Here is a 72,089-nt window from a genome sequence, read left to right as displayed (position 1 = left end):
CCAGCATAAAAAGTGATTGACCGGGTATTTCTAATTGTCCGATTCGTTTCAAATTTGGCATACAGGATGATATACACATATTAAACATACTGTTGGAGTTTCATCAAAATATAATGATGTTTAGGGGGGTTAGGGATAAAAAACCCTATTGACCAGCATAAAAAGTGATTGACCAGGTATTTCTAATTGTCAGATTCGTTTCAAATTTGGCATACAGGAAGATATACACATATTTAACTTACTGTTGGAGTTTCATAAAAATATAATGATGTTTAGGGGTGGTTAGGGGTAAAAAACCCTATTGTCCAGCATAAAAAGTGATTGACAGGGTATATCTAATTGTCTGATTCATTTCAAATTTGGCATACAGGATGATATACACAAATTTAACATACTGTTGAAGTTTCATCAAAATATAATGATGTTTAGAGGTGGTAGGGGTAAAAAACCCTATTGACCAGAATTAAAAGTCTTTGACTGGGTATTTCCAATTGTCTATTTCTAAACAAATTGGACAATTGGAAATACCCAGTCAATCACTTTTATGCTGGTCAATAGGTTTTTTTCCCCTACCACCCCTAAACATCATTATATTTTGATGAAACTTCAACAGTATGTTTAATATGTGTATATCATCCTGTATGCCAAATTTGAAACGAATCAGACAATTAGAAATACCCAGTCAATAACTTTTTATGCTGTTCAATAGGGTTTTTTACCCCCAACCACCCCCAAACATCATTATATTTTGATGAAACTTCAACAGTATGTTTAATATGTGTATATCATCCTGTATGTCAAATTTGAAATGAATCGGACAATTAGAAATACCCGGTCAATCACTTTTTTGCTGGTCAATAGGGTTTTTTACCCCTAACCACCCCTAAACATCATTATATTTCGATGAAACTTCAACAGTATGATGAATATGTGTTTATCATCCTGTAAGCCAAATTTGAAACGAATCGGACAATTAGAAATACCCAGTCAATCACTTTTTACGCTGGTCAATCACTTTTTATGCTGGTCAATAGGGTTTTTTACCCCTACCACCCCTAAACATCATTATATTTTGATGAAACTTCGACAGTATGTTTAATATGTGTTTATCATCCTGTATGCCAATTTTAAACAAATCGGACAATTAGAAATACCCGATCAATCACTTTTTATGCTGGTCAATAGGGTTTTTTACCCCTAACCACCCCTAAACATCATTATATTTTGATGAAACTTCAACAGTATGTTGAATATGTGTATATCATCCTGTATGCCAAATTTGAAACAAATCGGACATTAGAAATACCTGGTCAATCACTTTTTTGCTAGTCAATCACTTTTTATGCTGGTCAATACGGTTTTTCACCCCTAACCACCCCTAAACATCTGTATATTCTGATGAAACTTCAACAGTATGTTTAATATGTGAATATCATCTTGTATGCCAAATTTGAAATGAATCGGACAATTAGAAATACCCGGTCAATCACTTTTTATGCTGGTCAATAGGGTTTTTTACCCCTACCACCCCTAAACATCATTATATTTTGATGAAACTCCAACAGTATGTTTTATATGTGTATATCATCCTTGCCGTGCTACCAATTTTTCCTTAAATCAGTTGGAATAGCATTCCACCTATTAACCTAAGGATAGTTGTCGGCTCCAATGAAATAGATTCTTGATAAATTGTGAATGGATCTATTGCCTATGAATGAGAAATCCAGTTTTCAGAGCAAATTAACTTATAATCTTCAGATGAATTTATACAAATACACAAAGAACTATATCTTAAGCCTAATTATTTTTAGAGTAACTACGAACTAAAATACTTATCTAGTTTACAGTTGAAAAACAGTGGCTATTGGCTTGAAGATACAAACAGCTAAATCTTAACAAAATAGAACACAAAAATTTGTATAAAACTCAATTTAAAACATTAATAAACGAAAATGATTCAGAGCAAAACTCCACAACAACACTTGTAGCCAGCCATTTTTCTAGAGAGGGCTCAAACAGGAAAAAAAAAGTTGCAAGTCACAAAGCCAACGCCTTGTTCAGTATCGATTTTTACAGACACGTCACCAAAAAATTATAACTTACAAGTTAGAATTCACATTCTACATCTGTTCTCAATAAAACTTTATTTTGAAACTATTATTTTAAATTTTTATATATATCTCGTTTTAAATAAACCATTTATCTAGTAATTTTGTTAACCCTGCCTCGGTGACACCATGGAACAATGCAACAATCATTTACGATAAAAAATTCTCCGTCAAAAAGTTTGTCCGTCTATTGATGACTCTGATATTTACTATAAAGTTCCATAGATCTCGAATTGAAGATTCGATTCAAATGTGAGAAAAAATGTAATATTACAAATACCCCCCTCTTGACATAAAAAATTTTACTGTTTGAAAATTTAAAGAAAAAATTTACATTGACCCTAATGAAAATTGTTGAAATTTAAATTCGAGAACAGTAACAATTTTTTCTAGAAAAACATTACATGTCATCAAATATATTGAAAATTATTATAAAAATTCATCAATAGCGTTTGTTATATGTTTCCAAACAATATTTCAAAATATAGAATATCAATATTACTTTTGATTTAGCTTTATAATTTAAAGGATAATATCTCAACAGAAAGTTTAATATGTGAAGAATAGTTTTTTGAAATTGCACATAAATTTAATAGATAGAAAAATTTAATTTTTTATTGCATAAAAAATTTAGTATGTTGAATGAAAAATTTATTATTATTATTTATATATATATTTTTTTTAAATGAATTGATGAATTGTTACATTTAATTTTCACATAAAATTTCAATAAATCAAAAAATGTTCATTTCTTTCACTATTGACGTGGTTGATTTTATTGATGCACATTTTGGAAAACAGTCCGTTAAGGCACTCAGTATGATTTTCAGTTAAGTGTGACTCCAATGTGATGACGTTAGTGTTGGGCTGATCTGGATGCACGTAGTGTTGGGCTGATACTTGTAGTCGACTGATGCATATCAAACTCGATACAGGTGACATCTCAGTTAGCATTGCCTCATGCTTGTAGTAGACGGCTGCATTCCAAATTCAATACAGAGTCACATAAATTTTGTATCATATTTGTAATTATACAATGTACATTTCAGGCTTGAAATGACAATGTAATTCGTTTTTTGGAAAAGAGATAGACGCTGCATACAGGATTAATTTAGGTGAGGATTAATTTAGGTAAGGTTTGGTTTTTTTATATTTTCAGCGTTCAAGGTTTAGAGTTCTGCATACAGGAATAATTTAGGAGAGGATTTTTGAATCAATTCTTTCATGATACTGTGACTGTTATTCTGAATTCAAAGTTGTGAATGTGAACATGGATGGCAATTACCTCCAGGTAATGCAGTAGTGTTGAAGTTTGAGATACAGAGTCAGCAATAAGCATTGGCATTGTTATTGGCGTATGCTTTGGTGTCGGCATTGGCGCAGGCATAGGCATTTGTATCAGCATTGGTGCAGATATTGGCATTGGCGCAGGCATCGGCGTTGATTTTTGTTGTTGGCATCAGCATTGGCGCAGGCATTGGCGTAGCTATTGGCATTAGCATTGGCGCAGATTTTGGCATTGGCGCAGGCATTGGCGTAGCTATTGGCATTGGCGCAGGCATTGGCATCAGCACAGGCATCGGCGTAGATTTTGGCATTTTGGAGTAGTTATTAGTGTTGATATTGGCGTAGTTATTAGTGTAGGCATCAGCATTGATTTTGGCGTAGTTATTGGTGTTGGTATTGGTGTTGACATTGGCATAGTTATTGACGTTGGCATCAGCATTGGCGCAGGCATTGGCATCGGCGCAGGCATCGGCGTAGTTATTGGCATTGGCGCAGGCATTGGCATCAGCACAGGCATCGGCGTAGATTTTGGCGTAGTTAGTGGTGTTGATATTGGTGTTGACATTGGCGTAGTTATTGGTGTAGGCCGCAGCGTAGATGAGTCACACTAGTTCGAAAATCACCCAAATGTTCTTAACACTCTTCATGGCGTTCACTTGTTGCTGATTTCGAGATTCACATGATAACTATTTCAATGTTAATGTCTGTGCTGTACCTGTTATCTTAAAATGCTTATAAACTAAAAGAAAAAATTTGATTAGGCTATCAATACAATCTAATACACATGAAAATTATTTTTAATATTTATGAAATTGAAATTTGTTAACATCCTATTATACAGTCAGCAATACATAAATTGTGAAATATGGACATATCAATGATAAATTTAAAAAAATTCATTTTCATCTATTCACTGTTCAAATATCAAAATTTAATCCATTCTTCAAAATAGAAATAGAATTTCATAACACCCTGTATCATTATCAAAATTGTAAAAAACATCAGATCATCACAACAAAAAATTAATTTCAATAATTTCAAACAATTGGTCTTCTATTCACAATCATTTCATAATATATCTGCATTTTATTATCATTTAGTATAACATTTCATTTATAGCAAGTTCATTTCACATTTATGATTTATCATTCAGGGTTTCAAAATTATTTAGTTTTAATTTTATTTTCAAAAATGTATAAAAAGCAAATTATTTAATATTGTTAATCATCGTTTGTTGGATACTATAGTTTATTTCGACTTTTCAATGTTCTAAACACAAACTACATTTCATGACAAAACTTTACCATCAATCATTAAACAAGAAAACATTCAAAACATCAATAATATTTTGCTTCAAAGGCAAACAATATTCATAATTATTCATCATTTTGCATCTATGGCAATCAACATTATTAATCATTATTTTTGCATCTATGGCAATCAACATTATTAATCAACACAAAAATATTATCTCATTACTGCCTCTCTAAGTCATAACCTCTGTTATTCCTTCTTTAGGCAATAATGGGTTTCCATCTCAAAAAACAATCACATACCAGCAAAATTCTAATCAACAAACCCCACTAAAAATTCTACATACACTCCAGCATCCATTTCAAACGATAATCAATCATATCAAAATTTATAGAACAAACAGTTTTAAAATTAAAAAAAAATATATTACAAAACACTTTAGAAAAATTTTAGCCTTTAACTCATTTCAATTGATAATATAACACAACGTTTTATTCAATGAAAACATTATTATTCAAGCTAACTTTCATTAATACATCACATATATATGGCTACAGAATTCATTAATACTTTCAAATTTTGAAGTTTATTATTATAATAAAATATTTATAATTTAAAGACTGTATAATAAGTACAAACATTTCAAGATTATAATACAAAGATGATCAAGATGAATAATGGGTAAATAAGTTCCCTAAAAAATACAAACAAGAGAAAAAGAAAACTGGGTAAATAAATTCCCTAAAACAACACACACAAAATAAGTGATACATGATGAAAAAATATGTCACAAGCAAACAATTCTTTACACTACAATGGATAGATTTTAGAAAAGTTAAGTTTTATCAACAATTTAAAGATTAGGAAAATAAGCTACTATTTCAACTTCTAATATTATTTCAGAAGAATACAAATTTAAATGACTATGGACAAGATTGGTTAAGATATGCATCATAGAAGAATTTATTGAATATTACACAAAGACAGGAAAGAATCGAAAATTGAAAAGATTAAGGGCCAAGAAAAATAGGCTACAGGAAAGAAAAAAGACACAATTATGGACTCTTACCATACACAGTATTTACGGTCATTGCTATTCTGAATCCCGGCATGACACAGGATTCCTAATCATTGTGTGTTGGGGAATACCCTTTCATCATGTGATTCATTGTCATCATCTTGTAAGTAAGCAACTTGAAACAACCTTTGAATACTAACACATCAATGGAAACTTTGCGTTTTGTTTTCTTCAATAGCATGATTTTATTCATGGGTTCATTTGTTTCAACAAAGCCGTTTTGCCTACAAAAGTTAGTCATGTTCACTTGAGAATGCATAGCATACACCTTTTCAATTCTCAGTTGAAAGTTGAACTCATCAACTTGACCAAAGCAAGATTCATTTTGTTTACATTATTCCTAACCTCTACAGAAACCTGTCTCATGTAATCATTCACTTTATTTATAGTTTTCCTAACCTTCAATGTAGCAATATTACTTTCATGATAGTTGACTTTCAGTGAAGACAACTCCCTACCTACTTCTTTACTCAATTCTACTATCTCATTAAGGTGACTTTTCAACAACAGTAACTAGGCCTACATTGTCAGAAACTTGAATGAGTTGATCTTGTAACTTAACACTACTATCATCCTGCTTCAATTGTTTTCATCTTCATGATTATCTCTCAATTTTTCATGTGCATCTTTCAATAGAAGGTTTATACTAACCTGCTCTAGTCTAATGCTAGTACATTCTTGCTTCATATCATCAAACCTAGCATTTTGATTTTTAAACATTTGGTCTAACTAGCATTTTGCTTATCAAATTTAGCATTTTGCTCATCAAATCTAGCATTTAACTCATCAAACCTAGCATTTTGCTCATCAAACTTTTGTGTTAAGAATGCTATAAGATTCAGATCATTTTTAATGTTTGCCATTTTGTAATATGCACTGATAATATATTCATTAGGACTTGATCTCTCTTGAACTGACCTCCCATTCAGCAGTAAACCATTCACAACCTATCAAGATATCTATCCTACCAATAATTTTTATAACCACGGATTTCATGGTGTACCATTTGGGACATATTTATTTTGTAATTCTGTCCCACCACAGGGGTAACATTTGCCGTGCTACCAATTTTTCCTTAAATCGGTGGAATAGCATTCCACCTATTAACCTAAGGATAGTTGTCGGCTCCAATGAAATAGATTCTTGATAAATTGTGAATGGATCTATTGCCTATGAATGAGAAATCCAGTTTTCAGAGCAAATTAACTTATAATCTTCAGATGAATTTATACAAATACACAAAGAACTATATCTTAAGCCTAATTATTTTTAGAGTAACTACGAACTAAAATACTTATCTAGTTTACAGTGAAAAACAGTGGCTATTGGCTTGAAGATACAAACAGCTAAATCTTAACAAAATAGAACACAAAAATTTGTATAAAACTCAATTTAAAACATTAATAAACGAAAATGATTCAGAGCAAAACTCCACAACAACACTTGTAGCCAGCCATTTTTCTAGAGAGGGCTCAAACAGGAAAAAAAAAGTTGCAAGTCACAAAGCCAATGCCTTGTTCAGTATCGATTTTTACAGACACGTCACCAAAAAATTATAACTTACAGTTTAGAATTCACATTCTACATCTGTCTCAATAAAACTTTATTTTGAAAACTATATTTTAAATTTTTATATATATCTCGTTTTAAATAAACCATTTATCTAGTAATTTTGTAACCCTGCCTCGGTGACACCATGGAACAATGCAACAATCATTTACAATAAAAAATTCTCCGTCAAAAAGTTTGTCCATCTATTGATGACTCTGATATTTACTATAAAGTTCCATAGATCTCGAATTGAAGATTCGATTCAAATGTGAGAAAAAATGTAATATTACATCCTGTATGCCAAATTTGAAACGAATCGGACAATCAGAAATACCCGGTCAATCAATTTTATGCTGGTCAATAGGGTTTTTTACCCCTAACCACCCCTAAAAATCATTATATTTCGATGAAACTTCAACAGTATTTTTGACATGTGTATATCATCCTGTATGCCAAATTTGAAACGAATCGGACAATTAGAAATACACGGTCATCACTTTTTACACTGGTCAATCACTTTTTATGCTGGTCAATAGGGTTTTTTACCCCTACCACCCCTATACATCATTATATTTTTATGAAACTTCAACAGTATGTTAAATATGTGTATATCATCCTGTATGCCAAATTTGAAACAAATGGGACAATTAGAAATACCCGGTCAATCACTTTTTATGCTGGTCAATAGGGTTTTTTACCCCTAACCCCCCTAAACATCATTATATTCCGATGAAACTTTAACAGTATGTTCAATATGTGTATATAATCCTGTATGCCAAATTTGAAACAAATCGGACAATTAGAAATACCTGGTCAATCACTTTTTATGCTAGTCAATCACTTTTTATGCTGGTCAATACGGTTTTTCACCCTTAACCACCCCTAAACATCATTATATTTTGATGAAACTTCAACAGTATGTTTAATATGTGTATATCATCCTGTATGCCAAATTTGAAACGAATTGGACAATTAGAAATACCCGGTCAATCATTTTTATGCTGGTCAATAGGGTTTTTTTTTACGGGACTGCCTAAAACCTTGACCAGCATAAAAAGTGATACCTTATACTTATATACCTCCTTCTTCATCCATTACCACATCTGTGGGATCGATGGCGTCATTATACAATAAAAACAACACTTTCATACTCAAGTCAAGATCAAGATGGCAGAAAGTGACTAAGTAGTTAAAATTTGAGTCAGATCATCACTCATGTATTCACACACTTCATAGTAGGCTTTGACTCTCATAAATCCGGTCACCACTCTCTCAAAATCACGCAAATCCAACTGCTTCACTCCTGCAAGCAGTCTATTGAAGTAGCGTAATGCTGCACTCCCATAACACACCTGCGACCTCTGAAGACGTACCCTCGGGATGTCAAGCAGCTCTCGATGCCTAGTGTTGTGATGGTGCACATCATTCCGAGTCAACAACCATGCTGATTCTTCTTGACATGCAGCAGGCAGAGAAGAAGGAAGTGGCTGACAACTGTCATAATACCCAGTCTTACAAAAAGGGGCTTGCAGTGTGCTCGATGTTCACTAGCAGTTATAATCTGTGCAGCCCGTTTCTGCACCTTAAGTACTTCCACCACCCTTGCTGAATGACCCCACATGAGCAGACCATAGGAGATATGGCAGTGGAAAAGTGCATGGTAAGTCATTACCAGATATGCCTCTGTCACATGTCCCCTCAGCTTCAGCAACAAGAAACAAATTCGCGACAGCCTCCTGGTTCTTTGTTGGATGTGGCTAGCCCAGTTCAGTTTTGAGTCCAAGACAAACCCTAACAGCTTTACAGGGTCCTGTTCAGCTGGCAGGCTGCGAGTCAAACTGCAGATTATGTTTTGTGTCTTGTTCTCATTCAACTGAAAGCGATTTGCCTGGAACCATGAGGTTGAAGATTGGAGATGCTCTGCTGACAGTTCTAGCACATGCTGTAGGTCCACTCCAGATGACAATAAGGACGTATCATCAGCAAATAGCAGAGTCGAGCCATTGTTGTCCAAGTCATTTATCATTATGATAAACAGGATTGGTCCCAGTATTGAACCCTGTGGCACTCCAAAATTCACAGGAAGTGGGCTGAAGAAGCTCCTCCAAGAGACACCACTTGTGCCCTCCCAGTCAGGTAGGAATTCAATAGAGACAAAGCTGAGTCCACAATCCCATAGTAATGGAGCTTATCAGACAAAATTCCATGGTCAACGCAGTCAAATGCTCTGCTTAGGTCACAAAGAGTCAGTGCTAGAGATTCACCATCCTCAAATGATGAACCAATCCGTTCAGCAACCCAATTTACCGCATCAAAAGTAGACCTCCCTCTGCGAAACTGAATTGCATGTTTGAAAAAAGGTTATTCCTCTCAAAGAAGTCCTCAAGTTGGGGCTTGATGACTGCTTCAACCCCTTATCAAAGATTGGAGTGATGGATATAGGCCTGTAGCTGTTTAGGCTCTGGTGGTCACCCTTCTTGTAAACCAGAGTGGTTCTAGATGTTTTCAAGAAGTCTGCAAAGATGGCAGTCCTCAGGCAATCATAACTGCCACAGCAAGTGGATCAACAATTCCTCAATCACCTCACGAAGCATGAATGCAGACATTCCATACACATCAGGACTTTTCGATGGCTTGAATGATTTGACAATCTTCCGCAGGGCCAATGAAGTGATGGGGCGGAAGAAAGAGAGGCGTGCATGCACTGCTGGAACTCGTGCAGCCAGTAGTTCAGCAGGGTCTGCAGCAGCAGTGGGCAGTTCACCTACAATGCTATTCACTGATTCAATAAAGAAATTGAATGCATCCGGACTCGCAAACTCAATTTTCTCACTGGCAAGGAACGATGAGAATTTATCATACCAGGCTGCCTTACAGCGGTTTGGAGCATTGTCAATTTTGGCTGCTGAAACAGATTGACCGGGTATTTCTAATTGTCCGATTCATTTCAAATTTGCATACAGGATGATATACACATGTCAAACATACTGTTAAGTTTCATCAAAATATAATGATGTTTAGGGGTGGTTAGGGGTAAAAAACCCTATTGACCAGCATAAAAAGTGTTGACTGGGTATTTCTAATTGTCCGATTCGTTTCAAATTTGGCATACAGGATGATATACCATATTGAACATACTGTTGAGTTTCATCAAAATATAATGATGTTTAGGGGTTGTTAGGGGTAAAAAACCCTATTGACCAGCATAAAAGTGATTGACCGAATATTTCTAATTGTCCGATTCGTTTCAAATTTGGCATACAGGATGATATACAATATTAAACATACTGTTGAAGTTTCATCAAAATATAATGATGTTTAGGGGGGTTAGGGATAAAAAACCCTATTGACCAGCATAAAAAGTGATTGACCGGGTATTTCTAATTGTCAGATTCGTTTCAAATTGGCATACAGGATGATATAACATATTTAACTTACTGTTGGAGTTTCATAAAATATAATGATGTTTAGGGGTGGTTAGGGGTAAAAAACCCTATTGACTAGCATAAAAAGTGATTGACCGGGTATTTCTAATTGTCCGATTCGTTTCAAATTTGCATACAGGATGATATACACATGTCAAACATACTGTTGAAGTTTCATCAAAATATAATGATGTTTATACAACATAACCTATTCACTTTGACTTATACCTTTTATACTCACACTTATACCTATTCACTTATACTTATTCACATAACCTATTCACTAAGTAGTGGCGCCGTCGCAGGAGATTGCTCCGTTTCACTCTCTCTCCAGGTGAATGCCTGCTCGCCACTGCTCCTATTTGTGCTCTTTTCAGACGACCGTGAACCGAAACGAACGCTCTCACTCGCTCTCATTGTGAGCGCAACTGCATAACGTGGGAAGTTTCTTGAAGTGTCACCCGGCAAACCAATTTATAAGACGTTGTCACGTCAAAAAACACATCTATTCCTGCAGTGGCAGACTGGCTCTTGTTGCCTCTCTCTGTCATGGCTGCCCTTAGTTGGCCGTGTAACACATTGAGAGCACTGTAAGCACACCAACAGCCACTCTATAGTTTACTATAATAGCTCGTTGGGTTGAACGTTAAAGAAGTATAAGGCAGTGGCTACAGCTACGGTAACTACTGTAACCCCAGTTCGGGTTCCAAAAGTTATGACTTCGTTTGCACAGCGCCAACAATTTCGTTTTTTCACAGCACTCACTACCGGAGCTTAGCTTGTCTAAATACAGCAATGCAATGCCTATATATATATATATCCATATACGCATTACAACGCTGTATTTAGACAAGGTAAGCTTAGTGCGTATATATGCGGATGTATGGTGTAGCATATCTGGATGGAGCATAAATATATTGGAGCAGCTGAAAATTGAACACCAACTGAAACTGAAAGTATCACTTCTGAAGTTGGTTGCTAATCTATCTTTCGGGGTTTTAGGTATAGATCCCCCCTTACACCCCCTCCAAACGACAAAAAAATCGTGAGTTTAGGTAATAAATAGCTTAGGTCTATAATGATTTGTTTAAAGGCTCTTTACATATCTTTTTCTACAATATGGGACTTGTGACAGTTGATAGAGCTTAACGATGACTATTTTAGGTATGAATTTAATCAAAATCGTTGGAGCCATTTTCGAGAAAATCGCGAAAAACCCTGTTTTTGACAATATTTTCGCCATTTTGAATTGCATTTGATCGAAATTGTTCGTGTCAGATCCTTATATTGTAAGTTTCCTAAAACCCCGAAAGATAGATTAGCAAACAACATCAGAAGTGATACTTTCAGTTTCAGTTGGTGTTCAATTTTCAGCTGCTCTAATATAATTTATGCTCTATCCAGATATGCTACACCATACATCCGCATAATATACACACTAAGCTTACCTTGTCTAAATACAGCGTTGGCACAGTATACATATCTATTCTGTGGCGTTGGCACAGTATACATACAGTACGGAAACTTGGCTATACCCTGACGCCAAAATCCGCCATCTTGTTAGGAAGCGCCGCATTGTAATAGTATTGATGGTAGGTTCGGATCACTTTAATGATCCGGATCAATTGATCTCATTCACTGCCACGAGCCAATCAGAAGACCAGGATTGGAACTTCCCAAGGTCACGTGACGTGTTTAGTATTGGGGTCATGTAAAAAGCATTGGTTAGATGGGCGTTTGATTACAAGTTTCCATTCTGTATCTATTCTGTGGCGTTGGTTTCTCAGCGTATCTTTAAGTTTTTGGGTCTTTAAGTTTAAGGTCTTTGGGTTGAACGTTGAACAACAGTCAAGTAGTGTTTGGCTTTGGCCATCAATCCTTTGAAATCGATAGTCCCATTGATAGTGATATCGGTCTCTCAGCATCCATGACAAAAAATATCGGTTGAAAACTATAGATGTTTTTACAGTAAAAATATCGATAGTACCGATATTTAGTCTTACCCTTTGTTCTAAAAATGAAATAACACTCAAAGATAGTCCCTTATGTCAATTATTTCAGCTTCAACCTCCGCTTAGAATTCGAGTTATTGGTTGATTTTTGCTAAACTTTAGAGGGCTGTTGTGAAGGCCAGGAGTGAAATACGAACTCCCTCAACCATATTGGCTGTATAATGAGAATATGGATACCATTCATTAACTTACAATCGATAGTTCGATACCATAATGTTTAAAAACATATTGATTACGGTACGGTATGAAAAATCTATAATTATACAGTTTAGTTCGTAAGATAATAATATAGTTATTTTTATTCGATATCGATAGTATTGTAGCACAGATAAGAAAATCAATAAAAATGTACGGTAATGATTCTGAAAAATCTATAGACCACTAAAACAGTTTCATTTGTAAGATATCATTAATATTTTCATTCAATATCGATAGTATTGTAGGTTGTAGCACAAATAAGAAAAATAAACTACCCCTATAATTTCGGTGCTAAAAAGTAAAAAATATTGATTTAATACTGCAAATATCGATCAAAAACATCGATGGCAGGAAAGTATTGGTGGCCTTTCATCGATGTCAAAAATATCGGATATCGACCCCAAAAACATCGATATTTGCAAAACATCGATGTTCGATACCAAACACTCTGTCAAGCTTTCAAGGACAATACAATGGAATCGGATCAATGAACAGTTTCCCCAATTGGACGGTGTCGAGAGTCGAGATAGTAGCCCTATCACCTGATAGTATCATAGTATATCGTATCGTAGTAGATAAATAGCTTTAAATTGAATGCCACTTTGGTTTTGTAGGTTTAGTTGTCAATTTGCTTTAGTAGAAGAACTGTGGTAACTTTTTCACCAATAATTTCATTGTGCCGGTATCCCATTTTATATTCAGCCAGTTTCACTTTACTTCTTCACTCCAATTATTAGAGGATATTCGTTTTATCTAAGTTATTTCAAGTGGTACAGATGGGCTCAAAAGTTCCTTTTGTTCAGTTCAACAACGGCAACCGGTTTCCAATTATCGGACTGGGCACTTGGAAGGTTAGAATTTGTATACTAATTTACTGGTGAACTTGAAATTTTATTCTAATGGTATTCTCACTTGGTTAAATAATATTCTTTTATTATCCTTTTTATAAAGTGTAGCTTATATGATTTTAACTAAATTTAAAGAGATGTTTATGCTACGGTACTTTTAATTTAATATTTTTGTTTATCAACCACACGCAGATGTTATGTCAACTACTTTGTATACCGTAGCCTACTGTACCTTTTGGGTGTCATTCATAATCTTTGTATATGTAAGATATCTGAAAAATGTGCGAGTATTTCAAATAAACCTATTTATGATTTGAAAAATGGTAAATTTGAATTACTTTTAGCTTGTTCTCTAATAGCGTATTCCGTTAGGTCTACCGGTACCGTAGGTAGCCTACTTGATTTGATAGGTGAAAAATAAATTTGTAAGTTGTTATTGTTTTTTAACTTATATAAAAATGTTTTTAAAATCAAAAGGGTGCTAAGGAATTATTATATATACCATATAAAATATTATATTTAACTGAACATTTTAGCATAACCAACATAAGAACTTGTATCTCAAATTGGTAATGATTTCAGGTTTTGAAGAACCAAAATGTATGATTTGATATTTTGATGTTCTATCGATAATACCTACCTAAATATGTGAATACCTTATTATGGTATTAGCCTAATACATATTTTAATGTCAATAATACCTACACCAGATACCACAATAATTTATTATAGAATTGAGGAAACTAGAATTATATCTGTAATCTCTATTGGTTTTTCCTATAATAGTGTATTTATTACCATAGGCCTACTAGCTGGCCCGGTGAACCTCCTACCGCCAAAAAGTCAATGTATCTCATGTCATAGGTACTTGACTTTATTTGGTGAATCATGAAATCTGACAATCAATATTTTCATTTACATCTCAGCATTCATTGCCTGGACTAATTGTTTTCAAGGCAAAAATAGCACTGGACAATTTCACATCCAGTGCTTTTACGTGACTATCCCACTTAATATTTCTCTGCAGGTCAACACCAAGAAATCTAATCATCTCAGCAGAGCAACATTCCTCTCCTGTTTCTGAGTAAAGAGTATGTGCAAAACTTCCAGAGCCCCGAGTAGAAAATTTGAGATGAGGGGTTATCTTCAAATTCAGTTTTAAAAGATTACAGCTGAACCGATGACTAAGCTGCTCAAGAGCCTGCACCGATTTCCGCTGGACTTCATCATCATCTTTACCCTTCACAATCACAGTCGTATCATCTGCATAGAGAATGAGGTCAGATCCAATACTATGAGGCAGGTCATTAATAAAAATATTGAAAAGTACAGGACCTAAGATCGATCCCTGAGGAACCCCACATAGATTTATTTTCCATTCTGATCTCTCTACCCCGCCACCTCCGTTTGTCAGTCTGACTGCCTGAAATCTCCCAGAGAGATATGAATTGAAAAACCTGGCTGCTTTTCCTGTAAATCCATAAAATTCTAACTTCTTCAGCAACAATCCATGGTTGACCATGTCAAAGGCTCGGGAGAGGTCACAGAAGAGGCCAATGGCAGTCTGAGACCCATCCAGAGCCCTCAACACGCTCGTTAGCACATCAAAAATTGCGGACTTTGTTAAGAAACCCTTTCGAAAACCATACTGTTCTCATGATGTATGGAGTTACTTTCCAAAAATTTAGTAATCTGATTAAAAGCAGCCATTTCAAAAATCTTAGTGAAAACAGTAAGCAGTGTAACAGGGCGATAATTTCCAACATCTTTTCTATCCTCTTTCTCATACAGTGGTTTGATAACTGCAAAATTGAGTTTTTCGGGAATTCGCCATTTAAAATATACAAGTTAATAGCATGCCTAATTAATAGCATGAGGTTCAACAATTATTGGGCATGCAGCATTTATTACTGAACTTGGAATATCATCCCACCCAGTTGATTTGGATATTTTTTAATCCCAGAATAATTGTTTAACCTCACTTTTGCTTAATTTCCTGAAACAAAACTGTCTTCCTTGACCTTGAGCATTTCACAAAAGATTTATACTTCCTCTCAATAGCGTTGGGCTAGAAACTTAATTATGAGACCGCAGAAAATGATTGTTGAAAAGTGTCGCTACATCCTTAGAATCAGAAATGACCTTGCCTCCCTCATTCAATGAAATATTCATGTTAGTGATTTTTTTGTAATCCTAGCTCATTTTTGACAACCGCCCTTGTACCAGCATTCAAATTGGAAGATTTGGTGATGAATTCCTCGTTATTCCGTTGTCTTACTACAGAGATAACCTTTCTAATAATTTTCTTATAAGCCTGAAAATACTCCAAGAAAGAAATGAAATGAAAAAATTCTTTATTAGGCGGACTCCTATTAGTCTTAGCCTCAATAAACAGCTTTCTCTTCATATCACAAATGACGTTCTTATTCCCGTAGTCAAACTACTTTGCTCTATTGCTTTTTCAAATGAGATTTGTTCTTTTTAAGATGCTTAACAGGTAAAGCTGACAAGAAGGATGAATGAAATTATGGAAGAAAGTATCAAATGCAGTTTCAGCAGATGAAGCAATAAAACAAGAATGCCATTTTTTGTTTCTTAATAATTTCAAAAAAGTTTCGATTAATGCTTGATTTATGACTAGTTTTTTTTAGTGGGTTCAAATTTTTGTCTGAGCTGGATTATCTGGGCTGAGTGATCGAACATTCCCAAGTCAACTGTACTACCATTGATACCATCCAACATTATATTAGTTATATATACCATTATCAATACAAGTGGATGTTTGTGATGTTATTCGGGAGGGCTCCTTCAAAATAAAGTCAAAATTATATAGTCCGAATTATGGAATATAATTCGGCGATTGTGGTAGTCATCCAAGAGATCCTCCCCCGTTCAACTCCCCCCCACCCGGAAAATGTTTGAAGTTTTCAACCGAGAACAGCATTTGAGAAATTTATTTTTTCAAATTAGATTTTTGGATTTGTTCATTCAAATTCCAAAATCGTGATGCTTATTTCCGCACCCTCAACATTTTCTCAAATACGGTACCACTTGAAAAATCCCGATCGCCCCTCCCCCCTTGTATCCGTCTCTGAATATAACGCTTAAAAAATTACGTTGACTTATTTTTTACCTCCAAAAATGTTTCCGCTTCACATTTACATTTACCGGTGCACTATGCTTCAGCGCGTTCAATCATATGCATTTATTTGAACCCTTTCAGTTACCTTCACCGCTCCATACTTTTTAACCCTAATTGTGGGCCTCATTTAAGCCACCTCTTCAGTACGTTTCTTTTTATAGCCTATAGAATTGGAAATTGGAGGGAAGAGAATCCATCCCACCTATAACGGTGGACGGACAAAAGAAGTTGGCTTCAATTAGTAGTAGTAGGTAAAGCCTAAGTCATCACTGTGAACTTCTCTGGTTTGAAAGGAATTACTGCAAATTGCATCAATTCATGCCATACTAAATTCTTCAGGTACTAAGTTTCAACTAAACTTGTAAGAAGTAAGCACAGATGTTTTTAAACTACTGTATTTACATTGAACGAAAAAGACTAAGAAATTGTCAAAAAACCACTGATTCATTGATAATTAGAAAGACCGGTTTCGGTTATTACACCACCGTCAATCTCTGATAAACTAAAACTAAATACAAGAGCAGCAGAATTTTGCTGTCACAAATGGGTATGAAGAAAGTATGGTGGACAGATTATTGAGTAAAATTAATAGAAAAATTTCAATCAATTCTAGCTTTGTAGGCTCAAACTGTGAGGAGAAGACTTGGATAACAATTCCAAATTTAGGCCTTGTATCTGATAAAATAGGTAGGGAATTGAAGAGGAATGGATTTCATGTTGCTTTCAAGACCAAACCGATTTTAAATAGTCTATTTAGCTGGAGTAAAGACAAAATTGATATTTGGGATAAAAGCGGGGTGTACAAACTTAACAGTATAGTTTAAATGACCAGATTAATTTCAACCAATACAACACTACGAATTTAGTTTTATCATAAAATTGTAAGCATACATTAGTCAATAGTTTTTCCATTTACATATTTGTTTTATTATCTTTCACACTTGTTTTCTTGGTTCTTATTTTGTACTCAAAGTAAATTTTATTATCATGGCGATTCTGTTGCTTAAGCCGCCATTTTGTCACACCGTTGAGGGGGAGGAGACTGTCTAGCTAGGCCAATGGCAGGCGTTCATGCCCTCGACCAAAGCAGTACTCGCCTACCAGTATAAATTCTGCTGCTCTTGTATTTAGTTTTAGTTTATCAGAGATTGACAATGGTGTAATAACCGAAACCGGTCTTTCTAATTATCAATGAATCAGTGGTTTTTTGACAATTTCTCAGTCTTTTTCATTCAATATGAATAATTACCACAATATCAACTTCTCAACTACACATAAAGTATACTGTATTTACAGTTGAGAAATGAGAAGCTTTGCAGTGGTGGTATAATATATTTTGTCAAAACGACTTGCTTTAATAATGTGGTCCCATTGTTTATTTTTTCCTTTATAGTATTTGGTATCTTTTCACGGTGGGAATCATTCTCAACTAGTTATTAAATTATTATATAATCGTGTCGAGTAATAATTACTCATTATTAATGAATAATAAATCTGTCTACAATAAACTTTTACAACAATTTAACAATCCGTTTCCATATCCTAATTTCTTGAATCATCATTTTATTAACCAGAATGAAATATCAATAAAATTAGACTGGACAAGGAAAGCGAGTGAATAGCATTAAATAAATGCAGGTGAAGATGAAAGGACCCAAGATGATGGCAACCCGAGATTGGATAAGGTGGCACCACATGGGGGTGGCTTAAGCTCGGTCACGAATTTAGTTTGCAAAGAAAAACAAAACAACACTTTAAAATATATTTATTTTTAAGTTTTGCTTTATTTTATGTCAAATTAATATTGAGGAGTCATTTGTATTGTTTTGAATATAATTAGAGCTTTTATTTTAATATTATGAATTGAATCGATTTGTTATATGAAATTTTCTTTGTTATACTGGTATAAATAACATAATCTTGAGATTGAAAAGGAGAGATCAAAAGTGAACAAGATAACTCATTACAGCAACTCACTTGTGAAGTGAAGTAAGGCTGGTTTTGTTACTCAATTACTTTTTTATAACCGTGAGTCCTGGTACAAGGAAATTCATCGTTAACTGTCATTAAGAATTATTGAGAATTGTTTATCTTGTTCCATGCAAAAATGTAGTTCCAATAAGATGTTGACCTTCCTTGTTGAATACTGTAATAATTGTTTCAAAGAATTCAACCACAAAGAATGACGTTGCTCTAGTAAACATTTAATAACATCTGGAGAGTATCAAAGGTAATATTGTTAATAGCTTAATGTCCAATAAACTTCATGATAACGTAAAAACTGTTTATTTTAAGTTCAAAACTTATTCTCATTCAACCGAATAGGATATAATTTAGTTTCTATTTTTATATGATTGAACTTAAAAAAATATTATCTCGATTATCGATTACAAAGGTTTTTTAATTGTGTTTTTTTATGAACATGGAGTAAATGTATTTCAAGAAATTTAACAGAAGATTGATTATTCTAGGTTTAGCCTATAGCCTAAATGAGAACTTTGAGAATTTATCTTTTATCAAACTTCTTGTTTCAAATTATTCATACTTATTCAAATTGGAAAAAAACTTATTATTCACAGTTCAAAATAAGATTTTGCAAAGATTTCAAGATTTTTTTAATGTAATTTTTAGAAAATTGTTATCGTACTGAAGAATATCAATCAATTGATAGTCTTTATTCTTTATAGGGCCTATATATATATTAGTCCAGTCAAATGGTCGTTTTTCAGGAAACATCCCCAAAATAATTTTTCTCGACGGTTCTTTATGTGTTTTGGGGCGCTGAAACCTAATCTCGAAAACCTTGAGTTTCTTGAGAAAAATCATTCTTGACAAAATTAAAAAGAATAAAAGTTCCAATAAATTGAGTGGTCGAGCAGGACTCTACCATTTTTGGTTCCGGAGCTACGAATTTTCAAAAAAGGGGTATTTTTCAAGGGTTTTTCAAAACTATACAAACTCACCACTTTCACCCTATACAACTTGAATATTTTTCTAGTAGGCCTAATGATGAAAAACCACACATCACGTGAAAAAACAATTAATTCTGAACAGGATTCCTTAGGAATTTTAAAATTTAGTTGAAGGGGAGGGGTAGTACACCCAAAAATAGAAAATCAAATACTTCAGTCAAAATAAAAAAATCAATATAATACCTTTCCAAGGCCTTCCTGACAAAAAACATACTTCGGCAGAAATCATCTGAAGAGGGTTATGCTCTATGAGAATCACCCGTTAGAAACATTTAATCATTTAATTCCATTATTTCTGGGTTGGGGGGGGGGAATCCATAAGGATACGTCAAGGATCAAAACTTAAACACATACAACTTTTGACTGAATGGTTAGATCTCCTTGTACTACAGCTCATTCTTCTCAGCTCGTCACGGCGGTTCAAAATCATGCATCACTAGTCAAATTCGGTGGAAAAATAAAAGATTCCTTCTCGAGTGTACTTTAGCCCATATTTCCAGGCACAAAAAAAATGGCCAATTTCTTTATTCAAAACTGTTTATCTCGGTAACCCGAAATGATAAAAAATTGTACTTAGCCTCGATTTGAAGAACAGGTTATCCCCTTTTATGTGAAGTAAATGATTTATGTTAGAATGTATGCGTGAAGTATGATATGATTGTTTAAAAAATTCAGGAATTTGGCGATATTTTCCTCATTTTCACAGTCTCGACAGTTTTTCGATAATAAACATTGATGCAATATAGATTTAAGTTAATTAAGCTTATAGAACATGAAATTATCTTCTATTTCATACCAATCGCAAGTTTCTATCATGTATCATACTCGATTTAGAGACTCTTGAATAACAGTAAAATCACAAAAAAATGAAAATCATCATTTTTCAATTGGCTGTAACTTTTAAACGGTATTGAAATCAGAAAAATGATTAATAGTCGTAAAAAGAGGAAAAAATTCTCTACAATTTAGACTACTTTTCGGATTTTTTACCTTAAGTGTTTCACAAGATACGTAACTTTGAATATGTAAATATAGGTCACTCAATTCATCAGTAGTCCAGTTGAAAAGTCACTTTTCAAAAACTAGTCCCAAAAACATTTTTCTCAACGGTTCTATATGTAATTTGGGGCGCTGAATTCGAATCTGAAATTGTTTGACATATTTTAGGGATTTTTTCAATTTTTTGTTTAATCTCAAAAACCTTATTTTTCGAGAAAGAGCATTCAGTAAAAAATTGAAGATAATAAAATTTCCAATAAATTGAGTGGTCACGCAGGACTCTACCATTTTTGGTTCCGGAGCTACGAATTTTCAAGAAATTGATTTTTTCATAATAATTACATGTTAATCTACCACTTTTACCCTAATTAGTCCAGTCACTATATACATTGGTGCATGCAATTTATATTGTAGTACTGATTTTTTAATATATTATCTGGGTACATAGGAGAAGTCCAGAACCGATTTCTTCATGCAAAGTTTCCTTGTGCTAGATACAGGGTGGCCCAAAAACCTCGTATTTTCGGCTCATTTTCCAGTTTTCAGCTATTTCTGCCAAATCTCGTCATCGGACAGAAACATTTGCTCTCGCCTTTTTTTTAGATTATGAAATTCTGAATAAAATGAGATCATTCGGAACTCTTTATCTCCAATGAGTACTGAGTTATGATTTTTCAAAAATGAGTGAAATTTGAAGAAAAAAATTAATTTTGATGAATTTTAGTTTTTGATCAACAATATCTTCCGATTGTTACCATTTAGATGTATAATTCAAAATCCCTCTGGGCGTATTTTTGTGCTCTACAATCTGAGATCAGGTAGAGCGCTCTATCTCATATAGATTTCCAGATACACTTGACAACAATGCTCCTTGTACTCCTTGTATTGTAAAAAACACCTAATTTTCAGCTTCAACCATCATCACCAACTACATTGTCCTCACATTGATATTTCGCACAATGACATAAGTTCATGATATTATGTTCTATAAGAATCACCCGTTAGATGCACTTCATTTCAGTATTTCGTAGTGGAGAGGCGCCCTTAAGGACATGTCAAGGATCAAAATTTCAAACACTTATAACTTTTGATACAGTGTTCAGATTCTTTTCGTCTCGTCAAGGCCGTCCAAATTCATGCATCATAAGTCAAATTCGGTCGAAAAATGGAAAATTTATTGTTGAGTGTACTTTAGCCCATATTCCAATACCCAAAAAATGGCCAATTTCTATATTCAAAGCTATGTATCTCGGTAACCCCTTATTATAAAAATCATCACTTGATCTTGAAATGTACAATAGAATTTTCTCTTTCATCTGCTGTAAACGATTCATGGAAAAATATGTTCGTAAAGTGAGTTTCGATTGTTGAAAAAAATCCGGAATCAGACTCGTTTCAGAAACTCGTGATCAACAGAAAAATCACGAAAAAATTGAAATCGCCATTTTTAAAATCTTCTGTAAATTTCGAATTGTATTGGAATCGAAAGTATTATTTATTGGAGTGGGTAGAGGGGGACAATTTCCACATTCTCACTCGATTTGGAAATTATATCAGAAGTATTTCACAAGACATGCAGCTTTGAATATAGAAATTGACCATTTTTTGTATATTGGAATATTGGCTTAAGCACACTCAACAATACATTTTCCATTTTTCGACCGAATTTAACTTATGATGCATGAATTTGGACCGCCTTGACAAGACGAGAAGAATAAAGTGTAGTACTATGAAATCTGAGCACTGTGTCAAAAGTTATAAGTGTTTGAAATTTTTATTCTTGAGGTGTCCTTAAGCGCGCCTCTCCACCGGGAAATACTGAAGTGAAGTGCATCTAACGGGTGATCCTCATAGAGCATAATCTCATGAACTTATGTCATTGTGCGAAATATCGATGTGAAGACTATGTAGTTGGTGATGATGGTTGAAGCTGAAAATTAGGTGTTTTTCACAATACAAGGAGCATTGTTGTCAGGTGTACCTGGAAATCTCTATAAGATAGAGCGCTCTACCTGATCTCAGATTGTAGAGCACAAAATACGCCCAGAGGGATTTTGAATTATACATCTAAATGGTAACAATCGGAAGATATTGTTGATCAAAAACTAAAATTCATCAAAATTGATTTTTTCTTCAAATTTCACTCATTTTTGAAAAATCATAACTCAGTACTCACTGGAGAAAGAGAGTTCCGAATGATCTCATTTTATAAACTAAAAAAAAGGCAAGAGAGCAAATTTTTTTTTGCCACGAGATGTGGCAGTAATAGCTGAAAACTGGAAAATGAGCCGAAAATATGAGGTTTTTGGGGCACCTTGTATCTAGCACAAGAAAATTTTGCATGAAGAAATGGGTTCTGGACTTCTCTTATGTACCCAAATAATATATTAAAAAATCAGAACTACAATATAAATTTCAAGCACACCCCCTTTTTTATGACTATATTGACTGGACTATACAACTTTGAGTATTATCAAGTAATGTTGAGGAATTACATATAATGTATTTATACAAGTACAAACACAAACAAAAATAGTATCATTAATGGCCTGCAATTAGTAATATATTGTGTAGGGTAAAAGTGTTAGATTCCCATAATTTTGAAAAAAACAATTTTTCGAAAATTCGTAAATCATTCGAGATGAAATGGAAAAATTGATAAAAGTCAGAAATTTTGGGGTTTTGACACGCCCTCTGGTGTGTCAGCAAATTTCAGATTCGAATTCAGCGCCCCAAAATACTATAGAACCGTCGAGAAAAGTTCTTTCTGGGCTGTTTCCTGAAAAATGAACATTTGACTGGACTAAAGGTGGTGGGAGGGGGTTGGAGGGGTATTACCACCCCGATTACGTTATTTTTTCAAATACACATTTAATAGATGTTATTTGAACCTAGTAATATAATATAAGCCATAATATGATTTTTTTTTTGTTAGGAAGGCTTGAAAAGGTATTATAATGAAAAATTAGCATTTTGGCTGAAGGACATGATTTTCTATTTTTGGCTGTATTTCCACTACCCCACTACTAAATTTGAAAAATCCTAAGGAATCCGGTTCAGAATTAATTGTTCTTTCACGTGATGTGTGGTTTTTCATCATTACTAGAAAAAGATTCAAATTGTATAGGGTGAAAGTGGTGGGTTTGCATAATTTTGAAAAACCCTTGAAAAATACCCCTTTTTTGAAAATTTGTAGCTCTGGAACCAAAAATGGTAGAGTCCTGCGTGACCACTTAGTTTATTGGAGATTTTTTCTCTTTAATTTTGTCAAGAATGATTTTTCTTGAGAAACTCAAGGTTTTCGAGATTAAATGGAAAAATTGAAAAAAAGTCCGAAAATTTGGGGGTTTTGGGGTGAAGCCGCCCTCTGGAGTGTCAGCAGATTCCAGATTCGAATTCAGCGCCCCAAAATACTTGAAGAACCATCGAGAAAAATTCTTTCGGGGCTGTTTCCTGAAAAACGACTTTTTGACTAGACTATAATTATTATATTTTTTATTTTCAAAGAAACAACTCTTACGCTGATTCGGGGCTCACTCATATTACAAAACCTTTTTACAGTAAAATGTAATCCACTTATTTTTTATCTAATTTCAAGGATTCTGTGTTCAAATATCGAATTTGATAAATATTCTGATTAGTTATCAGGCCTATGCATTTTTTATAAAGTAGTAATCCATTTATTCCTTCATAAATTTCTAGCAGTTTTTAGAACATGAATATATATTATAAGTCACTAAATAATTATTAAATAAACATCCTTGAAATGATAGAAATAATTCAAACGGTTGATTACGTCAACAAAAATCTATCATTCACATCCAACATGTGTCAATAATTGATCTAAATATTATTGCCTGTATAGTGAGTGATTATTGTAATCAAGGTTACATATTTGTTTCTGGGATATTGATGTTAGCTACCGTATTCCATTTTTTCTAGACGAATCAAAATGTACATCATTTCATTATACTTTCTTACTGCATTTGAACAAATGTTAATGTAAACTTTTCGACGAACTATTAATATTCTCTAAGATAATACTTTTATGCAATGGATTGCTTTTCTACTTACCGCAGTGTCCTCACTAATAAGGCTCAACTGATAACAAAAGATAACATAGGTCAATTCTAATCTGATGAACTTTGGAAAACTCTCAATTTTTCTTTTTTTGTGATTGACTATTGAGAGGATACTGCTATGAAACAATTTATAACTTATTTAAAAAAAAAACTACCGAATGGAATGTGTAATGTATTATTAGCATCTTATGATTGGGTCATAATTACAGCCTACTAATTATTTCAATCTGAAAATTATGCAAACTGGTGCATAGTGATAAAACGGGTTCATATACCCGGTTATTAAAATGTATTCAATTATTGATTTTTTATTATTTCTTATTCATTTATGATACAAATGACACTGATGTAATAACATTGGTAGATAAAATAAAAAGGTAGTCCTTGTGCTATTTTTCTTCCAAATTTGATTAGATTTGATTATAATCTAGTTTTGATATTACTGGAGTTTCAACATTCTCTTACATCAATTTGCACTGGGCCTATTGGTTTTGACATTTTGATCTACCTACAGGTTAACATTTCAGAATATAGAAGTTTTGGGCAATGCACGTTTATTCATTCCTTTACAATGTATGGATTGTTAGTCTACTTGAAGAAAATAATTAAATAAATATTCATATAATGTTGTTATAACCCGTTTACTTTATAAATACCGTTATTTCATGCTTCGATGTTCACCAATCAACAATGGTACCGCTGTTTACAAGTGGTCGTTGGTAAAATAACTTGTATTCGGGATCTGAAGCGCTCGTTATATTATATTCAAGACACTCGCTTTCACTCGAACTAAGGTTCGAACTTGGGTAATGCCTAAAATACAACCGCTGTATAAACTATTATTAAATTATATTTACATATTCAATTTGATTGTAAATAATAGTGAAGACTGATTTGGGGGTAATGCCTGTAGTCTTTCTTGTTTTTGAAGTAAATGAATAAATTAAAATTTTTTTGTGGTATTTTAGTCGAAGCCAGGTGAAGTAGTGGCCGCCGTGAAGTGGGCGTTCGACGCCGGCTATAGGCACATCGACTGCGCTCATGTCTATCAAAATGAGAAAGAAGTGGGTGAAGCTATTGGAGACAAGCTGAAGGAAGGTGTTATCAAACGGGAGGACATATACGTCACCAGTAAGGTAACTTAATGGCATTTTATTAATAAATGTGGAGATACTTTAAAAAAACTACATGAACATGGTGTAAAAAATACAAACATAAAACAAGAAAAACAAAAACTGAAGTGCCTTTTGTCTGTCCACGTACCAAGTTGAAGTTGTGGCACTTCAGATCACTAGGATAAGCTTGGCGTACGATTCATTAATAATTAATACACTTTGTATCGATTTAGTTGATTCGTTTATTTATTCCGTCATAGCTTTCCCTTTCTTTTCCATTTGCTCCTATTTTCTTATGCAACTGAATAAGTTAGTGTTGGAACTTCATGCGAATAATTCATTATTTTTTTTAGAAACCTTCATGAAACTACGTTCACCTATTTTCTTTGTTGTTGATATTCATAGTAGCAGACACTTCAGAATAGTTGATTTTCCTTGAATTGATTGTTTTGGATCAGTTGATACCAAGCGTTTCAGCTTTCTGTGATATACTTCAATTTTCGTATTTTGTTTCATATTTCATTTTGTTCTTCTTTGTGAATATTATCGTGAAATCACGTATATTCCAGTATGAATGTTAACTTAGTACATTGCAATTAATGATAATTCAGATTAAAATTATTTACATTTGAACCTCTGTGCCACAAAGTTAATTATTAAAAGCTAAAAGTTTCCTCTGTAGAGATGCATTTCTTGAATAGCGGTAGAAAACTAGTAAAATTAAAAGTTAAAAATTGTGTGACAAAATTGATTTATTTTGAGGTTGTATCGTATACCATTGATACTGTAAATCATTATAATGGATGATTTCGACTAAATTCGTTCAAAGTTTTCATTGAAATATTTCTGTTTCATAGTTGTGGAACACATATCATCGTCCAGACCTTGTCAAGCCAGCTTTGAGGCAAACCCTGAGTGATCTTGGTGTAGCTTACTTGGATCTCTACCTCATTCACTGGCCTCATGCTTTCAAGGTTAGTATAATATGAGAAATCATAACTATCAAATTATAAAATTCACCGTCAAAAAATCTCAAGTCAATAGCTCATAAGGCAATTTCCCTTACTTTATATCGGGTACACTTATTTAAAATATCACTGTTACTGTTGACTGGAAGAATGGAATAGATTAAACAATCTAGATAGACTTAACAATTTAGATCGTTTATTCTAGCCTGGAAGTCAAAGACTTCATGAACATACAACACATCGTAAACTTGAGCAAAATCAAAAACACTTCATAATGAAACTTGAGACAAACAAATACCGTACGGCAACAAGTTGAAACATCAAAATAACCAATAATTAAAACATGGGAATTTCAAATAAATACATACGAACTAGGTAGCCTATAATTAAATATTGATAGTGTATCCTGTCAGACAGTAGGGGTAGGTGGACAGCAAAAGATCTTCCATCAACCTGCTAAACTGTCTTACATCCCTGATTTTCTTCATCCATGGCTTCAAGATTCAAAATGAACTATGCATCTTTTTTAATTTCTATTAAACCTATTCATCAAACTATCGAGTGACTCATTCAATGATATTTCTATTTACTATTCAGAGTTTCTTCTAAAACAGATTTTCAACAGCTTTTCAAATTTCCTAATTTCAGTTTTACCAGCAAAAAATTTCTTGAGTTCTCAAATATCAGTGAACATACTATTACCTTCACAAAAATACTACTAAATGGATAAAAATAGTCTATTTTTTACAAAACAGTACGTCATAATGATCATTTCGGTTTTGGTATAAATATAATTTCAGACGTAGTTTCCAAACAATTTCAAATCATTTAAACTCTTCAATCAAAAAACTCTTCTGATGCAATCACTTTTTCCTTGTGTTGATAATGATAATGATGACGTTGGTAAAATCGTCAATCTATTTGTTAGTTCGAGTTGAATTTCTAGAACGTTCGTAAATATGATTGAGCGGAACAATCTATAGATCTATGGAATAACAAAACAAAACTTGTATTTATATAAACAAATATGTAATAATGATAGTGAGTAAAGTACTCTATTTGTATTGTTTATAATATAATATTTGAATTGGTTTTTATCTTGACGGTTTTTCAATTTGTGGCATGTTTATGAACGTTGATTACATGAATTGTTTTCCTCGTTGAAGTGGGTGATAGGGTATGATATTCCTGTAAAGTCGTTTGAACATACTTTAATGATGTTAATTACTTTTAGTTCGAGGGTTTTTGTCAACATATTCTACAAAAATTATTTACAGTTATAATCCACTTCTGAAGGTGTTTATTGTGGACTTGAATGTGAGTCAAAAGTCACTTTATAATGGCACACCTCTTACTCTGGAAGCGGCATTTTGATGAGCAAAACATGTGACTTGATTGATGGCCTCCCTTTTCCTATTACTAGCTCAATAGTTGTTATTGAAATCAATAGCGGCAGTGTGTTTACCACCCAACCTTTGTTTGCTGTCCTTGTCAAGCTTTATGACATGCTTTATTCAGTGAATATTGATCAAACAAGAATATTACAATAATAAGTGACGTGGAAAGGGATAATAATTTAAAAGTTCATAAAAGAGTTTTTTGGTAGCTGAATTGATGACAAGTATTATCTTTTAATAGTTCAATCCATATTTCATTCTACTGTTTACATACAATATCCAATGAACTATTTTTATTTTATTTTTTGCTGAGGGTGATCCCTCATGAGCTCTAGGCTTGTGCGTGGGTGATGAGGTGTATGATAATGAGAGATGAATGGACCTACAGTTTCAGTTGGGTTCTGAACCACCAGGAAACAATTTTACAACTCATGAATCATATTCAGAGGAGTTGGCTCAAGCGGTCACCCTTCCAACGGGAGTTGCAGGCGCATGATTCTTAACTAATCTAAGCGATAGCTTATCAGTGCGACCACTGAGTCAAACCGCTCCCTGGGGCTATAAAGTCTTCAATTTCAACTTTTGCAAGTTATATAGACTAGAAGTTTTATGATGCAAGAAACGCCTAGCTGATCAGTTTTTTCAATATAATAAAATTACAACAAGTTTGATATTTCAGTTTGATATGTATCTGGCATTATCTTAACAGAAACCTTTAACATGATCGGTAAATTAAAATTAAATTATTTTTTGCACTGTACGATCCATGAAAGTCCAGTCAAATGGTCGTTTTTCAGGAAACAGCCCCGAAAGAATTTTTCTCGACGGTTCTATATGTATTTTTGGGCGCTGAATTCGAATCTGAAATTTGCTGACACACCAGAGGGCGGCTTCACCACAAAAACCCCCAAAATTTTGGAATTTTTTCAGCTTTCTCATTTTATCTCGTAAACTTTGAGTTTCTCAAGAAAAATCATTCCCGACAAAATTAAAGAGAATAGAATTTCCAATAAACTCAGTGGTCGCGCAGGATTCTACCATCTTTGGTTCCGGAGCTACGAATTTTCAAAAAGGGTATTTTTTAAGGGGTTTTCAAAATTATGCAAACCTATCACTTCTACCTTATACAACTTGAATATTTTTCCAGTATAGATAAAAAACCACACATCACGTGGAAGAACAATTCATTATGAACAGGATTCCTTAGGAATTTTCGGATTTAGTAGTGGGGGGAGGGGGAATACACCCAAAAATAGAAAATCATGTATTACAGCCAAAATACAAATTTTTCATTATAATACCTTTACAAGGCCTTCCTAACAAAAATACATATTTCGGCTGAAATCATCTCACGAGGGTTATTTTCCATGAGAATAACCCGTTAGAAACATTTAATTTCAGTATTTCCCAGTGGGGGGGGGGGGAATTTTTGTACGTCATAAGGATATGTCAAGGATCAAAACTTTAAACACCTATAACTTTTGACAGAATGATCAGATCTCCTCCTACTACAGCTTATTCTTCTCAGCTCGTCAAGGCAAAATCATGCATCATAACTGGAATTTGATAGAAAAATAAAAAAATCCTCTTTTAGTGTATTTTAGCCCCTATTTAAATACACAGAAAAATGGCCAATTTATATTATTCAAAACTGTGTATCTCGGTAACCCGAAATGATAAAAAATGATACTTGGTCTTGATTTCAAGAACAGAATCTCTCCTTTCATGTGAGGTAAATGAATTTTGTAAAGATATAATCGTGAGGTAAGATACGTTTGATTAAAAAAATCAAGAAATTTGCGATTTTTTCCTCATTTTTGCAGTCTTGACAGTTTTTCGATAATAAACAGTCATCGAGTCATGCAAGATGGGTTAAAGGCAACGTAGCTTATAGAGCATGTAATTCTCTTCCATTTGAGACTAAGTTTCCATCATTTTGAAATTTCTGCTCGTGAACTCTCCTAGAAATTTAGGTGAGTTTTTTGTGAAGTTTGTATTAATGAATCACATACTTCAAATTCTGAACCATAAAAAAGTCTTATCCGAAGGTAAAAAGTAAAAATGTCAAACGATTAGAGGTGAAGCTAAGAGAAAAGATAGCTTAGTTTTGATGCTATATAGTGTGGCTTATGCTGTCTTTTCTGTATGGTTGAACCCAACTCAACTAATACGGATAATTCGTGGGTAGGAAGATTAAAGGTGGTATCTCCAAGTAGTAGCTGGTAAGTTGGTAGAATGTACCTAGTATCTCCGCCAATTCAACATAAAAGCTCACACACATCACACTTGGAGACCAGTGATATTTGAAAGATTACAGAACTGTAGGTTTCACATCTCTTTTTTGGTTGCCTCTCATTATAATAATGACAAATCATCCAAGCTCATTTTTAACTTTGCTATAGACTAAAAATAAATTCTTAATAACTCTTGAAACAGTTTCATCACATCACCATCAACCCAGTGATGAATAAGTTCTCATAAATTACCTGGGCGTTTTTCGATCTATCTCTCAAGAAGTAACTAAATACGTAATTATTCTTCACACATGAATTAGATTTTGAGCGTGTACCAGTCATTAGCTATTAACCGAAAATATTCAAAGATTCCTTCAAATTACTTTCATACCTGTAATTGTTTACTTACAAAAATATCATTCATGTGAACAACGTGATGAGGTTAGCAGACTAAACCAAGGAGCAAAGGAGGCTAATGCTTTCATCAATCACAAATCTGTTTATAAGCGATTTCGAAATTCATCCAATTCAATGGTTCCAAAATATTTGTATATTTGAATATATTCCAGATAACAATATATCGATATAACGTTGATATATTTATATCAATATATGGAATGGAACATTCATTTATGGGACATGTGGAATATTATATGGTTTCATGATACTTTGATGAATTTGTTGTATATTGTATTTTGGTCGAAAACTGACCATTATCTTTGAACTGTTGTCGACCAGGAAGAAGCAGGACTTTTCCCGCAAGACAAGGATGGCAAGACTGTGTACAGTGACGTTGACTACGTCGACACATGGAAGGCACTGGAAGAGTGCGTCAACGAAGGTCTCACTCGCTCTATTGGTCTATCCAATTTCAATAGTCAGCAGATAGACAGGATTCTGTCGGTGGCCGAGATCAAGCCAGTCGTCAATCAGGTAAATACTCAATCTATTTCTATATTTATTCATGTATTTGTATATATATTTTGTCATAATAATCTCACATATCTATTACGATACTTCACTTGGCTGTATCTATAAACAATTTTTAAAAACTTTCTTAGCCAAGCAAGCTTTGGAAATCAATCAAGAACTCTAAACCAGAAAATCGTTCATATTAGTTCATTTTAATCCATTAGGCAACCATAGTTCAGATAAGCTTCTGTTATTGGTTTCTCAACAACCAAAGCGTGATTGGCTCAGAATATTAAGGTTCTTTTATCATATACTACTGATGATAATAATAATAATAATATCCATTATCATATACTGACGGCCAAGCCACACAAGCCGTTTTTCAGACGAGTCGGCACAGAACGACGACAGGAAGCTCTTCGATTGGCTGATTCGAGAGAAGCTTCAGCCCAATATACTACGTTTTTTATGGTAATTGAAAAAAATATTTTCTCACAAATATAATCATTTCAAGGAATTTTAAATTTTCAAAAGTTAATAATCAAGCCATATTGCCTATCAAAGCTCTAGTTTATTGGCGTGAAGCGTACAAACTTGTCTTGAAACAGTCTGTGATAAAGTTAATATTATTTGTCTTTTTTATATTTAGGAATATCAATATCCTATTGATATCAATTTTTCATATTTTAGGAATTATCAATATCAGGAATTCAGGTCTCAGTGGAGCTAATAATGATCAATCATTGGGTGCAAACAGTATGAACAAACAGCACTCAATCATTGTATTGCCTAAAATATTGTTGTAATATTTTAATTTGAAACATTCAATTCATTAAAATTCTCTACAAATGCCGCAACTCCATGCTGTTTGATTCAACTGTTCAGCAATAAATGTCTTTAAAAAACAATGTTACATTAAAATCTAGTCGATGTTATTGTAATGAAAATACTAATCATATTTGTGAATGTTAAGGGCAATAAATAAATTTTAATTGAAATTTGTTCTTTATTCTAGGTTGAGTGCCATCCTTACCTGAACCAGAAGAAGCTGAAGGAATTCTGCGAGTCGAAAGACATCCTGTTGACAGCCTACAGTCCATTGGGCTCCCCGGACAGGCCGTGGGCCAAGCCGGGTGACCCCCAGCTCATGGACGATCCCAAACTCAAGACACTTGCTGAAAAATACCAGAAAACCATCGCTCAGATTCTCATCAGATATCAAGTGAGTTGAAGTGAGACACCTTCATTTCCAAATTCAGAATTATATCGTGTATTCAATCGAAACATAAACTAGTTACTAATTCAGAAAACTACTAGTAGTTCTGTGAACAGTAGACCTCACGCAGTATTTTCATCCACAAGTACCTGATTGAAACTATAGACCTTATGGAATACAGCTTAGACTGGCTTCTCCACACACCTGTGTAATCACTACTTGTCAGCTGATTTATGATGAATAATAATTCTATAGTATGATTATTACTCTAATATTGGCGTATGAAGGAGGCTCCTTTTTCCTTTTATATTATCCTTGAAATGCAAAATTTCGATATACAATCGTGACCAGGAGACTTACCATTCCTCAAAGACTGTATCTCAATGAGAATCTCATGATAATCTATTGGTCTTAAAAAAATAGAATTACAAACATTGTCTGATATGAAGCAATCTTTATAATTATTAATAGTATTTTGATCTATTACTCTCATAGAAGAAGTAGGTACTTCAATAAAATATGTATTAAAAGTGTCGGCTACTGTTTGTTCATCAGAGATTTCAATGTCATCTATCTTTAGTTTAATAGTTTGCTTTTTATTTGAAGATTGGCCGCACAACTTATTTATTTCCTTCCATCGGTTTTTGATAGATAAGTCTTTCAAATTTGAGTAGTATTTAATTTTTTCTTGCTTGATCCATGCTTTAATATTATTTTTCAAGGTAATATAAGAATTTTTAAGCCTATCACTGTTAGGGTTTCTAGACAACATTTTATATATTTTATCACGATTTTTAATTGCTATGCATAAACCATCTGTCATCCAGGGTTTGAGTTTTTTTAGTCGGATATGATTATGGTTCTCTAAAACTGAATATGTGGATTGATTCAAATAATTTTTTAATGTATCTAAAAATAAAGATAACTTATCATTTACATTCTCAATTAAATACATTGGGTCCCAATCATGTTGCATCAACAACAATTTTAATTTATCATAATCAATTCTGTCTTTTTTTATATTGACATGATTATTGTTAAATACACTTGATTCTGAAATGGTTATAGACACAGCTCGGTGATCTGTTATCAATGTATCGATGACATAACTACTAAGCCTATGATTATGTTTTTTGGACCTGAAGAATATATGGTCAATGCATGTTGAGCTTGATGATGTTACTCTAGTATCCATATCAATGAGGGATCGAAATCCATTACCATTCATTATTTCTAGATATTCAACAGTATTGATGTTATTCATATAATTAATATTGATATTAAGGTCTCCCAACATCATACAGTCTGAGCCATGATGCTGCTCCAAGAAAGTATTAAGACTATCCAAGAATTGGCTGCACTCAAATCCATGCCACCTATACACACACAAAACAGTAAATTTATAATTAAGAAGCTCACACTCCAGGAAAATAGAGTCAGAGCCCTCAATTCTGCAATCCATTCTAGAGCAACGAAGGCCACTCTCCTCAGAAACATAAACCATAACTCCTGATGCCGCAGTGAATTCGCTACCAGCATGAAAGCTCTCATAGCCGTCAATATTAAAGAGACGGTTGTCATCACAACATTGTAGCCATGTCTCTGACAAAACAATAATTGAAGGTAGCTTCTTCCAAGAATTAATATATGCGAGAAAATTGTCAAAATTTTTACCTATACTACGTATATTCTGATGCATTATGGTTCTGCCACCATCTTCCGCTAGAGGAGATGAATTAATTCCATCAATTCCTACAATATAACTACAGTTATCCTCCGCCATAGCAACAAATGGATTTAATATAAATTACATTCATATAGCACAAATAAATCATCTCCCTTATTGCAGTTACACCTAACAAGTTTGCATGTTTTTTAATAAAAAAAGTCCAATAACCAATAATAATTATAAGTGAGTCCTTACCATATGATTTTGAAAAAATTACAACATTCATACAACGAATCTCATATTGAGAAAAATAAATTACGAGTTTGCCAGAAATAAGCATAGAAATAAACAAGCAGTGAGAGCATGACTGTCAACTGTATAGTATAGAGCACGAATTTATTATTGAAATGATAATGGAAATAAATATCAAATAGATAAACTAGTTAAAAATTTCAATTCTAGGTTAATATAAAAACGATGTGAATGAGTGACTAAATTGAATCATTCAGAAAAAAAAATAAATATAAAATGATCAAATATTTGAACTAGATGAGAATTTCATTTCTAGATTAATTTATAACTATATTAATGTGTGACTTGAGTGAATCATTCAGAAAAGAATAATTGAAAAATAAAAAAAATAATAAAAAATAAATGAAAAATTATTAAATATCAAAAAAGAATAAATAGAAAGTCAATGTCTGATCTAATATAAATAGAGACACAATTAAAATTCTGTGCTTTGATAATTAGTTGGAAAAGTTGAAGTCCTTAACTAGTTGGAAAGTCCGAGATGTCCTTAATAGCAATAGCCCTAGATGAATCATCCCTTCGAATGAAGACATTGCCATTCTTGAACCAAACATATTTGATGATTCTCTGCTTTTGAAGTTCCTTTCCTTTTAAAAACAGCTGACGATTATGTGGAGACATGGTATCATTTATGTAGAGAGTTTGTGAGTTATCCTTCCAACCAATCTCACTCAGAATGATTTTGCCTTTTTCACTTTTTTTCTTCATGAAGTTTTGTTTGTCCGGATAGCTATGAAATTTGACGATAATTGAAGGTGGGGATTTGCGAGTTGCATCATTAGATAGTCTATGACAGTTATTTATCATACTCGGTTTGAAATCGAAATTAATGAGATTGGAAATCACTGTTATCATCTCGATTATATTTTCACCATTCCTGAAAGGTACACCTACAATGTTAATACAGTTCATTGTAAAACATTTAAACATTTAAACATTTAAACATTTAAACATTTAAACATTTAAACATTTAAACATTTAAACATTTAAACATTTAAACATTTAAACATTTAAACATTTAAACATTTAAACATTTAAACATCTAAACATCTAAACATTTAAACATTTAAACATTTAAACATTTAAACATTTAAACATTTTTACATTTAAAAATTTAAACATTCAAACATTTTTATATTGTGATGTACCAAAGGATTGTACAGCCCTTGAATTATAAATCAGATTATTCATAGGCATTATACGAGCAAAATAAATTCCATCACTGGGAAAGCACCATAATCTTATCTAAGGCAGATAAACGACAGTTATCTGACCTACAAAGGCTGAAACTAATAAATCAGGAATTATATATATTTCAGAAATTTATTAACTGAGAAAACCGTATGTATTTGTAATGTTTATTATTTTGATGAGCAAGGCAATATTTGAAGGTTAGAATTGAATCAAAACATAACCTTAACAGACCAAAGCTAACTTGTCAACAAATAGCCAATTGAAAAGGCAGTTTGATTAATAATTGATCACAACAGTTATATAATATTAATGTTTTCATTTTTTATATTATAATTTTTATGCCGAATGGGCCTAAATTTTTATTTATGAGCTGTCATGAAGATATATTGGTTAAAAATACGAAGACAAATTAGCTTAGCCTATATATGATGATTGAGGATCGATACTCTAACATATAAAAAACTATGTAAACAAAAAAGATATATTTATTTATCATTATGATTATTATTATTACAAGCATGTGTATTATTATATGTTTTATACTCTTACTTTATGTTATAAAAGCACGTCTATGTTCTAAAAAATCATTAACTACTGTTACTTAACAAATGTATATCGTGATAGATGAATTTATATTATTTATTTGTATATTTTTATAATTATATGGAACCTAATAATAATTTAGAACAACCTACAATCAGGAATTTTGCTCATTTAAAAGCTTTAAAGTTGGATACACTTCCACCACCCATTCAGCGTATTGGTTACGTCACAGAATCTGACCAATCCCAAATTAGTATGTAAATTTGGCGAGATAAATTTCTAAGAAGAAACTCAAGTGGAAATTATAGGAGGAAGACTCGAGGCCATTTTGCGGAAATCACCAGTAGAATACAGACCTGGTCCACATACTTAATTGTTTAAAAGCTTTAATTCCTGTTTTAATGTAATTCGATCTTTGTCTTTCTGTTTTAAAAAGTTGTTCTAAAGTTCCTATAATAATCTGTGATATTAATTTTTGCGATTTCATTTAAATAAACCCTGAAATTATAATAGTGAGGTCTGTTCAACGTTTTTTGCCACAAAGAAGGATCCAGCCGGAACGATATATTATACGGCCGAATATACTTCAAATACAAAAACAGAAACAAAAGTCTACGTAAGTTATTCGAACATATAAAGGGGATCCCCGTTAATCTACAAAAATTATACAGCGTATAAATTCGTCAATTTGGGAAAAGTCATAACTATAGATTTAAGGGTATAAAGATACCATAGATGATTTTTATTGCACTAAGTAAATTTTAATATTCACGCTGTACTTGGCCAAAAGGTCTATTTCCTTAGGCGAAACCCCACCCTGATAATATTTTCAATTATTTATTTATTTTATTTTTTAAATTATAATTTTGTATTAGCTTACTTTGCCTATTTGATTAGCACATTTTATGACCCTTTCCAAGGGCTATCACCCATCTCATTTTGTTCAATTAGAAAGTATTAAATTTTCATATAGTATCTATTATTTGAAGATTCAAATTCGCTATCATTTAATATTCATTCCCTATCAGTTGGAAATTATATTTTGTAAAATCTGTTCATTTATCTATTCAATATTTTGCTGTCTGAGAATATTTTCCAGAATATATTTATATTACCTTTTCACTGAACTGGATTTATTTCATTACACCTCCAAATTCGTTCTTTCTCGACTGACACATATCGATCGTGCGAGACACGACCTGTTTTGCAATAGTCAGATATTATCGAGTATAGTACTTATTATTAGAATATTATTTCTTCTGGTGGTAGATGGTAGTCGATATTCTTATCAAATAATAAATCATTTTTTTGGAGATATCCTCCAGAATCAAATGAAAATCGACTGCCATCAACCTACCACATCGAGGTGTATTGGATCCAGCATTCACAACCAGTCAACATTACAAGGAGAGGTAATAGGTCGCATACTCGAAGTATTTACTATTTTGGTTCAGCACTTTGCAATCATATAACCTATAGTATTTATCAGAGACCCGGTTCGCATGGATTTGTTATTTTGTCTGTTGTCTTGTGCGGTCTAATATCTCTTCCAACTGTAACACAGGTATTAGAACCTAAGTATATTGGTTATTATTTGGAGAAGGAACTCTCACAGAAATTTATATCACTGTCTGATCCTAGTGACAGCATTGATCATATTAGGCAGATTCAAACTGAACTGCATTTTATTACGGAATTGGATTTAATTTTAATCCACTACATAATCACTTACAGCGCTAATTTAGAAATTTACAGTCCCTACTTCGGCTACCTTTGTAGACCGCCAAACTATCAATCTAGCAAATTAGTTTTCAAACCAGTTTCATCCATACACTGTTCACTCTGTTTAAGCACTCTGAATTCAGTGATACCCCTTCCCCGGCAAAACGAAGGTTAGTCAACCTCACCTACAACTACGAATTACTGAGTTATAATAATTATCTATGTTTGTGTCCCCCCCCCCCCATGGAGCTAGACCCGTGACAACATTTAAACATTCACGTAATGTTATGTAGGCCTACTGCATACAGAGTGCTTCCGAACTCCCTACCAATATTCTAGGTCATTGTTCCTCAGTACGAAACATATCTAAATATCATTTCCAAACTGTCCAAGGGTACTTATTAGTTACTTACACAGCCGCCATTTTGCTTTTTCATTTAGGCTACAATTTTTTTTCTAAATAATGAAGAATCACACATAATGTAAAAATACAACCAATTCTGAACAAGATTCCACAGAAATTTTGAAATGTAGTGTTGTGGGAGGGGGAATACTAGCAAAAATAGAAAAAAATGTCCTACAGCCAAAATACAAAATATAAAATATAAATTTTCATTGTTATTACTTTCCAAGACTTTCCTCACCAATCAAATCATTATTTTGGATCATATTGTTATACAAGGGTTATGTTATTTTTAAATCACCCGTTAGATGTACACAGTTCTCAACGGAAGAGGGTTAGGTTAGGTCAGGTTAGGTACTCGATTTCAAGATTTCCTAGAGGGTAGGCTCCTTATAAGGACACTTCAAGGATTCAAATTTCAAACACTCATAACTTTTGACACAATGATCGGATCTTCTCGTACTACATCTCATTCTTCTCAGCTCGTCAAGGCGGTTCAGAAATTTCTAGATTTTATAGCTATCTAACCGTATAGGATACATGAACTGCAATCTAGAAGAACTGAGACCCTCCCTATATCAGCTGTATCACTTTGCCAAAATTTCAACACCAACATAATTATTGTACATTCCAATCATGTTTATTGCTTTACGTCCTGGACTCAAAATAAGACTTGATATATCCTAGAGTTTCTTGACTGAGAAAGATGATTTAGATCCGAAATGAACTGCAATCGAGAAGAACTGAGGCCCTCCCTATATCAGCTTTATCACTTTGCCAACATTTCAACAACAACATAATTATTGTGCATTCCAATCATGTTTATTTCTTTAAGTCCTGGACTCAAAATAAGACTTGATAGATCCTAGAGTTTTTTGACTGAGAAAGATGATTTAGATCCGAACTATTCAAGTCCTAGACTCTGTAAGTTCAGAACTTATAAATCTAGAGCTCAGAAACCGGCTCCTAATTTAGTTTATTCATCAATATTAGACATTAGATCAAGTATTACTTTGAAACTTATCATGAAATGGTGTGTATTTTTCATCTAACTTCAACTAGGAAACATTCACTGTACTTTTCTGTACATTTTCTGAGCTGATTCAACTATATATATATATATACAACTATATATTCAACTATATATTTGGAGACTTGTAATTTGGAGTAATATTCAATTTTTTTCTTACTAGGCTCAGAGAGGTGTTATTGTTATCCCTAAATCAGTGACGAAATCCAGAATTGAGAGCAATTTCGATGTGTTCGACTTTGAACTGGCTGATGAGGATATGAGTTACATTGACAGTTTCGATTGCAATGGAAGGGTTCTACATCTTGATTGGTAAGCAAAGTTCTATTTTCGTACTGAATCTTAAGCAGGTTTAATATTCCGCTTTGAATTTATGTCTATATAAGCCTTGTGCACACCACTACAATTCGCATGACGGCGACGGCGACGGCGATGATTTTAACCAAGCTAATTCTTTCGCTGCCGTCGCCATCATGCGAATCGCAATAATCGTATATAATCATAACACAGCATGCTATGCTGTGCTTAAGTGGCATACAGATGAAAACTATTTTAAACTATTGAAATAAAGAAAAACTATAACAGCATAACATACTTATTTATTTTACAAAGTCAATAAAATTAAACATCCTGGTATATTGGAAGTGTATTTTCCATATGTACACTCTTGTATAGTATTGGGGCATGGGCAAACGACACACTCTTCAAGAACTTTTTGTTCTACAAAAACACATTATACTCGAGTAGACTACTATTCAATGAAATCGACCTACCAACATTGAGACAATCATGCATAACAAATGCAATTTTATACATTAATAACAAACATAAATTTACAACACATATCATTCCATCATAATATTTGTCCAAATAGATCTTATATTTATAACTTCATATTCACTAGACTCACTACTTGCAAACACCAACTTCTATTCTACTGCCATAAATTAATATAAATTGATTAGTAGAAAAATTAATAGAAAATAAATTCACAGAGTTCAATATATGAGCTGAGAAACTGAGTATACAGGAAGGTATTACGTCAACCTTCAAAATTCAAAATTTTCAAATCATTATTCTTGGATCGAAAATCAAGTGACGAAGCAGTGATTGATTTCATAACCTTAACCTTTGGACAACATTAACATTTTATCAAAATTTTAGGAGAGAAATAGTACAGGCTCAGCCTAGTTTTTCCTCCAATGTCATAATTATTTATTATGAGTATAACAAACGATTATGTAAAGTATTAAAGTATTATGAGTATATCATATTATTCATGAGTATAGTGTTTTGTACTTGTATCCAAAATGGCGGCTGATTGAAGTTTTAGTTTTTAAAGAAATTTAGGGGTGGTAACTAAAATATTTTGAATGTGAACACCCATTGTGTAATACATTATTTTAAAGCCCTTCTCAAATGAGAAAAATGACATCAATAAAAATGTTCTACGATACTTCTATCCAAAATGGCGGCTGATTGAACTTTATCAATTATTTCTTTGAAAACTAAAACTTCAATCAGCCGCCAAGTATCATAGAGCATTTTTATTGATGTCATCTTTCTTGTTTTAGAAAGGCCTTTGAAATGATGTACCACACAATGGGTGTTAACATTTATAATATTTGAGTTACAACCCCATTTCCTTAAAAACTAAAACTTCAATCAGCCGCCATTTTGGATACAAGTATCGTAGAACATTCTAAGGGCCGGTTTCCGAGCTCGGGATTTAGCTAAGTTATAGACTTTAACTGGCTTTAAACTCTGGAGTCAGAAAATTGGCTTTCCGAGTCAGAGCGTTAACGTAGTTGAGGACTTGAATAGACTTTGGAGTTTAGAGATCATGTTAGACCCTGGAGTTTATAATTTCGCTTTCTCAGTGAAGGGTTTATAAGTCCTGGACTTGAATTAGATTCTCGCCTCTTTCCGAGTCAAGGATTTATCAAAAATCGTTAAGTCCAGGACCTAAAACAGCGTGATTTTAAACCCTCGACTGGGTTAGGGTTTTAATTCAAGTTCTAGATTTAACTGAGCAAACACAATTCAGTTATTGTTTTGGAGTAGATAAAAAGCCAAATAGATGTCATGCAATACCTAAATTATTTAAATTAGTCCATCTAAATGCATAATTTATAGTTTGCAAGTTCATTTTGGAATAAAATTGTATGTATCAGAACTATGTGTATAAATCTAACCTCATTTTACGACTGTGACATAACCTAAAAATTTTCAAGCAAAATAATACAAGGATTGCCTTGGAATTTATATTCCAATCTGAATGTTATTAATCAATGACGTATTCAACATATTAATAATAATAATAACAATTATAAATTATTATTCCAGTTTTTTTCAAAACAAATACGTTTTCAAACTCAATAGCCTAATTAAATTTTTATTCCAAAATCACTGGTTAGGATCAATGATCAATAATAGCATAACATAAAATGAAATGTTTATTCATTCACCTTTCAAAGGTTTTGCTTTGAATAGGCCTACAAAGAAATCGAAACGTATTTTTACAAAATAGTTTTTAGAGCATGCTCATTTGAATTGTCCCGCTGTAATCAGCTGTTTCCGTGTTGCTATAATGCCAACAATACAACAGAAAAATATTGTGAATTTCCCTCATGTTTACTGCGTTAAAGTCCTGGACTCAAATAAGTCAAGAACTTTATAGACTCCGGAGTTTAGAAGATAAAATCGTGACTCAGAAAGTCAATTTAGACCCGAGAGCTTATTTTAGTCCTGGACTCTGTAAGTCCAGAACTTATAGATCCCGAGCTCGGAAACCGGCCCTAATTGTTGTTATCTTTCTTGTTCTAAAAAGGATTTTAAATTGATCTACCACACAATAGGTGTTTATATTAAAAATATTCGAGTTACAACCCCTAAGTCACCCCCTTATGAGGGGTTGAAATTCAGTTGTACGTCAAAAGGTAGAGTATTTGATCAATAACTTATCCTGAAAGTTACAGTATTATATCTATGACAGTCTCCAACTTATTGATGGGTTCCCATACATATGACTCACTCTGTATAGTATAACATTATAATTGCACTGTATCATGTATATTTCTGAATACGGCAATAAAATTATTTTTGAAAAAATCAATAACGAATCCCGTTTTTTAATTCAAGAATCTTATTAAATTGTGTTATTTCAAGTTAATTTGCATAGACGACTACTTTTCCTCAGTACCGTACTTTATTGTCATTAATGCTAATTTTTCTTTTATTCCATGATCACATTGGTAATTATAACAGTAACTAATTAAGTAATTGATTCATGTAAATACAGTGATTTTGATTACAATTTTCATAATCAATTAGGAAACACTAACTTGAGAGATGTGATATGAGGAATTTTCTAGTTTTATAGTTCTAAGCCACAATGAAACTTTTCTACTCGTAATTGTCTAATGAAAATTGTTCTGTATTTGCACAGGGTGAAGGACCACAAGCACTACCCATTCAACATCGAGTTTTAAACATATTTCAACTGAGAAACTATATTCGTTACCTAATATGTATTTTATGAGTATTTGTGCTTTGTAACACGATATTATCTGTATTTTGGTGCATGAATTTCCTCTGAGAAATATCCTATAGATTATGTTCTTCTTGATAAATAAAATGTATTTTCTAATGACTTTTGATTGTGAGTCACAAACACCATTTTCGGACCTCATTACGGTTAGACATCTATCATGAAAATCAAGAGAAAAATTATCTTAGCAGATGATATCATGTATTGACAAACAACTGTTGTTGGGCAACAGTTACACCATCATTTCTAAACAAAACACAAAAAATATAATTTTTTTAATGGTTCAAAATAGACATATCCAGGAGTTCCAATGCTGGGCTGCACCTTGCACCCAAGGTAATTTTATTAACCTTGAGCTTAGCCTTTTAACTTTAATCGTTCAACCTTTTAACATTTGGATTTACCTCATTAACCTTTGGGTTGCACCAAGCAAGTTCAGATCTTATTCAGGATTAGGGATAGGCGTATGCTATATTACAAGCTGATTCAAGAAAGTAGTTATCGCGATTGGTGAACTAAATAATTAGGAGCCAGTGATCAAGCTCAGTTGATAATACAATTAGACCGCGATAAAGTGGACTAAGTGGAACCTAAGCAAAAATCCCGATTAACCGGAGAATGGGGAAGCCAGAAGAAATGAACATAGTTGAAAAATCTAAATTATCTTCATTTAAAACATACAGAACTAAACAGCAAATGTTTTGACCATAGTTAATTGGTTTTTCTGCAATTAAAAGGTTTTCCTCCAAAAATTGGTCTGGATTAACGAGGCTCTACTGAATAGTCAAAGATCTAGTTTTAATTAATGATTTAAACGATTCACATCCACAAATAGTCGCCTACTAGTCATTACCAAATTTTTATTTTACTATATTGGTAAATCTTATCAGAAGTTCCAAATATTTGGAATAACACCAACATTTCTACTTATTCGTATTGCACAAGGATAAATTCCCTAGAAGCCTAAAAGTCGGTTGAACTGCTTTCAGTCTTTGATTAACTGTAGCTGGAAAAGTGGGTTCAAATCCCATTAAACACTGTTCTTGTGATCATATAATTCAATATCATTTCCCATTGACAACTTTCTTACAACCTGAGTGCTCATGTGTTCATCTATCCAACCCCAAAATTAGAAAGTAACAATGTTATCAATGAAACTACCATAATTAATTTCCTATTTCAAGTTAATTTCCATCAAAATCAAAAGGCCAAGTCAACTTGGCCAACTTGGGCTGGATCCACGTAAATGTTTAATATTATTGCTCTAGCATTAGAAAGACATATTATTGAACCTATGTGTCAACCCGTCGACATCAATTTTGGCTGTTATCAAACATCGGTTGCATAGCAACAGCCTAGTGGTGGCAGTCCGGTAACTATTGGGAGGTTGAGAAGACTGTGGTGGAAGAGGGGAGTGGAAGGATGCTGAGGAATACAGGACAGGAGGAGGAGGAGAAGTAGGGTAGCTGAACTAATTGGTGGCAGTGTCGTTTCTTTCTATGCCGCTTATGGGAAAATGGAGCCCAAAGTCTTCGAATATATATGACAACACAAGTACTGCTCTGAAATTGAAATTTTGCAACTCCCCTGATAATAAAGGTGAATCTAGACCATGCTACATTGTAGACATGAGAATTAAGCTGGCAGTAATAATATGATGAATTTGCAGTAAAAGGTTGACAAATAGACAAGATATGTTTATGGAATAAAAGATTTTCTCAGAAGTCAATCAGTTCTCTCAATGATTTTTTTTATATAAACTCACCTTTCATTAGTTTGCATGAATTTTTATCCTTCATAACATACAGAAAACTATTATACTGGTAGTTCTTTGAACAGTAGACCTCGCGCAGTAGTAAACCACAGTCTCCTCTAATATTGTCCATCAGAGTAAATTCTGTCCTGTCCTGTCGTGTCGGCGAGATATCGGTGTATAAACGACTAATGGCTGTTTGGGTTGTTTTATCGACAATGCTAATAATTGATTTGATGTAAACAGCTATTCTACTATCATCAGAAGCTTACCGAGTAGAAAGCAGAGAAAAGTCGGGAGAAAATAATAAGCTACCTCAAGTCATCAATTGCATGCCTCACTGCATGCAATCAATAGTCCACACAATATCTGTTTTTTCACCAAGTTACATTGGGTTATTGAATTGCATGCGTCATTGCATGCAATTTATAATCCACTCAACAGCTGATTTATGATGTATAATTTTAAAGTATGATTTTACTTTCCTTGCCCTATTACCATAGGTAAGGCAAGTATTGCTTTCCGAAAAAAAAAAATAAGGTACCCCAATTTGTAAATTTCTATACGTTTCAAGGTTCCCTGAGTCCAAAAAAGTGGTTTTTGGGTATTGGTCTGTGTGTGTGTGTGTGTGTGTGTGTGGTGTGTGTGTGTGTGTGTGTGTGTGTGTGGTGTGTGTGTGTGTGTATGAGTGTATGTGCGTCTGTGTACACGATATCTCATCTCCCAATTAACGGAATGACTTGAAAATTGGAACTGAAGGTCCTTACAATATAAGGATCCGACACGAACAATTTCGATCTAATTCAATTCAAGTTAGCGGCTAAAATGGAGAAAATGTTGCCAAAAACAGGGGTTTTCGCGATTTTATCGAAAACGGCTCCAACGATTTTGATCAAATTTATACCTGTAATAGTCATTGATAAGCTCTATCAACTGCCACAAGTCTCATATCTGTAAAAATTCCAGGAGCTCCGCCTCATCTATGCAAAGTTTGATTTTAGATTTCCAATTATCAGGCTTCAGATACAATTCAAATAAAAAACTAAGTGGAAAAGATTGAGCATGAAAATCTCTTCAATTAATGTTCAATAACATTTTCACCTAAAATTTAAAATAAGCTCGAAATTCGAGAAAATGTTATTATTTCAATTGCAAACTGTTGGCAACTGTTGATTCTATTGAATCATTCACTATGAAGAGATAGCAGACTTCCTGTGTCTCCAGCGTTATTGTCCTGTCACCAGCTGGCTTGGATCTTTGAATAGTAAACTTGAGATTCGCGTGTAGGCCTATACGAGCGTCAGGTGATAAATTTTCATAACGGCAAGGAAAGTTGTGTGAGTGCGCCACACCAGATTTTTTACGGTAATATTGGCGTACGAAGGAGACTCCTTTCCCTTTTGTATTATCCTTAAAATGAAAAATTAAAAATAAAACCTTATGTATACGTCGACGCGGAATTCAAAAAGGAACATATCTGTTAAATTTCATGAAAATCTATTTCTGCGTTTTGCTGTAAATGCGGAATATATAAACATGACTATAAAAAAATATATAAACATAAAGAGAAATGGAAAACCGTCGATTTGAATCTTAGACCTCACTTCGCTCGGTCAATTATTTTTCTATTGCAAATTAGACTTAGACTATTGATTGGAATTTATCCAAGGCTAGTAAACTTATACAGAGTGTTTACGAACTCCCTACCCTGCGGCTAAAGTCTGCCACAACAATGCAACAGTCTCTGTCTGCTTTGCATGTCATTTGTAAGCTATTTTAGACTAGCAGTTCTGTGAACAGTAGACCTCTCGCAGTTTTCTCATGCACAAGTTTCTGATGGCACTTGTTCTAGTTGATTCAGTTGAATCACAATTTACTCTTAAAAACTGTTATTTGTTTTCTCCTAGATCAAAAACTCACTTATGTTAATATACTCAGTTCACGTTTGAATTTGTATCCCATATGATGATTTATCCAGTTTCGTGATAATCTTTCCATCTGATATAAATATTTCTCAACTATTCTAAAATTATTTTTTTTTCAATCAATAATATTATAATTTATTCTGCATTATTCAGTTCATTTAATCATTTTTTATCTTATTCTCAATCACCTATTAAATTTGTTTTTCAAATGTGAGAATATTGATACTGATGGGCACGCATCATAAAAAATATTGAATCCCTACCTTATAGAAATGGACACTGCCAGACCATTTGGCCAATCTGTGTAATGCATGCAATGAATAATCCACTTGTCAGCTGATTGATTATGAACTAGTGGTTCTGTGGACAGTAGACCTCGCGCAGTTATAAACTGCAGCCTCCTCTTATACTACCGGTATCCATCAGAGTGATGGACAGTATACAAGACTATCCTTAGCACCGTTGATAATAATTTTCTAATTATTTACCAAATGTTAATTTAGCAATAGCAAAGAAAAATCCATTTCATCAAGGAATAATTTTTTACAATAGGCTCCCAAATGAAATAAAATCTATTAAAACAAATAAAAATGTATTTAAAGCCCAATTAAAGAAATATTTATTGAATGGTGGCTTCTATTCCATAAAGGAATACATGGATAATTAGTGGATACATTTCAATAATATTGTGTACTTATCAATTAATAGCTGTGGTTGATAACTTATTGTACTTTTGTGTTTTGTACTTTGTGACATTGATCATTTTCATGTATTTTATTTGTTTTTATAATAGGTGTAATTGACATTTGCCATATTTGTAATTTACAGCTTTTCATGCAATTATGCAATAAAAAATAAAAAGAGTAAATCCTGTCTGTATGTCGTGTCGGCGAGATATCGGTGTGAAAACCGCTAATGCCTGTTGGTGTATCAAAAATGCTAACATCAAAAGCTAATCTCCTTCAAGACATACTGGCAACAGGACAGCCCAAGTTCAAAGCAGAGAATGTTCGAAAGACAATAATATGTTATTTTAGTTATTATTTGCATGCGTTATTGCACGCAATCAATAGTTCATTTATTTTTAATTTATTTATTCATTCACAATGAAGACAACGGGTTTCCCCAAATATGTCTCATTAACAATAAAAATTGTACAGATACAAATGAAAAAATAAAAATATTGATAAAAATAATACGAACTTATGCAATAATGAATATTACAAACAACAAAAATACCACCTAATTCAAAAATGAAAAATACAGAAATTCAAATTCATTTATTGCATGAAATAAATACACAATTGAATATACTTCACAGTTAGTACAATTTCAAATGGATCAACATGTACACTTGTAGGTTGTAATCTATCGCACATGATCGGAATAAGTATTGTACAATAAAGACATAATAATCCTTGATGATACTAAAGTGAAACGAAAAGAAAAATTAGCATGCATCTCGTCCACGAAGGCTTAAGCCTGTGTGTGGAGAGGAGTCTGTTCTTTATTTAGAATAGCAATTTTTGTGGTTTGAGAAGGATAAAGTAATTCTTGAATACTGAATCCTTGAATAGTTAATTATTGAATGATAATGAGTTTGATCATTATCGAAAAATTACCGAGAGGATGATACACCTCGAGAGCATTGATGCAACCCAATGGAGAAACTGTCACTGGAATTTTCAAATACCTATGATAAAGTAAAAATAAACCAAATTGAGAATTCAAAATTCCAAAACTTATAAAAATTATAGAATATAATAACAAATAACGAACAAACATTTTATCAATAGAATAAATAACATTTTTACTGAACGACGTCCCAAACCATATGCACATCCACACTGATACACTATTTATTTGATCAGATCATGCTTACACAAGAATTAATTATCATATAACGGTTTCCGGAATTTATCGCGAGAAAACCAGAAGACATCTAGGCGCCCAGACAAGCTGTAATAAGCTCTTTGCATCCTATTTAATAGTGCATAAAAATTGCATTCAATGAGGCATGCAATTTATAGTCTAAACAGTTGCTAATTTTTACTTTCCTTGCCCTATTACCATAGGTAAGGAAAGTATTGCTTTCCGAAAAAAATTAAGGTACCCCAATTTCTATACGTTTCAAGGTCCCCTGAGTCCAAAAAAGTGGTTTTTGGGTATTGGTGTGTATGTGTGTGTGTGTGTGTGTGTGAATGAGTGTATGTGCGTCTGTGTACTCGATATCTCATCTCCCAATCAACGGAATTTGGAACTTAAGGTCCTTACACTATAAGGATCCGACACGAACAATTCGATCAAAAGCAATTCAAGATGGCGGCTAAAAAGGCGAAAATGTTGTCAAAAACATGGTTTTTTCGCGTTTTTCTCGAAAACGGCTCCAACGATTTTGATCAAGTTCATAACTAAAAAAGTCATTGATAAGCTCTATCGACTGCCACAAGTAAAAATTCTGTAAAAAACGTCCTGTAAGTAATATCTGTAAAAATTTCAGGAGCACCGCCCCAAAGTACTCTATGCAAAGTTCGATTTAAGATTCCCAATTATCAGTCTTCAGATACAATTTAAACTGAAAAATTTAAGTGGAAAAGATTCAGCATGGAAATCTCTACAGTTTATGTTCAGTAACATTTTCACCTAAAATTGAAAATAAGCTCGAAATGCGAGAAAATAAGATTATTCAATTGCAAACTGTTGGCAACTGTTCATTCTATTAAATCATCTATATATATAAAAGCGAAATGGCACTCACTCACTCACTCACTCACATAACTAAAAATCTACCGGACCAAAAACGTTCAAATTTGGTAGGTATGTTCAGTTGGCTCTTTAGAGGCGCACTAAGAAATCTTTTGGCAATATTTTAACTCTAAGGGTTGTTTTTAAGGGTTTAAAGTTCGTCTTTTAGCATGTATATTCTTCTTCTCCCAATCTCTTAATTATGATTGAAATTTCCATATCATATGTTACTATAGAACTATAATCTAGATAGAGTACCTCTTCGAAACAGTTGTTAACTGGCAACTAAATTAATAATTTTGTCAGGTTGGCATTAAGTTGAGTTGACTTTGTTAGGTTGGCACCAAGTTGAAGATTTAAATGCATTTATCGCGGAAAAATTGATTGGGCACTGCCACTTCAATCCTGGGAATATTATATTACTAGTTCACTATAAAGAGATAGCAGACTTCCTGTGTCTGCAGCGCTATTGTCCTGTCACCAGCTGTCTCAGATCTTAGAATAGTAGATTTGATATGCGCGGAAACACTAGCGTCAGTTGATCAATTTTCATAACGGCAAGGAAAGTTGTGTGAGTGCGCCACACCAGATTTTTTACCAAGTTACATTGAGATATTGAATTGCATGCGATTTATAATCCACTCGACAGCTGATTTATGATGAATAATTCTAAAGTCTGATTTTTACCCTAATATTGGCGTATGAAGGAGGCTCCTTTTTCTTTTTATATTATCCTTGGAATGCAAAATTTCGGAAAACCTTGTAAATACGTCGACGCGCAATCTAAAAAGGAACATACCTGTCAAATTTCATGAAAATCTATTACCGAGTTTCGCCGTAAATGCGCAACATATAAACATTTAAACATTAAGAGAAATGCCAAACCGTCGACTTGAATCTTAGACCTCACTTCGCTCGGTCAATAATTCTATAGTCTGATTGATCCTATCTTCAAAGTAGATGATACATATATATAGTGATATCAGAGTATGGAGGAATTCCTTTTCTTTTCATATTATCCTTAAAATGCAAAATTTCAAAAAACCTTGTGTTTACATCGACGCGCAGTTGAAAAAGGAATATTCCTGCCAAATCTCATCGAATCCTATCAACGCGTTTGGCCGTAATCGCGTTCCATACAGACAGACAAAAGCAAGTCGAGTTGGAACATAGACCTCACTACGTTCGGTCAATTATCATATGGGATGAAATTCAAACGTGAACTGAGTTTATTACTAGTAGCTCTGTGAACAGTAGACCTCGCACAGTTATAAACCACAGCCTCCTCTTATACTATCCATCAGAGTAAATCCTATCTATATGTCATGTCGGCGAGATATCAGTGTGAAAACGGCTAATGGCTGTTGGGGTTGGTTTATCAAAAATGCTAACATCAAAAGCTAATCTCCTTCAAAACATACTGGCTACAGGTCAGCCCGAGTTGAAAGCAGAGAAAGGTCGAGAGACAATACTATGATATTTTAGTTAATTGCATGCGTTATTGCATGTAATCAATAGTTCATTAATTTAATAGTGTATAAAAATTGCATTCCACACAGCAGCTGATTTTTCACCAAGTTACATTGAGATGTTACATTGCATGCGTCACGGCATGCAATTTATAATCCACTCGACAGCTGGTTTATGATGAATATTGTCTGATTCTTACTCTAATATTGGCGTATGAAGGAGGCTCCTTTTCCTTTTATATTATCCTTGAAATTCAAAATTTCCAAAAACCTTGTATATACGTAGACGCGCAATTTAAAAAGGAACATACCTGTCAAATTTCATGAAAATCTATTGCTGCGTTTCGCCGTAAATGCGCAACATTTTTATTTTTATTTATTTAACAATGACAAAACAAATTAATCATAAAATGATTGGAAACGAAAAAACAGTCTTATAGCCCTTACTATTCCATTCCCGAATTTTGATTGCATATTAGTCCAAAAGAGGTTATGATTCTTCAGCAATTTTAAACACATACATATTGATCCCAAAATAATCACATAAGATTTTGAATTAATAATGTTAATATAGGAAATTAACTAAAACAATCCACTGTATATAGTATCAAGTCAAAAATTTGGAAAATATTAAATAAACATTGAAATTTTTGAGCTATAATAAAAACACCAACTCACTCACTGAGTCACCTGTTCGATAAAAAGATTTTAACAATCATATAAACATTTGAACCTATAAACATAAAGAGAAATGCAAAACCGTCGACTTGAATCTTAGACCTCACTTCGCTCGGTCAATAATTTTGCATGCACTGCAACTAACCCCCAGCGGTGTCCTATCATTAAAGCGGTCATATTTCAGTTGATATTGGTCCAATTCAAAAAAAATCAGGTCACAATCGATAGGTAATTAATTTTACTAAAATGTTATTCTATTAATTTTTTTTTGTAAAACCAACCGCTTCTGAGTTATTTGAGAAGCACAATTTTAAATAGCCGCCATTTTGTTTTATGAATTTGAAAAATTATCATAATTTTTTGTAGCTTTGTCTAGTTTTGTTATGAATGATTGTGCATAGTTTCAATTTCGTATGATTAACCATTATTTAGAAAAAATTAATAAGTGAAAAAAGGAAATGGCCGCTGTGTGAGTAACTGAAGACTTCCGGTCAATTTAAATATGATATTTATTTAGATATGCTTGTTACCCAGGATCAATTCCCTAGAGTATTGGTAGGGTAGGGAGTTCGTAAACACTCTGTATGTACACTCTGTCTTGGGGGTTTATTGACTAAATGTAACTAGTAGTTCTGTGAACAGTAGACCTCGCGCTCAGTAAGTTACATTGACCTGTTGTTATGTTTTCTCAAAAATTAATAAATAATTTATCAATTTGAAATGTCTAGAAAAAATCCTAAATGAACATAGAGCTTTCTGTCCTATCGTACCGTGACGTGTCGTCCCGGAATGTGAGTGTGAGCGCTGTTATCAGGTCTGGCTGAAACTGTCTACAACGTTGATGGAAAGATACATTTTCAAGATGTTAGATGTTTTTGAACGGGTAGTATTATAGTCCACTAGACAGCTGATTTATGATGAATAATTCTAAAGTATGATTTTTATGGTAATATTGGCGTTCAAAGGAGACTCCTTTTCCTTTTGTATTATCCTTATAATGCAACATTACAAAAAACCGTATGTATACGTCGACGCGAAATTCAAAAAGGAACATAGGCCTACCTGTCAAATTTCATGAAAATCTATTGCTGTGTTTCGCTGTAAATGCGGAACATAAAAACATAAATATAAAGAGAAATGCAAAACTGTCGACTTGAATCTTAGACCTCACTTCGCTTGGTCAACAAAACGTACTGAGTAGGCTACTCGGAAAATCGATAAATAATGTTGAAATCAAGAGGGTTTTTGCATAAAAAATGAGCTTTGGCACAATCATGCTAGAGAGAAAATTGGGGAAGGCTCATGAATGGCTCAACAATGATTTTTTTTACATAATTGGAACCAATTGATAAGTATTTCTAATTACCCGTTCTGATATCAGAAGAGTATATTATTGTGAAATTGCTTACATCTCTATCTCAATATAACCGAGCTCAAAATAAGAACTACCTTATATCACAGAATACAACAAATTGCTGTATTATATATATATATATATATATATATATGTGTCCTTAAATGGTATGACAAATTTATACATTTAAAAAGTTACAAAAGAATTAAAGAAAAAAGTTATAAATTCATATATATATATATATAATACAGCAATTTGTTGTATTCTGTGATATAAGGTAGTTCTTATTTTGAGCTCGGTTATATTGAGATAGAGATGTAAGCAATTTATATATATATATATATATATTATATATATATATATATATATATATATATATATATATAAAACCGAAATGGCACTCACTCACTCACTTAGAGTTAATATTTTAACTCTTAGGGTGGTTTTTAAGGGTTTCAAGTTCGTCTTTTAGCATGTATATTCTTCTTATTCTTTTAATTATAATATAAAAATGTCCATATCATATGTTAATATAGAACTATAATCTAGAGAGAGTACCTCTTCGAAGCAGCTGTTAACTGGTAACTAAATTAATAATTTTGTCAGATTGGCATTAAGTTGAGTTGACTTTGTTAGGTTGGCACCAAGTTGAAGATTGAAAAGCATTTATCGCGGAAAAATTGATTGGGCACTGCTACTTCAATCAGATCTATTCCTGGGAATATTATATTACTAGCCATCAGGCTCGCTTCGCTCGCCATATCCATCTAGCCAGGGGGCTCCGCCCCCTGGATTCCCGACTGGATCGTCCTAACATATGATAAAAATGCTCAAATGAAAAATGCAGTCGAGCGAAGCGAGCCTGCTGATCTCATTCTTGTACGATCCAGTCGGGGTCCAGGGGGCGGAGCCCCCTTGCTAGACGGATACGGCGAGCGAAGCGAGCCTGACGGCTAGTACAACATAATTTTGCTGTATTCTGTGCTCATATGTGTTGAACAATTATAAATGGTTACAATATTTGAATATGTGTGGTGGTTCTTAATCATAATCTTATAATTGTCTGTTTATTTTGTTTAAATGGTTGGGCCTATCCACCTTGAGCTTTTTGTGTACTCAATAGTAATAAAATTGTGTAATTAAATTAAATTTTTCAATCTTTACTTCACTTTCACTTTAGTTGGCTCTACAGTCCTGGGTGGACCTTGGCCTCCTCAACACAATGCCTCCAATCGTCTCTTCTCTGGGATCTTTGCCGCCAGTTGTTGGATACGCCCAGCACACGCATATCATCTATCACATCATTTTTTATCCATCTTGTTGTCGGTCTTCCTCTCTTTCTCGTCCCCATCATTCGTCCATCCAGCAGTCTAAGTTGTGTCCTTTCCATATTCATTCTCACCACATGTCCAAGCTATTCCATCCTTCTTGCCTTAATACATCTTACAATATTTCATTCCCCTATAGCCTCATCGATTTCTCTGTTATGTCTGGTTCTCCAAACCCCTACATCACATAGGTCCCCAGATCCTTCGAAACATCTTTCTCTCGAATGACTTCAGTGCTCTTTCATCCCTGCTCAGCAGTGTCCATGTCTCTGCTCCATATGTCACAACTGGTCGGACTAACGTCTTGTACATTTTCACTTTAGTTGCTCTTGATACTATGCTACTCTTAAAAATCCTTTGATTTGCAAAATATGCTCGATTGCCCATCATAATTCTGCTAGAAATTTCTTGGCTAGTCTTATTGTCGGCTGTCAGTGTAACTCCAAGTTACTTAAACTCACTGACACCTTCAATGCTGCAATCATCTGATAGTATCAAGTTGTCTACGTGCCTTCTTCTTCCTTTTGCAGACATTCTCATATACTTAGTCTTTCCAATACGGTATTCATTTCCAGACCCAGCTCCCTTGCTTCTGTTAAGTATTGTGTTACTTGTATCTATTTTTGAATCAGATTTTGTATAAAAAACATCAATTTTGAAATTTCGGGATTGATCTTTTTTTGAGGCTGAAGGTTGAAGATTTTCCTCCATTATTGTTAAATTTCTTATGCAATAGAATTCTACTCTATTCTAGAATAATATATTATTGTATTATATGAGTAAATGAGTAGATTTGTGATTACTGTTGTAACATATTAAAATCTGATGGGCAAATAAAATCCCTATTTGGGAGAATTTTATAGGTCTGAAGTGAAATAGCTAGTCCAGTATTGCCAAATGCGATAACAACTATTAAAAGATTAGATAATAACAGGTATCATGGCTAAAATTAGAACAGCCGAATAGAAAAAGAAAGTTATTTGCTACTTATATTATATTATATAAAGTATTGGAAAAATTTGAGGTTAGGCTTAAAATACCTACTGATCGGCGACCTAATAAACGATCAAGTTGCATAACGTGAAAATCTAGCCAGACACCTTGGCAAAAATTTATTGTAAACAAATGGTATGCAACTGGAGGACTTTGGAAAGCACATGGCTAATTGTTGTAGAGGGAGAAACAACTTATAAATACTAAAAAAAATCTTTTATCCGTAATGAATATACTTAAACCACCAAATAAAAATAAATTAGAATATTAAGGAAGTAGGATGTTCCTAGGCGCATGTATACAGTAGTGAATTTGCATGAACCAATCAAATTGCAGTAATCGATGTCCGGCAATAGAGAGCTGATTCAAATGTATTTATAAATATTTCTATAAATGATAAGATTTTATAAATTATTACTATTCAGTTTATGTATCGGATATGGTCCAAGAAAGTATAAAATATTATACCTAAGATATAGGTAATAATTTAGTAGATTGGCACGGACTATTTGAACCTTTAAATGATGTAGTAGCGAATTATTTAAATGTATGTAAATTTGTAAGTCAGAAATGAAAATTGTAGAAAGAAGGGTAGAACCTGCCCACTTGCCTGCCAGACACCACTATGGAACGACACTAAAATTTGTAGAGCACAAGACCCTTTATTACATTGTACTTTTTAAAGACTTGAAGTTTAAATTCATTAATTAATTTTTCATAAGACTTAGTGATGCTGCATTAAAGCGAAAGTCATTTAAATATTTATTCAATCCCTTGGAGCAGACGACTTCGGTCCAAGAAAGTATAAAATATTATACCTAAGATATAGGTAATAATTTAGTAGATTGGCATGGACTATTTGAACCTTTAAATGGCGTAGTAGCGAATTATTTAAATTTATGTAAATTTGTAAGTCAGAAATGAAAATTGTAGAGAGAAGGGTAGAACCTGCCCACTTGCCTGCCAGACACCACTATGGAACGACACTAAAATTTGTAGAGCACAAGACCCTTTATTACATTGTACTTTTTAAAGACTCAAAGTTCAAATTCATTAATTAATTTTTCATAAGATGCTGCATTAAAGTGGAAGTCATTTAAATATTTATTCAATCCCTTGGAGCAGATGACTTCGGCCACCAAAAATCCAGGACTACCAGGAAATTCGGATCGCCGCCAACAGCTTATAAAAATTCAGCACGTGAGTGATATATCATCGAAATATATAAAGTTAGGGCACCCTCAGTGCTTCGAGTGAAACAAATATGGAAGCTAGCTCATCGGAAAGGTTATAAATATTAAAAATTATTATAAAACTTGCGCAAGTCTTAAGAAGGTATAAGAAATATATTTTATTAAATAAGAGTATGTCAATTTGCATATCCAAAGGTACACAAATTAAAGGAATATTAAATTTTAATCTTGTAATACAAACGCTCACTCAATCATTGATTCTATTTAATAATTTGTAATAATGTAGCTCTTGTTCACTGGATAAATTGATTTATCTACTTCCATCAGAGGCCGAACCTTATGCTCTGAGATATATATATATATATATATATATATATATATATATATATATATATATATATATATATATATATATATTTATAATTGATAAAGCCTATAGGAATTAATATATTTATAATCTATGATTTATCAATTTATTATTGTATGTGTTCTGAACAGAGCTCAGGCTAGAGCTACTAGAGGACTGTAATTTACTATTCAAATTATCAAATACAAACAAGGAGCAAAATTTAATCTTCAATTTGAGCCAGGTTATTGGTACAGTTAAACTCTGCATTAATGAACAATAAAAAGAGCAAAAACTCACCAGATTTAATCCAATTTTGTCTACTTGCCCTTCGAAGCCTTTATTAGGTGTTTTGGTCAGATTCGAGGTGGGAAGAAATCTGGGAAAAAGATAGGTTTTTGCTTCCAGGCTGTTTTTCCGTGTTCAACTTGCAGGCTCTGTATTGTATTTCGAACGAAGCTCAAACTGGATTCTTTATAAATTCAAAACTGATTCAAATTAATTCAATTCAACACTATTTACGCTATTATACTCAATTCACACACATGACACTCAAGCAATTATTTACAAGAAATTTCCAATCGAAATTACATGACAAGATACAAATTTGATCTTGCACAACAACGGGGTGACAAGACAAGACAAACTGAACAACTGAATGACAAATAATGGACGAAAGCAAGAATGACTCAGGCTTTTTTCTCGACAAACCAAAAACAGCTGGACAGTCGGCACTTGCGCAAACAAGCCTACTATAGGCAGAACCGAAGTCTGGGATTTTGGCACTACGATTCGAATGCTCTGGCCGGACCAGTATGATTTTTGGAAAGAAGATTGTAATGTTATTTTTGATGGAATAACGCTTTGCCTCCTGCTTGGCTTCAATCGGTAGAGCATAAGAATTTGAATATTATTAAATCTGATTAAACCAGATATTATTAAACCAGATTAAACCAACAAAGAACACAGAACCCAACACCCAATAATCCACCACCAGACACAGAGAAGACTACAGCTAAAAAATCATGACTATATGATACCCCCGATATAACACATACAAGCTCAGAAAAAATAGATAAAGAAAATAAAGATACTTCAGCATCATATACTACTTTTAGAAATGATTTACCAGAAATTTTATTAGAAGAACCAGAAAAAGATTGCAGGAAACCCGATACACAGATGCAAGCATATATCAATATCGAATTATATGGATTGAAGATTCAAGCATTAGTAGATAGTAGTTCACAGTGTAGCCTTATACAAGCGGATATATTTCAACGCCTAAAAGAAAAAACAAAATTAGCTATTCTACCGCTAACAGATGTATATGTATCAGGTATCAGTCCAGGATGGCGAATACACATAACTACCCAATGTTTACTGGAAATAGACCTTCAACAACAACAATTCGCTTATGCATTACTTGTATTACCTGTGTCTGGTCCACACTTAATAATAGGCACAGATTTTCTCCAACATTTCCAAGCCTGCTTAAACTTCCAAACATTGAAATCTCACGTTTTTACTGAACCTGAATCACACGAAGTTATAGTACCACTAGATTTGAATAAAAGCACTGAAGAAGTCGCAGAGATACACTTCGCTCACTACATGGAAGGCGCGCCGAGGATGTGGAGTATCTACGAAATTGAGAATGCTATGTAGCATATGGAAGTATTAAATCTAACAACTGAGAACCAGGTACAGCTAGGAACAGACTCTAGTACCGAGGAATTATTAGAGATTTTAATAAATAAAATCCATCAGCATACCGATTGGCACCCTGACATTAGAAATGAAATAATTCAAGTGTTCCGTAAAAATGCAGACGTTTTTTCTGAACAACCCGGACTAGCTACTCACTTCGAATGTTCACTCAAAGTTAAGCCGCATGATACTTACTACCGCAAATCATACCCCATACCATTCACCTATCAATCAGCTGCCATAGCAGAAATCACCCGCATGGAACAACTGGGAATCATAGAAGAATCAACAGCACCCTATAGTTTACCGATTGTGTGTGTGGCAAAGAAAGATGGAACAGTAAGACTATGTCTAGATGCCCGCGCTTTGAACCGCATACTAGATGATGACTGAGAAGGGCCCGACCAGATTGAACAGGTAATGCAAACATTCCATGGCAAAACCATATATTCAATGGTAGATTTGAGCGCAGGATACTGGCAAGTCCAGGTAGCACCGGAGTCGCGCGATTATTTATCTTTTTTGTTCAATGGACGTAACTACAAGTTCACTCGTTTAGCATTTGGATTGCGAAATGCTATGGCTATATTAATACGATGTCTGAGAGAGGCACTAGGAGACGACATCGGAGACTATTGCACGCTATACGTGGACGATGGATTGATAGCCTCACAAAATATACGTGAGCATTGCCAGCATCTGGATACAGTATTTGATAGACTGATCAATTGCAGACTGAAATTGAAACTATCGAAGTGCAAATTTTTTGCAAACGAAGTGAAATACCTAGGACATATAATTACACCCACCGGCATATCACAGGACCCAGATAAATAAGTAGCTATCAGACATTTTCCATCACCGATCAACTGCAAACAACTACACAAGTTAATTGGATTTCTACAGTTCTACCGCCACTTTAACAAACAAATGTCACACTACACCGCCCAGCTCAGTCACGTATTATCCAGCACCAAACCTTGGAGATGGACTGATAATGAAGAAGCCATATTTCAACAACTAAAAGAAGCATTCTTAAACTCTGTCGTACTGAAACACCCTAATTTGAAGAAACCTTTTTTCTTGAATGTCGATGCATCGGATTATGCAATAGATGCAGAGATTTTCCAAGAAGACAATCAAGAAGAGAAAGGAGTGTTGGCATTTTTCAGTAAAACACTCAATTCAGCACAGCGTCAAAATTCCATAACCGAGAAAGAGTTGCTAAGTATTGTTGAAGTATGTACTAAATACCGAACATTGTTACTTGGCAACAAGATATTTATTATTTTAATTTATTCAGGGCCATTCACTGTTGTAGCCATATCACAACACAATACAGTCCAGTTGCAGGAGAAAGAAGATATGCACACTGTCTGGTGGGAAAATGTAGCCAATATTAAACCATATCATAGAATTTGAAAGAAAATACAATAAGAAGTCAAAAATAAACAATATTATCGACCAATTACTGACCTGTCTTAAGAAATTTAATATTGTTGTAGAACCTCATGTCAACAAATCCAATTTTTGATTCCTTCAACCGATAGTGGCCTATAACAAACAAAAGAACAATTTTTAATTATATATTTTCTTAGCCAGCATCGTATAAAAAAGGGCACAAGAGGGGATAGGAAAAATAAAATATGTAAATTATCTTAAAATGTGGAAATTGTAACAAATAGGTTATACCTCTGTATTGTAAATCTGTATCAATGGAATAAAAAGCTAGAAAATTGTTGACGTCAAAAGGTGGAAATCTAGAAACCAGTCGACTGGCCAAGACCAACTAGATCAAGTACGTAGCCCTCAAATATATGTTTATGAAAAAAGTATTGTCCCCAAAAAACCTATTAATATATACAGTACACCTGCTACAAAGGATTTATGTTCCACCAACCAGCTAAAAACAATTACGACTGGTGTATAATAATTCCCGCAAACATAGAAACAGACTTGATAAAAGAAGCCCACTAACGTATCAGACATTTTGGAACAGCAAAGACCCTCCACATGCTAAAAGAAAGCTGTTATTTCAAGAACATGCATAAAAAGGTGGCCAAAATAATAAAAGCTTGAGATATATGTCAGAAAGCCAAATACACGCAATACCATATCAGAGGCGAAATGAATCCTATTCTACCTAGTACACCATTGGAATTAATATCAGCAGATATATATGGTCCATTACCTATGGCCCAATATGGAAAGAAATACATATTCGTTCTTACATGTATTTTCTCAAAATATACAATGTTATTTCCCATAGGTAAATTAACAGGAGAAGTCTTGGCCCAATGTGTAACAGGAAGATGGACCAATGAAGTAGGTAAGCCTAAACGCATCCTATCCGATAATGCAACCTACTTCTGTAGCAAGCAGTGGAAAGAAATACTTCACCTGGCTAATATTAAATGGTCAAGAACTTCTCTTAATAACTCCAGCGCTAATCCTGTGGAGCAACGTATGGCAGAGATCTCTCGTTTTATGCAGATGTACTGTAATAAAAACCATCAACAATGGGTTAGATATTTATCATTTTTAGAAGAATGTTACAATAATAGCCTAAATGAAAGCACTGGTCATACTTCTTATGAAATCATGTTTGGTAAAAGAAACAATACATTTATCGAAAAATTAATTAATTTTCCAAGCTCAGGGGTGGATAAGCCAAGAAGTTCTAATATCCATCATCTAGTTAGATTAAAACTAGAACAAGCGGCCAATAATAGAAAGAGATATCATGACTAAACTTACAAAATATTTTCGTATAAAATTGGAAATGTAGTTTTAGTAAAAAGCCACCATTATCAAATGCCTTGGAAAAGTAACACGTAAATTCTTTTTAATTTATTCAGGGCCATTCACTGTTGTAGCCATATCACAACACAATACAGTCCAGTTGCAGGAGAAAGAGGATATGCACACTGTTTGGTGGTAAAATGTAGCCAATATTAAACCATATCATAGAATTTGAAAGAAAATACAATAAGAAGTCAAAAATAAACAATATTATCGACCAATTACTGACCTGTCTTAAGAAATTTAATATTGTTGTAGAACCTCATGTCAACAAATCCAATTTTTGATTCCTTCAACCGATAGTGGCCTATAACAAACAAAAGAACAATTTTTAATTATATATTTTCTTACCCAGCATCGTATAAAAAAGGGCACAAGAGGGGATAGGAAAAATAAAATATGTAAATTATCTTAAAATGTGGAAATTGTAACAAATAGGTTAACTCTGTATCAATGGAATAAAAAGCTAGAAAATTGTTGATGTCAAAAGGCGGAAATCTAGAAACCAGTCGACTGGCCAAGACCAACTAGATCAAGTATGTAGCCCTCAAATATATGTTTATGAAAAAAGTATTGTCCCCAAAAAACCTATTAATATATACAGTACACCTGCTACAAAGGATTTATGTTCCACCAACCAGCTAAAAACAATTACGACTGGCGTATAATAATTCCCGCAAACATAGAAACAGACATGATAAAAGAAGCCCACAAATGTATCAGACATTTTGGAACAACAAAGACCCTCCACATGCTAAAAGAAAGCTGTTATTTCAAGAACATGCATAAAAAGGTGGCCAAAATAATAAAAGCTTGAGATATATGTCAGAAAGCCAAATACACGTGATACAATATCAGAGGCGAAATGAATCCTATTCTACCTAGTACACCATTGGAATTAATATCAGCAGATATATATGGTCCATTACCTATGGCCCAATATGGAAAGAAATACATATTCGTTCTTACATGTATTTTCTCAAAATATACAATGTTATTTCCCATAGGTAAATTAACAGGAGAAGTCTTGGCCCGATGTGTAACAGGAAGATGGACCAATGAAGTAGGTTAGCCTAAACTCATCCTATCTGATAATGCAACCTACTTCTGTAGCAAGCAGTGGAAAGAAATACTTCACCTGGCTAATATCAAATGGTTGAGAACTTCTCTTTATAACCCCAGCGCTAATCCTGCGGAGCAAAGTGGACTATGTTCATAGAGAGAAGAAATATTTGAGATGTTATATTTGTGATATTTTTGTGTTGACAAGGAGAATTTTGTTATTGTTTTGATGGAGATTTAAGGGGGGCGTAAGCAGATAAGATCTGCGAACTATGATGATATTTGAAAATGTTTTTTGGTGGATATTTATATGTTATGTTGATATGTTGAAGGGAGAATTTATATTAAAAACATTGTTGATTCTCAAAATATTTTGAATTCAAATTAGGGGGCGCGTGTAACATATTAAAATCTGATAGGCAAACAAAATCCCTATTTGGGAGAATTTTATAGGTCTGAAGTGAAATAGCTAGTCTAGTATCGCCAAATGCGATAACAACTATTAGAAGATAAGATAATAACAGGTATCATGGCTAAAATTAAATCAGCCAAATAGAAAAAGAAAGTTATTTGCTACTTATATTATATTATATAAAGTATTGGAAAAATTTGAGGTTAGGCTTAAAATACCTACTGATCGGCGACCTAATAAACGATCAAGTCGCATAATGTGGAAATCTAGCCAGACACCTAGGCAAAAATTTATCGTAAAGAAATGGTATGCAACTGGAAGGACTTTGGAAAGCCAAAGCTAATTGTTTTAGAGGAAGAAACAACTTATAAATTCTAAAAAAAATCTTTCATCTGTAATGAGTATACTTAAACTACCAAATAAAAATAATTTAGAATATTAAGGAAGTAGGATGTTCCTAGGCGCATGTATACAGTAGTGAATTTGCATGAACCAATCAAATTGCAGTAATCAATGGGTGGCAATAGAGATCCGATTCAAATGTATTTATAAATATTTCTATAAATGATAAGATTTTATAAATTATTACTATTCAGTTTATATATCAGATATTGTCCGAGAAAGTATAAAATATTATACCTAAGATATAGGTAATAATTTAGTAGATTGGCACGGACTATTTGAACCTTTAAATGGCATTGCAGAAAATTGTAGAAAGAAGGGTAGAACCTGTCCACTTGCCTGCCAGACACCACTATGGAACAACACTAAAATTTTTAGAGCACAAGACCCTTTATTACATTGTTCTTTTCAAAGACTCAAAGTTTAAATTCATTAATTAATTTTTCATAAGATGCTGCATTAAAGTGGAAGTCATTTAAATATTTATTCAATCCCTTGGAGCAGATGACTTCGGCCACCAAAAATCCAGGACTACCAGGAAATTCGGATCGCCGCCAACAGCTTATAAAAATTCAGCACGTGAGTGATATATCATCGAAATATATAAAGTTGGGCACCCTCAGTGCTTCAAGTGAAACAAATATAAAAGCTAGCTCGTCGGAAAGGTTATAAATATTAAAAATTATTATAAAACTTGCGCAAGTCTTAAGAAGGTATAAGAAATATATTTTATTAAATAAGAGTATGTCAATTTACATATACAAAGGTACACAAATTAAAGGATTATTAAATTTTAATCTTGTAATACAAAAGCTCACTCAATCATTGATTCTATTTAATAATTTGTAATTTGTAATAATGTAGCTCTTGTTCACTGGATAAATTGATTTATCTACTTCCATCAGAGGCCGAACCTTATGCCCTGAGATATATATATATATATATATATATATATATATATATATATATATATATATATATTTATTATTGATAAATATACTGAAGCCTATAGAAATCAATATATTTATAATCTATGATTTATCAATTTATTATTTTATGATTTTTGGAAAGAAGATTGTAACGTTATTTTTGATGGAATAACACTTTGCCTCCTGCTTGGCTTCAATCGGTAGAGCATAAGAATTTAAATATTATTAAATCTGGTTGGGGTTTTCTAGGATATAATTTTACTAAAATCCCAGTAGGCTCATTCAGGAGCTCTCACAATAATTTAATACTGATAATTAACAAATATATATATAATTTGTACTCCATGGTATTGGGGAATAAAATGAAAATTGAATGAAAAAGACTAAGAAATTGTCAAAAAGCCACTGATTTATTGATAATTAGAAAGACCGGTTTGGGTTATTACACCATTGTCAATCTCTGATAAACTCTCTGATAAACTCATGGTACACCATGAAAAATTTGATACATATATTAAACGAATAATCTCAAAGTCAGATCAATATAGAAAATATATAGAGCAACAAAATATACAATAAAACAAAAATAAAAATCAAGCCAAAATATCACAAATCAGTTACTATTTTTCGGTTCTATAGCACGAAACTTTATCATGTGCTTTTTGATTCATTGATAGTATGCATTTATTTGCATGTAGCTTAGTATCGACTTGCTGTTGCCTGTCGATTTAGGTAATCTCACTTTATATATATTTTCTCAAATCAGAGAATGATAAATTGATGAATCAATAATTATAAATATATCATTTTTCATAATTTCCAATAAATTTCTCAATAATAAATATATAATTATATCTCAGGGTGCAAGATTCGGCACCTGATGGGAATAGATAAATCAATTTATCCAATGAACCAGAGCTACATTATATCATTACAAATTATATTATAAAATCAATGATCATGTGAACATTAGTATTACTAGCTTAGAACTTAATATTCTTTTAATTGGTGTATCCCTTGATATATAAATTGACTCATTCCTATTCAATAAAATATTTCTTACACCATTTTAAGACTTGCGCAAGTATTTTTATTAATTTCTTAATATTTAAAACCTTTCCGACGAGCTAGCTTTTATTTCTTATTTCACTCGAAGCACTAAGGGCGCCCTAATTTTACTTTGACTATTTATCACTCACGTGCTGAATTTTTATAAGTTGCTGGCGGGGATCCGAATTCCTGGTAGTCCTGGATTGTTGGTGGCCGAAGTTGTCTCTTCCAAGGGATTAAAAATATTTGGATGACTTTTGCTTTACTATAGCATCACAAAGTCTTATAGAAAATTAATAATTTGATTAAACTTTAAGTCATTAAAAATGTACAGTAAAAGATATTGTGCTCTATAAATTTTGGTGACATTCCATGGTAGTGGTTGGCAGGCAAGTGGGCAAGTTCTACTTTCTTTTCACAATTTTCATTTCTGACTTGCAAATTTACATAAAATTTAAATAATTCGTTACTATGCCATTCAAGGCTCAAATAGTTCGTGCCAATCTATTAAATTATTACTTATGTCACACATCTGATATTTTATCTGTCTTTGGGCCATATCCAATAAATAAACTGAACAACAATAATTCATAAACTCTTATCATTTATAGAAATATATACAAATACATTTGAACCGGCTCACTATTACCACCCATCGATTACTACCATTTGATTGGTTCATGCAAATTGGTTACAGTATACATGCGCCTATGAACCTCCTACTTCCTTAATACATTAATTTATTTTTATTTTGGGTTTTTAGTACATTTTTCACATGCAATACAATTTTCTAATGTTTATAGGTTGTTTCTCACTTTATAACAATTAGCCATGTGCTTTTTTAGTTCCTCTAGTTGCATACCATTTAGTTACAATAAATTTCTGCCAAGGTGTCTGGCTAGATTTTATGTTATGCGACTCAATCGATCATTATGTTGCCGATCAGTAGGTATTTTACGCCTAACCTCAAATTTTCAATACTTTATATAATATTATATAAGTAGCAAATTGTTTCTATTTCTATTTGGCCATTCTAAATTTAGCCATGATACCTGATATTATCTTTGAAAACGTTATCACATTTGGTGATACTAGACTATTATTCCACTTTAGACCTATAAATTTCTTTCAAATAGGGATTTTATTTACCCATCAGATTTTGATACGTTACAAGATATAAAGTGAGATTTTGTAAATTGACAAGCAACAGCAAGTCGATACCTTATCCGCTTACAAATAAATGCATATTATCGATGAATTAAAAAAGCACATGGTAACATTTCGTGCTGAAGAGCTAAAAAGTAGTGTACCAGTCTGTGATATTTTATTTTGATATATTTATTCTTGTATTTATTGTGTGTGTTTGTTGCTCTATATATTTCCATATTTATCTGACTTTTAATATTTATTCGTACAATATATGTATCAAGTTTTTTATGGTGTACCATTTATTTCATTCCCTGATACCACGCATGACAAATCTCATATCTACAGTAGAACCCCTCATAACCGGCCTCTGATTTACAGTCCTCAGTTTATCCGGTCGCTTCTTGGAATCAATATAACATTGTATTTCCCACGGCTTGCAGACTCTTAGCAACACGATAAGTATCGGTGGCAGATGATGACGCGACTGAAGCGCTCATCAGGTCTGTTTGTTTACATTTAGGCTCAACTGTTGCCAATAACTCAGTTGAGTATGTAATCTCTTACAGGTGGTCGATCTTTACTGTGCGGATTTTCACTACAGTATACAGTATTGTAATTGTTTTATTACAACACTTATTTTTGTGAGTTGTGTTTAAGTTTTAACTGGTATTTTTATCTAAAGTTTAGTTTTGTGAAATAAAAAAAATGAGTGCATCAAAACGAAAACGTAACATGGTGACAGTGGAACAAAAACTCAACGTGATTGAACGCATTGACAAAGGTGAGTTTGTAGCAAAAATATGTGTCAAACTAAACATAGGAAAAAGCACGGTTAATGACTGGCGTCGCAGGACTTTGATGGACTTTTGTACACAAATTGAGAGTGAAAAGGTTTTATCTGAACGGCGGTACTTGAGGAAACCTTCCAATGAGATGGTTGATGATGCCTTGTGGCTTTGGTTTTTGCAGGAAAGAAGAAGGGGCACTCCAGTATCAGGTCCAGTTTTGAAAGAAAAAGCCATTATTTTACATAAAAAAATGGAAGGAAACACTGAGTTTGTAGCCAGCAATGGCTGGCTTGACCGATGGAAAAAAGACATAGTGTTACGTTTGTAAATATCTGTGGTGAAAAAATGTCCGCAGATGCTCCTTCAGCAAGTGAATTCACAGTGAAACTGGAAAAGATAATTTAAGAAGAGAAGCTTGTTCCAGATCAGGTCTATAACATGGACGAGACGGGGCTGAATTTCAAACGTTCGCCACAAAAGACATTCTCTGCTGGGGATTCCGGAAGTTCAGCTTCTGGGTTTAAACTAAACAAGGAGCGAATAACAGTGGCCCTGTGTTCAAATGCATCTGGCGAGCATAAACTTCCTCTTTTGGTCATTGGTAAATCCCAGAAACCCCGAGCCTTTAAACATGTCAATGTTTCATCTCTTCCTGTAGTTTATCGGGCCCGAAAGTCGGCATGGATGGACTCAAACATCTTTATTGACTGGTTTGTGAATGAATTCGTTCCTAGAGTCAAGAGATTCTTAAAAGAGCGCGAGTTGCCAGAAAAAGCTATTTTAGTACTTGACAACGCTGGAACCCATCCTCATGAACTTGAGTGTGAAGATGCCCCTGGAATAAAATTGATTTTTCTGCCTGCCAATGTTATGAGTCTTATCCAACCTATGGATCAGGGCGTGATAGAATGTTTTAAAAGGTGATATCAACGCAAGCTTTTATCAGAAATCTTAGGGAAAATGGACTCTGATGGTATTGATCTAGTCTCGGCACTGAAAGAAATTACCATTAAGGATGTTATCTACATGACTGCCGAATCCTACAATGAAATTCCCAGTACAACACTTGTCAAATCTTGGCGGAAGGCCTGGCCGGATATTGAAAAAATAGTTAATGGCACTGAAAATGAAGATTTGATCCAGATATCAGGTGTACAGGAAGATAATTGTAATGCAGAACTTTTAAACGACCTGACAAAGTTAGCATCAACCGGCGGAGACGGAATCCAAGATGAAGACGTTCAAGAATGGGTGACTGGTGATGATGATTTGGAAAACGAGTATTTAAGTGATGAACAAATCGTGCAGAACGTTGTTAAAGAGTATGAAAATGAAGAAGCAGAATTATCTGACAGTGACTCTTCGGAGGATAAAATAAGCCACGAGGAGGGTAGAAATGCACTACAGACATCACTAGCCTACATAGAGCAAAAAGCCCACTCAACAGCTGTTGATGTTATGTTATTCAAGAAATGGAGGGACTATGCCTTCAAAAAAACAATGGACAAGAAAGTTCAGCAGAGAATTACGGACTATTTTAACACACAGTAATTGTTCAGTAAATATAATTTTTGGCCTACGTAAATTTATACTGTAATACTTTTATGTTAATTAGGCCTATTTTATCACTTTTTTCTCTACTGTATTGTAATTTTTCAAATAAATTTTCTTTTTGATTTAAAACTTGTATTCTTAATTTAAAACACCACAAAAGAGACCTAAACAATTTTTAAATTTTATTTACAGTACTGTACTGATTATTACTGTAGTATTACGTTTAAATTTTCGTTTTTTATATTAGGTTGGTTTATCTGGTCAAATCGTTATCCGGCCAGGGGTCCGGTCCTGTAGCGGCCGGATATGAGGGGTTCTACTGTATTTATCAATTATCAGTATTGAATTATTAAGAAAGTTACCATCCGATTTTATCATTAATAGAATAAGCTGGTTCACACAGCAATATATTGCATTGTTAATTAAATCTCTGGAAATAATACATTCTAAAGATTTCTATAAATTGTCCAAGAGCAATAAACTGCAGGAGCTCCTGAGCGAGCCCATAAGGATTTTATCGAAGTTGTGTTCTAAAAAACCACAACCAGACTTATATATTTTTGCCCTCATGCTTTACCGATTGCAGCCAAGCCAGGCAAATCGTTATTCATTAAAAAATAACGTCAGACTGTGTACAATATCATTGTAATGATTGTCCAATGGTAGTAAAACTACAATGTTCTTGCAAATTGAAAGTTTGGAAGGATACTTTAGAGCATCAATGAGCAGACTACTTATTAATTCAAGAAGACATATTTCACATTTTCTTATTAGTCAGAACTCTCTCTTGGAACAGAATAGACTTTGTGAGGAAGCTCTAGATTGGCAATAAATTCAATAACTTTCTAGATGAGCTTTCCAACTTAAATTCCCAAGTAGGGTTCTACGGGTGGGAGGAATGTTCGTTCATTCATAGGTCTTTCTATAGGAGGGGGATGGGCCAATTAAACAGATTTTATTACATTCCTTAGCTGCTGCATAAACAAAGGATGCTTTGTCTTCTCCCATATTTCCTTCTCGATAATCATACATCATGTAGTTTTTGATGACTTGATTACAGCAGTCCTCATCCCTCTGGGTGACAGAACCATAACTGTCCTTTCTCGAACAAAATTATCCCTTCGACAATCGAAACATTCTCCTATCAGAGCTCGAGGCAAAGGACAACAGGAATCATAATTACTTTTCACCCCACGATGCAGGAAGAACGGACGAGTTGAAAAGTGAAGAACTCCCTTCCTTCCGAACTCTTTCCGACCTCAAAGCTGTTGACAATTTCCGCTTCCTCGAACAAGTCTTTATCCGGAAATAAACATAACGACTTTGACAACACCCTCACGCATGCGCGAATGCGGAATGCGCGCGCGCACTAACACGCACACACAAACACATACAGTATTCACTAGAATTTGCTTTTAATGCCTTTCTGGAGAGCGAGCAGAGCATCCCGTCTAATTCACTTATTCTATTTGTGACAATTGCTGTTGGCCTCCCACCGCTTCTCTGCGAAATTTCCGTCAGTAATCCGTTCGAAATTGGGAACGGAAGCCAGTTCATCTCACTTTTTCTGTTCAACTATGATTGACTTGCTTAGTCAGTCTGGATAACCGACGCAAATTCCGGGAATTCCACTCTCGGCCTTCCAATTACATTAGAACTTCACCGATAAAAATAAAAATTGTTTCTAAATTGTATTGAGATCAAGATCATTGTCAGTTTCTCAAGTGGAAATGAAAAATATGAATGGATTCTCTCAAAGTCTTTATATTTCATTACTTTTGAACTATAAGCACGGTTGTCACTCCAGGAAATAAAGTAAGTTAAACGCATTTAATGGAATTGAAAGTTTTGACGATAATAATCAGAAAAGTAGCTACTTCAAGAAATCTTTTGAAAAACCAAGAAAATAATGAATTTTTCAATATTAGATTGGAGAGATGCTTTTCATTGCTAGTCAGATTGGTGTATGTACAATCATTGGTCATTTTTTATTTAAAGAGAAGTAGTTTGTTTTCAAACAAACAAACATGATCTGAGGCTCAAAAAGAATATTGCTTCTTCTCCCTCTCCAAAATGTACACACACCGATTGCGCCCAGCGGTCAAATGGGAGTGAGAAATGGCTACTATACACACGTACACTGTTTACGTCATGACGTCATCACTGCTAGTCAGTCACATAATTTGTCCCGCTCTCTCTCTCCCTGCCAAAGTGATAACGGTATATATACTTTCCGATAACCATCTGCTTTATAACGACTATTCCTTCCTATCCGACTCTAAAAGTGTTCCATTGATTAATCTCGACTTGTGATGAATTTTGAAATCATGAATACACGGAATTTCCAGCTCTGACAGTATTTTGAACCGGTTAACGACCGGGAATCCCCCGATTTGTCAAAACCACACTACTCCATCAACTTTTCGATAATTAGCACATATTGACTCTTTCAGTCTGTCACCATGAGTGAGAATAAGAACAGTGGTGAAATGTTTGCTATGTTGAGTGAGGGAGGATCAAAGTTATTAGTGTTTGAAGGTTTTATCACTCACATTGTCTCTGTTATTGGAAAAAATCAGAAATAAAATGTCAAAACATTAGAATAAATATTGAAACGATGTGTTCACTAGAACCAGTTTGACAGAGATAATTCATTCAAGATGAATGATCTTAATGAATGATTGATCGTACAATCATGGTTCTATCCCAATCTTTCAATATCAATTAGAATTTAAATTATAGGATAGAAATATGTATCTCCTTAACTTGGCTAATATGTTGTCATAATGCAGTAGTGTTTTGCTTGAAGCTTCCTTAGGATACTGTAGTGAATTTGAATTTCGCTCTTTCAGTCGGGGAATGTAATGTCGGCTGCTAGTGAGACGGAAATGACGTCACGAACGTTCATTTTGTTACGTTCAATATGTGAGTGGCCAAAAACATTCTGACCGCTGGGCGCAATCGGTGGATTCCCTCCAAAAGTCAATGAATAATGGAGATTGATTTTCTATAAACATTTCAATACCAAATCCTGAAGTAAGAAATAAAATGTTGAAGTAAAATAAGTGGAAGTGAAGAAGGATGATGAGGATGGAGGGGAAGTGGTATCAGCAGGACCAAAGAAGGAGGATGATGAAGTTGAAGGAGTAAGGAAGGAGAAGAGAAAGAAGAAGAAGAATAACACGAAGAAAAAGTAGAGAAGAAGAAGACGTTGAAAAAGGGATGC

At 33.5% G+C, this 72,089-nt stretch overlaps 1 protein-coding gene across 1 annotated transcript; it reads left to right on the top strand.

Annotated features, from left to right (window-relative positions):
- The first annotated feature begins 13,368 nt into the window (after positions 1 to 13,368).
- On the top strand, positions 13,369 to 43,323 carry LOC111053850 (aldo-keto reductase family 1 member B1). Its single transcript, XM_022340781.2, has 7 exons — positions 13,369 to 13,764; positions 25,925 to 26,092; positions 26,929 to 27,045; positions 31,409 to 31,603; positions 32,598 to 32,804; positions 39,835 to 39,983; positions 43,120 to 43,323. The coding sequence occupies exons 1-7, from the start codon at positions 13,690 to 13,692 to the stop codon at positions 43,160 to 43,162; spliced, it is 954 nt and encodes a 317-aa protein (XP_022196473.1). The 5' UTR covers positions 13,369 to 13,689; the 3' UTR covers positions 43,163 to 43,323.
- The last annotated feature ends 28,766 nt before the right edge of the window (positions 43,324 to 72,089 follow it).

This window comes from Nilaparvata lugens, chromosome 4 (assembly GCF_014356525.2).
Source record: "Nilaparvata lugens isolate BPH chromosome 4, ASM1435652v1, whole genome shotgun sequence".
Lineage (NCBI taxonomy): Eukaryota > Metazoa > Arthropoda > Insecta > Hemiptera > Delphacidae > Nilaparvata > Nilaparvata lugens.
This window is presented reverse-complemented; position numbering and strand designations above follow the sequence as displayed.

Coding starts and splice junctions, on each gene's coding strand:
- LOC111053850 (XM_022340781.2), top strand. CDS start 13,690: ATGGGCTCAAAAGTTCCTTTTGTTCAGTTCAACAACGGCAACCGGTTT. Junction 13,765..25,924: donor TCGGACTGGGCACTTGGAAG/GTTAGAATTTGT, acceptor GTGGTATTTTAG/TCGAAGCCAGGTGAAGTAGT. Junction 27,046..31,408: donor ACTGGCCTCATGCTTTCAAG/GTTAGTATAATA, acceptor GTTGTCGACCAG/GAAGAAGCAGGACTTTTCCC.